The sequence below is a fragment of the Helianthus annuus genome, chromosome 8, assembly GCF_002127325.2.
Source record: "Helianthus annuus cultivar XRQ/B chromosome 8, HanXRQr2.0-SUNRISE, whole genome shotgun sequence".
Lineage (NCBI taxonomy): Eukaryota > Viridiplantae > Streptophyta > Magnoliopsida > Asterales > Asteraceae > Helianthus > Helianthus annuus.
In genome coordinates, this window is record NC_035440.2 from 73444343 (window position 1) to 73516431 (window position 72089).

Sequence of the window (72089 nt, forward strand, 5' to 3'; positions counted from 1 at the left end):
TAGATTGTCGAGTTGATGATGATTAAAACACATTCTTATATGTATTACAAGTTATTTATGATGATCAATCAGGTTGCATGTCATCTATATCATTAATCATGTCATTTTTCACAAAAATCGCTTCTGTTGACTTTTTAGAAATAGGTTTGACTCGACATTTATCATGCATGTAGTGGGAATCAGGTAGTACCCTTTAGAGGGTTTGTTTCCCACATAAATACCAATCTATAACAAGTTTCAATTCGAGAAATGACTGAAAGAAATCCGTTTAATCGGAAAGTCAAAGGTTATGAACACCCAGTTTGACTTTTATCAATAATCACAACAAGAATGGATTAAGGAACGAATTGAAAGCTTACAAAGGTTCTATAGGTGTTTAATGAACACTAGAAATCAGCTTTGATGGTCGGATTAGCTCCAGGAAGTCTTGAGAGCCTTTGCAAGTCTTGTGAGTTCTTGTTCCCAATTGTAAGTGATCAAAAATGAGATGAATTCGGATTTAAAGCTGAAATTTTTGAGGTTTACTGTTGTAGTAGCCATGCAAGGAATGTTATTGGTTCAATTGGAGGTGCAAATGAGCTGTATGGCACTTGAAATCGGACCCAAATCAACCATTTTCGAATTTCTGCTCGCTGGGCAACCCACGCGGCCCGCTTGGGCTTTCCCAGGCGGGTCGCCTGACCCCTGGTTCAGCCAAACAAGTTTTAAACTTGGCAGAAATGGTCCCTGAGCTTGTATGCGATGTTTCGGCTACTTTTCTCGACCCGTAAACCCCCAAACTTGGTTTTTAAGAACCTTAGGACTTTTACCAACATGGTAATGCCCTCGGATAACTTTGCGCTCAACCGAAAAGCCCTGAAATTCGACGTTGACGCTTTTAGTCCCTTAAGTACGGTTTTGGCCATAACTTTCTCATACGTTGACGAAACTTCATGAAATTTTTACCACATATTCTAGTGAGTATATTTTAGCTATACAAAGCTTCGGGTCTGCCAAAAGTTCACTCAGAGGTATAAATTAAACATGTTGACACTTTTGGCCCCTATAGTTTACAATACTTCACTTTTGTGCAATTTCCGCGTCGTATGATCCATGAACCATCCGTTAAAGGTTATAAACATTATGTGGGGTTATCATAGAGCCTATTTATCCATTGTTGACACTTTGGACCCTTACGTTCCATAGTTTTCACCGTTTGTCACTTTTAGTCCCTCTAAAGTATGTTTTCACATAACGGAACCTTATGACACGTGTCAAGACATTATTGGACGAAATTTTTCGAGGTGTTACATCCTCACCCCCTTAAAAGAAATCTCGACCTCGAGATTTACTGAAATGTATGAGGACATTTTTCCTTCATCGTGGATTCCACTTTCCACGTATATTCGGGACCTCTACGGGCATCCCATTTGACCTAGAAAATAGGTACATGCTTCCTTCGAAGCTTCTTTACCTGTCGATCCTCAACCGACAAGGGTTTTTCCACGAACTTCAAACTCTCATCTATGTGTATATCTGTATGCGGTACAACCAGTGATTCGTCAGCGAAACACTTCTTCAAATTACAGATGCGGAACACATTATGTATAGCGCTAAGTTCTTCAGGCAAGTTTAACTTATAAGCGACTGCTCTGACACGTTCGATTATCTCGAAAGATCCTATGTATCTCGGGCTTAGCTTGCCTTTCTTTCCAAATCGCATTACACCCTTCCAAGGTGATACCTTAAGCAACACTTTTTCACCTACATCGAAGTGAAAATCCTTGCGCTTAGGATCCGCATAACCTTTCTGCCTATCCCTGGCAGCTTTCAAACGATCGCGAATCTGCACGATCTTTGTCCGTCGTCTCAAGACGATATCTGGTCCTGACAATTGGACATCTCCTACTTCTGCCCAACAAATGGGCGATCTACACTTTCTACCGTATAAGGCCTCCAAAGGCGCGGCCCTAATACTAGTATGGTAGCTATTTTTATAGGAGGATTCTATCAAGGGTAGGCGGTTATCCCAACTGCCACCTAAATTAATCACACATGCTCGAGGCATGTCTTCCAATGTTTGGATGGTACGCTTACTCTGTCCGTCCGTCTGCCAACCGTTATGTGATGATGCTCCTTGACTCATTGGGGAAACATATCCTTAAATCCTTAGGGTGTAATACATTGCGAGCTCTACCAAGTTCCTTAAATAGGTTTTAGCTCATAAGTTATTTGACCTCGATATATATTCGTTTACTTCGAATGGTTTCATATATATTCAGAGCTTACTAGCCTGACAATTAACAGCTTGGCACACCTTTCCAGGGTGATATCTTTTGTTGAACCTTATTTCTTAGCAAGAACCTAGAAGGTTTGCTATTTCCATGAATCCTTGATTCTCTGCCGAATACTGGCAACTTATAGATCCCGATAATTGGACTTACCAATTTTCTGTCTAGCAATAGATGTTTAACATCTTATCTATACAAGGTCTCCCAAAGGAGCAGCCTTGATACTTATATAACAACTGTTATAGACAAGCTAATCTTAAGGTAAGATGGTTATTCCAATCACTGCTTAAAACTAACCTTAAGGGGTAGCTAATCTTTTAAGTCAATCGAATAAATCGACGATCCTGGGCGGCAATTGGGGATTCCTAGATATTGCCTAAATAGGGTTGCGGTAATCAATGCATAAGCAAGATGAACCGTCTTTCTTATTTACTAAAATCGGAGTTCTTAGAACTTTGAATTTTTGGCTTTACGAAACCTTATCCAAAACTTATGAATTTGGCTCTTAGTTCTTCCTGTTTCGCTGGTAATAACAGATATAAGATTCTTACAATAACTGCAGCCCTAAGCGGGATGTTTGTCCTAACATCCTCTTGCCTCTCAGAAGGTAAACATGGTAATTCTTATAAAAAGCTAATTATGATACATAGAGATGTCAGAGATTTCCGTATTCTCAGACTTTGGCTCATCTATCGCTGCCGGTGTCAGACAAATGACACATTCCCTTTACCATTGCAAGGATGTCCTAAGTAGCGATACTTATAAGGACATTTTTATATTGGATATCTCCTTTGAATACTACTAGTCGACTTTAGTACAATATGACCATCGGAATATCTTCGGGGATCCCATGCATTAAACCTCCATACTGATCAGGCATGGAAGCAATCTATGGGACACACTAGGATACGCAAATCCTCATATGGTACTCTTATCAAACATAGTTTGGCATTCGCAGACGATAGAAAACAATGAGAAAAATAATAAAATAAAATAATTAGTATATATTGTCGTACTCTTTCTGGGGGAGAGTACTCCAGATTCTTATGAAAGGATTATCTCCGAGGATGGGATAGAGGTCATTAAAGATTCCACTGGTAAGTTATACCTCATATTTAATATATGAAGTCCTTATGAATGTAATCCAGAGTTTGCTAAGCTTATGGTTTGCTAAAGGTTTATTATCCCTTGCATCAATGCAAAAATACTTGGCAGTCATTATCAATGCTAAATGGTATAGGACGTACCTATTGCTATTATCGATGTGCACTGTCGCAGGTATTCAACCGGTAGTCTAGGCGGTTCCTTTCTTATCCTTCCCAGACCTAGCTGCTCCTTTCTTGGCAGCCATAGGGCAATTAGTACTGATGTGCCCCTTTTCACCACAGCTGAAACAGTTTGCATCCTTCATGTCCCTACATTCGTGGGACTGGTGGCCAGTTCTTTTACAGATGCCACATTGCTTTATCTTTTGGCTTAATCGACACTGCCCCCAATGTCTTCTTTTACAGGTTTTGCATGTAGGCTTTTTGTTGGAATCCTGTTGGTGATTGTTGAGCTTGGATTTGCTCTTCTTAGGATTCTAAGAGTTATCCTCCTCCCTTTGTCTTTTGTCATTAGTTTCATTCATGAACGACTTTTGTCTCACTACATCTAGAGTGAGAGACAAGGATAGATCTACAGCTGATCTGTAGTTGGTTGGCCTTGAAGCCTTAACATCCCCTTTTATTTCTGGTGCTAAACCACCGATGAAACGCGCAATGCGTTTTGGTTCCGGGGTAATTAAGTAGGGTACCAGTCTAGATAGGGAGTTGAAGTCGGTAACATATTGCTGACAATTTAGGTTTTTCATTGTGAGATTCAGAAAATCTGTCTCCACCTTTTCCACTTCGTGCTGTGGACAGTAGTTCTCTTTGATAAGGTCCGCAAACTTGGACCATCCCATGAGGTATAGGGGAATTTTCCCCGTGGACTGCATCATGGCCTTCCACCATACAAGAGCCTCTCCTTTAAAAGATTGTGAAACAAATTTTACTACGTCCTTATCAGCACAATCGCTGATGTCCACAACCGTTTCCATTTCCTCAAGCCATTCCATAGCATCAATTGCTCCTTTTTCGCCATTGAAATCTCTGGGTTTGCATGAGACGAAATATTTGTAGGTGCACCCGCCCTCAGTTGAACGGGGCTTATCATAGAGTACTAACTCCTGAGGTTCGCTCTTTTCATCTGAAGAGTGAACGGAGCTCTCCTTACGAGCTGGTGTATGCGTTTCCGTATGGATCTTTGAGTGAGTGACACTCGGTTCCTTTTTGTTCTCAAGGACCTTTTCCACAACTTCACTAATTGCTGCGCTAATCAAGGCCTGAAGAGTAGTGCCATTAACATTTATATTTATACTTGCATCCTTGTTTTTAGCCGCTGCATTGCTGTGTGCTTCGTCGGAAACCTCCATTCTGGAGCTTTGGTACTAACACCAAAATAACATATGCTTAGATGCAAGTTATTATGGAATCATCATAACGGATGATTTATAAAGTCATGGTATTACTAAACCATAACGGCTGTTTGGTTTATAACTTCCTTATAGTATGCTACTAGAAAGTATGTCAATTATATTTAGCCTAGGTCAAAAAGGACCATCAATTGCGTTCATGGTTTGGACCGAGTCCATCACCTTTTGACTGGGGGTCACAATGTCACAACTGTCTTTGTCATAACGACAATCTTTAGATAGTTGGAAGGCTTGTCATGAAGGACATTAATAATTATAGGCCCGAAGGCCTTGTCACAAAGGACATACAAAATATGGCACTTAAGGTATTAATATATAAGCTGCAATCTTATTGGATCAGAGATCTTAAGGTTCAAACATAGTTCTTTACCTTTGGACAGAGAGTCAAAGACTACAACCGTCATCTTGTGGAAGATAATTTATTTTGCCACAAGGCTAGTCAATGTACATCATTCTGACTAATTAGATGATTGTGAGCCCTAGAGGAGTCAGCCATGGTGAAGCCTTGAAGGCCAACTAACCATGAAGTAATAGCTTACTTAACTATAGGGAATTGTCGAACTTGATAATTTAAATAACCATGGTGCAAGCAAACCATATAGGCCAATAGATAGTATTTAGTTTATTTGATCATGTCTTGCCTAGATTTTTAAATAAACCATCTTTGGCGTTTAAATGGAATAAATCCTTTATACTTACTAGACAGGGGACATAAGTCACGACTGTCAATGTCATAGCGACATCTTATATAGCACAACGGCTTGTCCCATAGGACTTTTCGATGGCACAGAAGCCTTGTCACTAGGGAAATTTTTAATACACAATCAATGATTCCTCTGGATCGGAAAATTTCATAATTCATTGTCTTGACAAGAAGTTATGAAATAATACTATCGTTTTCATGTATGCATCTTTGCCCGTAGGTATACATCCCAGTGGATGTTTAGATGTGTACATCATGTTCGACGTTTATTAGCCATGATTCCTATCGATCATATAGGCTAATTAAGGGGTTTGGAAGTTCCTAATATAAAGGTGACAATCGTGATTTTATCGCATCACTGTTGTCGGGAGTGCTAACACGTTTTCAAGTGTTAATCAGGATCTGAATCTCTTCTAAACAGGTCTTACCATCATAGCCAGGTCCCTAACGACATTCAAGCTAGGTTATACCCCTTTGAGACTCTTTTTAATATAAATACTGGCAGGAAAGAAATGATATTTATTTTATTCAGGATTTTTATCATGAATCCTAATTTATAAATGAGTAATAGCACAAATGGCCTAGTCGAGTAGACAAGTTTAATTTATAAGCCATGATCGTCTGGGATCGAGGCATTTAGTAATAGCACAAAAGGCTTAGTCACGTGGACAAGTTTAATTTATAAGCCATGATCGTCTGGGATCAAGGCATTACAATTTATCCTAGTTATAAATCATTACGGATATTGAGGTGGCACCAAGGCCTAGTCACAAGGACATTTATAAATTATAAGCTAGGATTTCAGAGAATCAAAGCCTTGAGGTTTGAACCTAGTTCATTACCTTTTTCTGACAGGGAGTCATAGCTACCACTGTATTTATTAAAATTTCTGGCCCGTGGGCCTATCAATTAACATCTCGTAAGATGTTAAGACATATAGTCATTGTACTGATGATACGTTCAGCGGTCAAAGTAATGACATGACGCCATGATCAGTGTCATTAATTTAATCAACTGTCGTTCAGTGGTCATAATGATGACATGACGGCAGGATTAGCACTTAATTTATATCAACTGTCATTCAGCGGTCATAGTAATGACATAACGACAGGATTAGTACTTAATTTAAATCATCTGTCATTCAGCGGTCATAATAATGACATAACGACAGGAATAGTACTTTAATTTGAATCAATTGTCGTTCAGCGGTCATAATATTGACATGACGACCAGATTATCGTCTAGAGGGCTTTTGAGCATAGCTCACCCCCTTAGGACGGGGAATCTCCAAAGATTCACAACTGTCGATGTCGCAATCGGACAGTGTATTATAGCTCGTGGCACTTCATCCTTAAGGGATGATTATTTTACTTATAGGGAATTTTAAATAAATCCCAATTTTCAAATTTATTACCCGTAGGCATCAAGTCATTATCAGACTTGTATACAGATATAATCTGTAGATAATTTATAAAAAGAGTGGCTTGTTGTGATTTTACAGGTCACACTTAGCCAGGGGTGTTAACATGTTTACATATGTTAACAGAGATTTGAATCTTTTCAACCAGGTTTTACCATATTGGCCAGGCCTTTTATTAAGACATTCAAGCTAGGTTTTACCTTACTAAGATTCTTGTTAAATGGCAAATCAAATAAAAATTGATATTTTCCATTTATTTAATATTTCTTATTTAGAATGAAAGTCCAAACGTAATCATTCCATTATATAAAAGTAAAAGTATAAAGTTGCCCTAAGCGGGACTTGAAAGGAATAATGTTGTCCTCGCAGGGACTGAAGGATAAATATGTCCTTATAAGGACTAATAAGGAAACGATCTTCAGTAAAAGAAGCTTCTTCTTCATTTTATTTCTGAATGCTTTCTCCTTGGATGTTCATTTCACTTTAGCCGTGGTACGAAGCTCAGCATCTCGGGACTCCGGGTGTGGAGAACTCCTATTACGGCTCCTTCGCTTGGCGACGTATCCAATATATAAAATAATTGGAAGCAGTAAATTCCAGATTAGAATCGGGAGTATTCCTATGTTAAGTCTAGACTCAAGTATGTGCAATTGTGTCACTGAGATTAAACACATTAGGATAGTGTTTAATTCACTCAGCGTTGGCTCTGATACCAACCTGTCACACCCCGAATTTCCACGTGTCACCGGTGGGCCCGGTGGGGGTAACGTGACGTAGTTGATAACATCATAGTCAAACAACACAATATATAAATGCACAGCGGAAGCAGAATTAGATTCATTTCAACTTTACATAAACGTAATATTTAATATCACAAGTAGTTGAAACGGATCCACAGGCGGATCAAATAAAATAAGATAATTGTTCAACAGACTTTAGACGCCTGGAACTTGCAAGATTCCTTACTAACGCCCTGAGCAGCTTCCAGCCTATTACGTACTTGTACCTGTCACTTAGACTTTGGAAAATACGTCAGTTTTCACTGGTAAATACACTCAACTGACTCATTTGAAAAGAGTTTATGAAAATTGGTTTAGGCGCACAAGGCACAAAACTATTTTGACACTTGATTAAGATGCACAAGGCAATATTAATCTTTTATACTTGGGACAAACTATATCTCATGTTATCAGTTTTACATAACTTGCTCTACATGCGGGGCCCGGTCCTATGCCGGTTCAAGATTAACCGACACACCACTATTCCCTTATTGGGAATCCCTTATTGGGTATAATCAAATAATAAGCATGAAGCATCTGTCAGGTGTATGCCTACACCCCGTGCTTAGGTCGTGGCCATTGCAATTAATGAGTCAAGGATATCCAGGACACGGTCGCATTAATCCCCAATGTTTCAGTCAAGCAATACGAATTAAAAACAGGTTATTTGGATTTCCCGACACATTGGTCTTCGAATCCCATACCTGACCATGCGGTATTTATATTACCGTATCCCAAGCCCGTAATAGGGAAAATAAGTTAAGAGTATTTACCTGAGCTAGCTCCTGTCTTAAATAGCAAGAATTATAATAACTCAGCCGTATTCACTTAAGTAAGCGTAGGTACAATTTACCGGAAGGCTCTAGTCTGGAACGATGGTATAAATAACCAATTAGAATACTAACGGGTCTTTAATTTAAGCCTAAGCTTAGACCGGTTAGTTTTAAGGAAATATACGGTTCAAGCGCATGATTAAGCGGAGACCGGATAGAACGTGATTTAGACCCGACAAGTTTGAATACTTGTATAATATGGGTATACTAAATACACTCTGGATTTTGAGACAAAAATGATATTGTTTGACCCGTTTCGGTCAATTTACGCAAACTAGTTACGTAAACCGAACCGAACGCGAAAAGGGCGATACGGGTAGACCAATGATTCAAATGCAAGTTCCCTGATATAATAAGCTTTAAATATGATATTACATCAGTAAGTTATGTTCTATATTGCCCGAAATAATTTTAAACCCAATTTATGCCTTAGAAGGGCACTTTGGTCATTTAAAAGATAATAAAAGAGTAAAATTTGAAATCTGAGTTTCGGGTCTGGTTCATACAGTAAATATACTTAATATAACATATTATATCAGTAGGGTATGACCCATATACCAAATTTATCAATTAAAACCAACTATGCACCGTAGGGGTATTTTAGTAATTTCACAAGGGCTAAAAACGCCAAAACTGGAAATCTGAGATCATATACTTATACTTACTGTTATTATATGAAAATATGCTAAACACATCAGTAGGTATAGGTCTTATATGTTCAAAACAAGTATAACGCTTACTATGCGCTTAAAATGCTAAAATGCGATTTAAGGGCGTTTTCGGGTTTATATATGAAAGCTGAGATTTTTATATTTCCAGAAGGCTCAAAATAATTTACTTAACATTTGAAATCAGTAGAAAAAGGTTTCGGGTCAAAAGGATGTGTAAAACTCATTTTATGGCCTAAACGGTCAAAACCGACATAAGCCGAAATGACTAGGCGATCTAGGATCCGTTCAGCCAAAAATTAATTAAAAATCATCAAAATTCCCAGAATATTATAATACATCAGTTGGTAAAAAGTTTCGTATCAAAACGTGGCCAGAAACGGGTTCTACGCGAAAAGGACCGTTTATGTAAATTTATAATATAGTTTTACGCTAATGGCCATAACTCACAATCTGGACCACCAACTGATCCGAGATTTTCGGTGCAAGTTCATATATTAGAAATAAAGATTTCTATCCTTTCACTTTTCCAAAAATCACGTTTTAAATCGAAAAGGGCAAAATAGTCAACTTTATGTACAAATCGGGAACATGCATTCGAATAGGCTAAGCATAGACTCAATCAAAGAAAATTCCAGAAAGTTTAACTAAAATAAAAATAGTCAAAAATACTTTCCAATACAGATCTCGAACATGCATGTACGAATCCGAATCGATAGTCTACGGAATAATCGTTTTACAAGACTTTCGGTTCCGATTCGTGGCTATACTATAGATTGTCGAGTTGATGATGATTAAAACACATTCTTATATGTATTACAAGTTATTTATGATGATCAATCAGGTTGCATGTCATCTATATCATTAATCATGTCATTTTTCACAAAAATCGCTTCTGTTGACTTTTTAGAAATAGGTTTGACTCGACATTTATCATGCATGTAGTGGGAATCAGGTAGTACCCTTTAGAGGGTTTGTTTCCCACATAAATACCAATCTATAACAAGTTTCAATTCGAGAAATGACTGAAAGAAATCCGTTTAATCGGAAAGTCAAAGGTTATGAACACCCAGTTTGACTTTTATCAATAATCACAACAAGAATGGATTAAGGAACGAATTGAAAGCTTACAAAGGTTCTATAGGTGTTTAATGAACACTAGAAATCAGCTTTGATGGTCGGATTAGCTCCAGGAAGTCTTGAGAGCCTTTGCAAGTCTTGTGAGTTCTTGTTCCCAATTGTAAGTGATCAAAAATGAGATGAATTCGGATTTAAAGCTGAAATTTTTGAGGTTTACTGTTGTAGTAGCCATGCAAGGAATGTTATTGGTTCAATTGGAGGTGCAAATGAGCTGTATGGCACTTGAAATCGGACCCAAATCAACCATTTTCGAATTTCTGCTCGCTGGGCAACCCACGCGGCCCGCTTGGGCTTTCCCAGGCGGGTCGCCTGACCCCTGGTTCAGCCAAACAAGTTTTAAACTTGGCAGAAATGGTCCCTGAGCTTGTATGCGATGTTTCGGCTACTTTTCTCGACCCGTAAACCCCCAAACTTGGTTTTTAAGAACCTTAGGACTTTTACCAACATGGTAATGCCCTCGGATAACTTTGCGCTCAACCGAAAAGCCCTGAAATTCGACGTTGACGCTTTTAGTCCCTTAAGTACGGTTTTGGCCATAACTTTCTCATACGTTGACGAAACTTCATGAAATTTTTACCACATATTCTAGTGAGTATATTTTAGCTATACAAAGCTTCGGGTCTGCCAAAAGTTCACTCAGAGGTATAAATTAAACATGTTGACACTTTTGGCCCCTATAGTTTACAATACTTCACTTTTGTGCAATTTCCGCGTCGTATGATCCATGAACCATCCGTTAAAGGTTATAAACATTATGTGGGGTTATCATAGAGCCTATTTATCCATTGTTGACACTTTGGACCCTTACGTTCCATAGTTTTCACCGTTTGTCACTTTTAGTCCCTCTAAAGTATGTTTTCACATAACGGAACCTTATGACACATGTCAAGACATTATTGGACGAAATTTTTCGAGGTGTTACACGTGTTCAGACTCTGTTTCTTCTCCTTTGCCTTGGGAGGTGCCGTTGAGGGTCCGGGCAATCCACTTTTGTTCCTTTTTCTTGTATTTATGGTAGAATTAGTTGTCTTTTTGCTTCTTTTGTGATTTTGAGCTCATTTCATCCTGAAAATACAAAAGGAAGACAAAAACACTCTTTTTCCAACATTAGTACTAAAAAAGGGTTAGTTTTATGCCTTAATTGATGTGATTTATATGTTGCATTTTACACACATCACATATGAATGTTCGCATGAATGATATGTATGAAGTCCGAACTTTTGAATGATGTGCATAGTCCGAACTTTATACATGAAGTGATATGGTCCGAACTTTTGATGATTTCTCATGAGTCCGACTTTGGATTCTTACATGATCCGAACTTTTGTTAAACAAGCATGGTCCGAATTCTTCAATATTGTGTGGTCCGAGTTTGTGAGTATGATATAAGGTCCGACCTTTTATATGGATAAGGGGTCCGACTTTTATATGGATAAGGGGTCCGACTTTTATATGGATAAGGGGTCCGACTTTTACATGAATAAAGGGTCCGACTTTGGAATGAATTATATGAGGTCCGAACTCTATGAATGCTTGTTGGTCCGACTTTTGTGAAGTTTTACATGGTCCGAGTTTTGTGAGGATTATAATGGTCCGACTTTTGAGTTGAAATACATGGTCCGACTTCTTCAAGCATTGTGTGGTCCGAATTTTTGTAATATGTATCACTTGGTCCGAGTTTTGTAATGCCTTGAGGTCTGAGTTTCATGAATAGTGTATGTCTGAGTTTTAGATTGAGCAAATGATCCGAATTTCTTGTAATGATGCATAGTCTGAACTTTAATGATGTTGAAAGGTCCGAGTTTATTGTAAACACTAGTATAGACTTAATTAACACTAGAGATCTGAGTTCAAAACCCTGTATGAGGAACACTTTGCATGCTGCTGTATGTCACTGTATATTACTGTATATAACTGTATGCTACTGTAAGTAACTGGATGATACTGTATGTGTGAACAATCTATCTCATATCATTCTGCACACGAATATCACACGGATCACAGTTGTTTGGACATCAAGGAATTGTAAACCCTAATTGAACGTAAAGACTTACATCGAGTTTATGTGCAATGTACCTTAGGTCGTGTGTAACGGACCTAATCATTAATTAACACTAGAAGCAATAACAAACCGAGCAAACCAAGGTGAGTTCACACTCTTACCAAGGCATGGGATTCCCGAGGTTTGGGAATGGGATTGAAGGAATAGAATTGTACTTACACTGTTACTAGACTATCTACCATCGTCCTCGGATGCGCAGGATACATACGTAAAACCTACGTATCCTTGTACTCATCACTGTCCTCAGGTTGCGAAGGACACTTACGTAAAACCTACGTAAACTTATACTCACTACTGCCTCGGGTTGTGTCAGGCACTTACGTAAAACCTACGTAAACCCCCGCGTACCACTGTCCTCGGTTTGTGAAGGACACTTACGTAAAGCCTACGTAAACCTTGTATGTACTACTGTTCTCGGGTTAAGAAGAGCACTTATGGTTACAAATAGTCTAGTGTATACGCAAACATGGGAAGCCCCCACTAATAGAACATATTATCGGCCCAGTAGAGCCACATCTTTCGAAACAAACTTGCTATTACGAACTTACTTACTGTGAACTCGCTCAACTAGTTGTTGACCCTCTGTTACATGCCTTGCAGGTCGTTAGGTATACATGGAGCTTGCATTGGGAGGCGCGGTCGTTGTGGACAAGGATCGTGAATGCTTTGATTAAACATTATGACATTACATACTTTATTTATGTTGGGCTTTTACTCATATGCTTCCGCTAAACGTTGAATTTATACTTATGTTTTGAACACCTTTCATATGGATTGGTTTGGTTAAATTACATTTACTTTACTATTTACGTTGTTCTATATGATTGGTGGCTTGATCCTGGTCAGTCACGCCTCCAAGCGGTGATACTCCGCGGGTGGATTTTGGGGGTGTGACAGATTGGTATCAGAGCCATTGGTTATAGAGAACTTGGTTTTAATAATGGGGAAAACGTTTTTATTAAAACTAGACTATAACCAGTACAGTGCTCAATGATCCACAACGACGCCTCGCTCCACGTGCAAGACTCAATATTCTAGGTAATATGGTTTATGTTTATTGCCTACATGCTAGAATTGCATAGAACTTTGCTCGTGGTATGCTTAGATTACATTGCTTACTAGTCATTATTGCTTGAGAACACTTGTGTGCTTACTCTCTTCTGTCATCGCACTATTGCGAACACTCTCTCACGTATGTTACCCTTGCTATGAAGATCATGGCTGGACGCATTAACTTGACACAAGCCCAGTTGACGGCTCTCATCAACGAACAAGTTGCTGCGGCACTTGCAGCCGCACAAGAAGGAGGTATACCCTGCAGTCGTAACTCACACTAGGATCTTTAGATCCTACATTCCTAAACCAACTATTGTGTTTAACCTTGTCCTGTTCTTATATACACAACAGGTCAACACGCTCAGCCACCTGTTTGCACTTTCAAGAATTTCATGGACTGTCGTCCAAGCACGTTCAGTGGCACGGAGGGAGCAGTGGGACTCCTCCATTGGTTTGAAAAGCTCGAGTCTGTGTTTGAAATGTGTGAATGCCCTGAGGCACGCAGGGTGAAGTACGCCACTGGCACACTGGAAGGAATCGCGCTGACTTGGTGGAATGCGCAAGTTCAACTTTTAGGATTGGCAGTTGCTAACGCCACTCCTTGGAATGATTTCAAAGAGCTGATTAAGCGAGAATACTGCACACCTGATGACATCCACAAGTTGGAAGTGGAGCTTTATCATCTGAAAATGACAGGGTCGGAAATTGAAGCTTATACGAAACGGTCAAATGAGCTGGCCATCTTGTGTCCAACTATGGTGGACCCTCCAGTCAAGCGCATTGAGTTGTACCTCAAGGGGTTAGCACCTGAAATTCAGAGCCATGTAACATCGGCTAACCTTAACAACATCCAGGATGTTCAGCGCCTTGCTCATCGCCTCACGGATCAGGCAGTGGAACAGAACAGGCTGCCTAAACGTATCAGCGCTACTACTACCGTTACCACTTCGTCTACTCCTGCTACTCCCAGTGACAACAAGAGAAAATGGGAGGGGGATTCTAGCAAGGGATCAGCTTCAGTTCAGTCTCAAGTTCAGCAGCGAAAGACTGACAACTATCAGAGCCCTAGTCAGCAATCTTCGGGCAGTCACAGGCAGGGTGGATATCGAGGGAACCTCCCAAGGTGTAACAACTGTAACAGACACCACAGTGGCCAGTGCAACAAGGGTCGCTGTCAGAAGTGCCTCAAGATGGGTCATGAGGCCAAGGATTGTAGGAGCCCGCGGCCTGCGAATCAGAATCAGCAGCAGCAGCAGCAAACACCGCAGAATCAGCAACAGGGCAACAAAGGATGTTTTCATTGTGGCGCTGAAGGTCACTTCAAAAGACACTGCCCTCAGTTGAACCGAAACCAGAACAACAACAACAACAACAACAATAACCAAGGCAACGGGAACAATAATGGGGGAAACAACAATGATGGGAACAACGGCGCTAGGGGTCGTGCATTTGTGCTAGGGCAGGGTGATGCCAAGAACGATCCCAACGTAGTTATGGGTAAGTTTCTTCTTGACGACTTTTATGTTACTGTATTGTTTGATTCGGGTGCGGATACGAGTTATGTGTCTTTGAAAGTTAGCCAAATGTTAAATCGTGCACCAACTCCCCTAAACATCAAACATGTCGTAGAGTTAGCTAATGGTAAAAGTCTAGAGGCCACACACATAGTTCAGGGTTGTAATCTTATCCTCGCTGGTCAGACTTTCTCTATCGACCTCATTCCTATAGTTCTGGGTAGTTTCGACATCGTCATTGGCATGGATTGGTTATCCAAGCAGCAAGCAGAGATCCTATGTAAAGAGAAGATCATTCGTATTCCCCGTTCTGGTAAAAAACCTCTCGAAGTTCAAGGCCACAAGAGTGGTGCTGTGGTTGGCATCATCTCCTTCCTGAAGGCTCAGAAATGTTTACGAAAGGGTCACACTGCCATTTTGGCACTTGTTACTCATGCATCAACGAAAGAGAAAAGAATAGAGGATATCCCAGTTATACGCGAATTTCCTCAAGTGTTTCCTGAAGATTTACCTGGTCTACCGCCTCATCGCCAGGTCGAGTTTCAAATCGAGCTAGCTCCAGGAGCAGCACCTATAGCTCGCGCACCGTATCGATTGGCTCCAACCGAACTGGAAGAACTGTCAAAGCAATTGCAAGAGCTCTTGGATAAGATTTTATTCGTCCTAGCTCTTCGCCTTGGGGAGCTCCAGTGTTATTCGTGAAAAAGAAGGACGGTACCTTCCGCATGTGCATAGACTACCGCGAACTGAACAAGATCACCGTGAAGAACCGCTATCCTCTTCCACATATTGACCACTTATTCGACCAGTTGCAAGGGTCGAGCTACTACTCCAAGATTGATCTAAGGTCAGGTTACCATCAGCTGAGAGTCCGGGTTGAGGACGTCTCTAAGACAGCATTCAGAACTCACTACGGCCACTACGAGTTTCTAGTCATGCCGTTCGGGCTAACGAACGCGCCTGCAGTTTTCATGGATCTTATGAACAGGGTGTGCAAGCCTTACCTAGACAAGTTTGTGATTGTTTTCATCGACGACATTCTGATCTACTCCAAGAGTCAGGAGGAACACGAGCAGCATTTGCGACTTATCTTGGAACTTCTTCGAAAGGAACAACTGTACGCCAAGTTTTCAAAATGCGACTTCTGGCTTCGTGAAGTCCACTTCCTAGGCCATGTGGTAAACAGGGATGGGATCCATGTTGATCCATCCAAGGTAGATTCGATCAGGAACTGGCCTGCACCGCGTACACCAACGGAAATACGCCAATTCTTGGGTTTGGCGGGTTATTACAGACGATTCATCAAAGACTTCTCAAAGATCGCACAGCCGCTTACACTACTGACACAGAAGGGTGTCACCTATCGTTGGGGTAATCCCCAGGAAACCGCTTTTCAGCACTTAAAGGATAGACTTTGCAGCGCACCTATCCTCTCATTGCCATAGGGCACGGACGATTTTGTGGTTTATTGTGACGCATCGATACAGGGGCTTGGTTGTGTATTGATGCAGCGGGATAAAGTTATTGCTTATGCTTCCCGCCAACTAAAAGTTCATGAACGGAACTATACGACGCACGATTTAGAGCTGGGAGCTGTTGTTTTCACGCTTAAGATATGGCGACACTACCTGTACGGTACCAAGTGCACTATCTACACCGATCACAGGAGTCTCGAGCATATTTTCAAGCAGAAGGAATTGAACATGCGGCAACGTCGATGGGTCGAGCTACTTAATGATTACGAATGCGCCATCAAGTACCATCCAGGCAAAGCCAATGTTGTGGCTGACGCTCTCAGTCGAAAAGATACTTTACCTAGACGCGTGCGAGCACTACAGCTTACTATTCAGTCTAGTCTTCTTGCATAGATACGAGATGCTCAGGTAGAAGCATTGAAACCAGAAAACGTCAGGGCTGAAGCCCTACGCGGCTCAATGCAACGATTAGAACAAAGGGAAGACGGCGCCTACTATGTAACAGGACGCATTTGGGTTCCACATTATGGCAATTTACGCGAGCTGGTAATGGGTGAAGCTCACAAGTCTCGCTACTCGGTACATCCAGGTTCGGACAAAATGTACCACGATCTTAGAACTACATACTGGTGGCCTAGCATGAAGGCCCACATAGCAACTTACGTCGGCAAGTGTTTGACCTGTGCGAGGGTCAAGACGGAGTACCAGAAACCCTCAGGCCTACTTCAGCAACCCAAGATACCACAGTGGAAATGGGAAGAAATTTCCATGGATTTTGTTACTGGCCTGCCTAGATCCCAGCATGGGAATGATACTATTTGGGTGATCGTGGATCGACTCACTAAGTCTGCTCATTTCTTGGCTATCAAAGAAACGGATAAGTTCTCTACCCTAGCAGACGTCTACTTGAAAGAAGTTGTTTCAAGGCACGGAGTGCCAACCTCTATTATTTCAGATCGGGATGCACGATTCACTTCAGAATTATGGCAAGCAATGCATAAAGCTTTTGGCTCACGGCTAGACATGAGCACAGCATATCACCCTCAGACAGATGGGCAGTCTGAGCGCACTATCCAGACTCTAGAAGACATGCTTCGGGCGTGTGTTATCGATTTCGGCAACAGCTGGGAAAAACACCTTCCGTTAGTAGAGTTTTCGTACAATAACAGTTACCACACCAGCATACAAGCCGCTCCATTCGAGGCATTGTACGGACGTAAATGCCGGTCACCTCTCAGTTGGGCAGAGGTGGGGGATAGTCAGATCACAGGTCCAGAAATGGTAGTTGATGCTACTGAACGGATTGCACAGATACGACAATGCATGGTGGCAGCTCGCGACCGTCAGAAAAGTTACGCTGATAAGCGCAGGAAACCGCTCGAGTTCCAAGTTGGGGATCGAGTGCTACTCAAAGTCTCACCCTGGAAGGGTGTGGTTCGTTTTGGTAAACGAGGCAAGCTCAATCCGCGGTATGTTGGACCATTCGAAATCACTGAAAGAATAGGCAAAGTAGCCTACAGACTAAACCTACCAGCTGAACTCGGTGCAGTTCACAACGTCTTCCACGTGTCGAATCTGAAGAAATGTCTGTCAGATGAGACCCTCATAGTTCCTTTGAAGGAACTCACTATCGACGAACAGTTGCATTTCATCAAGGAACCTGTTGAAATCACGGACCGGGATGTTAAGGTCCTCAAGAACACTAGAATACATCTTGTACGAGTTCGTTGGAACTCCCGTCGTGGCCCAGAGTACACCTGGGAACGAGAAGACCAAATGGAACTCAAGTATCCCCAGTTATTCGAAAACCGTGCAACCACTACTGAGGCTGAAGCTACTACTACGGAATTTCGGGACGAAATTCCAAATCAACGGGGGGATGATGTGACACCCCAGGAAAACCAGTAACCGATACAACTCAACTAGCTTCCTCAGTAACCGCATGCTAAATTTCGGGACGAAATTTCTTTCAAGTTGGGGATAATGTGACAACTCGAGTTTCCGAGATTCCACTTTCGCATTTATTGCACGTTCACTGTTTGTTTAGTTGCTTACATACACAATTTGTTGCTTTGTAACTTAGAGTGACGGTATAAAATGTGATGCATGGGTATGTATGTATTGGAAAACAGAAAGCAGTTTAAACACAGTTGTAATCAAGCATAGTTATTAAGCATAAATTAATTATTAATTAATTGTACGGATACCTGGAATTGTGAGGGTTGTCACATGTAAAACCCTAGCCATGCCAAGGGGATGAATCTAACCAAAAGAAACTCGATAATATTCCAGAATATTCAAAACGAAGTTAGAAAACGGGTGACGAAGATTGGAAAACTCAAAATGTCGACAATATAAAGCAATCGAACCAGGAGGACAATCATTGATAGATTTATCACAAGCCGGTGCAACCGGTTTAAATTTCGTCCCTATCCCTATGACAACTCGAGTTTCCGAGATTCCACTTTCGCATTTATTGCACGTTCACTGTTTGTTTAGTTGCTTACTTACACAATTTGTTGCTTTGTAACTGTATACGTTTTGATTTGATAAAGTTTTACGAATGATTTGACAAATACATGAATTTGGTGATGAAACTGTAAATTGTATGTCTTGTGCATGTATTATGTAATAGATAATACTTAAGGGTGTTTAGTGTTAATAGTGAAAATAAAACAAAACCCTTAACCCTAATCATTCTCACTAATTTTCATCATACGGCATTTCAATTCATCCTCTCTACAACCATTCCTCTCATCATTCTTGGCTATCATTTTTGGCTACACAAGTTCTCTTGCATCAATCTTGATCTCCCAATCCATCTAGAATCAATCTAAGGTTTACGTTTAATGATTGTTTGTTGTTAATCCTTGATTATGTGATTCATGCAAAACCCTAGTTCTACATACAATAGTTCTGTGTTTATTGATTGATTCTGATTATTGTGAAATGGATATGATTAGTTGTGTAATCACTTGCCTGACACTAAGATGCCTGTTATGATAGAGATGTCTGATTGATGATTAGATTACTGCAATGCAAATGTATGAAATTAGGGTTTCTTGATCGTAAAACGTAACTGTTACATTGCATATGAATGTTCGCATGAATGATATGTATGAAGTCCGAACTTTTGAATGATGTGCATAGTCCGAACTTTATACATGAAGTGATATGGTCCGAACTTTTGATGATTTCTCATGAGTCCGACTTTGGATTCTTACATGATCCGAACTTTTGTTAAACAAGCATGGTCCGAATTCTTCAATTTTACGTAAGTGCCTCGGGTTGTGTCAGGCACTTACGTAAAACCTACGTAAACCCCCGCGTACCACTGTCCTCGGTTTGTGAAGGACACTTACGTAAAGCCTACGTAAACCTTGTACGTACTACTGTTCTCGGGTTAAGAAGAGCACTTATGGTTACAAATAGTCTAGTGTATACGCAAACATGGGAAGCCCCTACTAATAGAACATATTATCGGCCCAGCAGAGCCACATCTTACGAAACAAACTTGCTATTACGAACTTACTTACTGTGAACTCGCTCAACTTGTTGTTGACCCTCTGTTACATGCCTTGCAGGTCGTTAGGTATACATGGAGCTTGCACTGGGAGGCACAGTCGTTGTGGACAAGGATCGTGAATGCTTTGATTAAACATTATGACATTACATACTTTATTTATGTTGGGCTTTTACTCATATGCTTCCGCTAAACGTTGAATTTATACTTATGTTTTGAACACCTTTCATATGGATTGGTTTGGTTAAATTACATTTACTTTACTATTTACGTTGTTCTATATGATTGGTGGCTTGATCCTGGTCAGTCACGCCTCCAAGCGGTGATACTCCGCGGGTGGATTTTGGGGGTGTGACAATCCCCCACTCTATACAAAACAAATCAACTTCCTCCTGAGTCATTCGAGAAAATGACTTTGCCAAATCCTTACGAGCACCCATGATATGCGAAAATTAAACAGAAAATAAAACAGAGGAAACTAACCTGTTTTCGAAAAGAGGAAAACTTGAGAAAAAGAAAGCGAATGATGTTTCTTGTGTTAAAGCATATGTAAATTAATGAGATAAGAATTAATATGATTAGGCAAAGGAATTAAAAACCGCCGCCTGACAAACTGCCACAAGTCAGGTCAACTGTCTTGTCAAATTCAAAATTAAAAAAACCCCAAAACCGTTTCCAACCCTTCAAGCTTCGAACCCTTGAAGCCTTTAAGCAGAAAAATACATGTATAAAAGTCAGAAGTCTTTGAGCTCATCCTACAAAAACCTCTGACTTGGGGGGCTGATGACGGGGGTAGCCCAAGACCAAATAAAATGACAATAATACATGAGTGCTTAAAAGGTAAAAAGGTTCAAAGCTTCAAAACCTGAGGAACTGAAATAAAGCAACTCGGAAACTGTAAGAAGTCACATCTCTGGGTTGCTTTACCAACTCACCAGCAGCAAAAGTAACGTAGATCCACAGAGCACACTCTTTTATCCGCGGGTCAAAAGGCTTCGACCCCCGAAAGGGTAAGTCCCTCACTGCAAGCATGGTCACTAGTCAAATGCATTCCTCTTTGAGAGATGCCTTCTCCTATAAATTAAACACTTCATTTACTAAGCAGACATTCCTGACCAGTCCTGATTCCTAAGATCTCTGGTCATTCACTTCGAGTACTTGCTTCATGCGAGTTACTTTCTTTCACATTCAACACACACATTCCTTTTGCTAATTCATCCGAATCTGAGCACACTTCAGATGAGGATCTTTAGCAAACAGCAAAAATAAACTAGTGAACCTCTCTCCACGTCTTGCAGACATGGGGGGACCTCACGACCTGCGTTAGGCAAAGTTGAACCCTTCAACCCTTTTGCCTAAGTAGCCCAGCTATTACCCTTGGTCTATTATTTGTTGCATCAACACATACAAAATCAATATAATTTTAAAGTACAAAACCCAACATAAACCCACCACCGCCCTCGTTGAAGGTGCATGGCATTATAATGAAGATGGTGTTGATCTTTGATGTAAAATGAAAAAGATGAAAAGAGACAATGAAAGAGAAGAAGATAGATCCGGAGAGAAGAGAGAAATGAAATTATTAATCTCTATTAATAAACCAACCTAAATGAACAGTGTTCATTCAGGTCGGTTGATCTAACCAATGGTGTTAATCCACCTCCTCAACACCTGGTCTTTCATCTTTTAACCCACGTGTCTTTGTGTGTGGATGTATCTAACTGGATGATGAGGCGGTGCTTGGTGCTTTTCCTCTTCATCAGATTTAGACACCAAACCACAAGTAAATCACCAAATGTCCATCTAGAGAGAGAAAGTGATAGAGAGAGACGGAGTCCGTAGCAGCCCGTGTCTTCACTCCGTCGTCTCTGGCAGACGGTGGTGGTACTAATTTCGCCGCCTTCCCATCTTGCTGGTCAGTAGGTGGTGGATGGTGGCGCCGCCGCCTCTGTCGGACGGTGGCGGTCCTGAATCCGCCGCCTTCGCCATGCTGCCAGGCGATCGTTGGTGGCGGTTTCACATGAGGGTTCCGGTGGTGTATCGATGGTGCTTTTGATTTACTCAGCAATAGGAACAATGACCCACATCTTTGTTTCACTCATCAAATAAGCGGCCTAGAAGATTTAAAGGTAATCTTCTGATTCAGTGTCTTTTGATTCATTATTGGATTAAACACTTATTTTTATCTACTTTTATCCTCTTAAATAATACTATAACGGCCCTTTGCAATGCTTTATATACCATCTTTAAGTAAACATTACTTTAATCATTAAAAAAATCAACAAACCATCCTGTTGTCAATTTGTCATTTGGAAATTGGAATGCATCATTTTATCTATTTATGTCTAAGAATAGAAATTATACAAATAGCAATCCTAATATGTCTACCTTCATATGGTTATTGTGGAATCATTTGTTAAGTAAACTTCTATGCAAACTATATAGGTCGGTTGATATAATCTCGAGCTTTGAAAATTTGGGTCAAAGGAAGAAAAAAAATAAAGCAACTTATGGGGAGATAAATGTGCTTCTGTGGTGTACATTACTTTTTGATGTGATACCTCCATATGAGATATATGAGGTGGAAGGAACAAGTTAATGAGAAAAAGTAAAGAGGGTGTTTGGATGAACATATTTATATAAAAAGTGGAGTTTGGAGCTGCAGGCCTGTTTTTCAGTAATGCATGTATTCCTTTTGTTCACGCGTATGCTCTTTAAGTTTGTTATTGAGTCGTGAATGCGATTCAGGTTTCATGTGAACTAGATAAACTGCTAATCCTCCTAAACAATTCCAAAAACACAGAACTTTCACTTTGTTAGGTAAGAGAGAAAGTGATTCGGGTTTTGTTTTATCTGATGATAGTTGTGTTCTTTCGACTCTAAAGTTGTAAGTATTTGGTTTTACTCCAAAATCATACATCCTTTTGATTAACATGGTTTGTGTAATTGTATTTTTTAAGCTTCAATTATGAATTCCATTTGCATGCATATATGACTCTAATCCATTGTTCAGTACGCGTATTATGTGCAGTCAGTGAGGAACTTGATCTGCACATCAGACTCATTGTATCCAAAAGTTGTTTTTGTTTGTTCTACTCTGGTATGCAGGATGACCTGGGTGAATATGTAGAAGTTACAGATTCCCGACTTAAGGTTACATTTAATATGAAGATGAAAAAGAGGATACTTCTAGGACGTGTTTCATGGTAGGGAGGTTGGTACCAATATGTTTCCACCACATCCGCATGTATTCAGCTGGAACCTGATCGGTTGATATAACCCATGGCATGAATCCACCCAAATAACACCTGGCCTTTCATCTTCAACCCGCATGTCTCTGTGTGGATGTGTTTAATTGGATGTTGTTGGGCAGTGCCTGGTGTCTTTTCCACTTCATCGGGTTTACACCACTAAAGCACAAACGTTATGTGGGTTTTTGAATATGATGAGATGGAAGATAAGGTACCACTAAAGCACAAACGTTATGTGGGTTTTTGAATATGATGAAGATGGAAGATAAGGCTATGATGATCGGATAAGGATCTCGCATTGGCGTGGCATCCATTGCAGCCATGTTGATGACATTGTCTGAGCCTTATAACCTAACTAAAAAATTAGGCTATGATGATCGGGTGAGGATCTCACATTGGCGTGGCATCCATTGCAGCCATGTTAACGACACCATCTGAGTCTTATAACCTAACTAAAAATTTGGCATCAATATACAAAAAAAGGACCCTGCTGATATAGTTAAGTATATAGCGTTTTTTATGTGCTTTCTCGGCTACTCATTATCACACTATTAATGGTTATCATTATCATTATGTTATATTATATGCTATCATGTGGTGGTGGTGCCCTTTGATTGGTTGAACGTGGTGGTGGTTGCTTATGATTGTCCACACGGTGCACAAGGAACTCAGCTACATGAGGTTCTTAAATGACTTATTGAGTTAGCATCTAGGAAGGTGAACCTTAGGGTTTTGTTCATAATAATTAATATTTGGTACGTATGAGTTGATTTGGATTAAATGTTCAAGACTTATGATTAGTGTTTATGATTGTGATGTGTTTCTTGCAGGGGAAACTACCTTAGACTAATTTCCAAAGAGAGCTGCTCATGGGGAGAAATATGCGCTCGCACTGCCACTGCCGCATAAGCGTACCGTCAGTCTAACTCAGATAATGTTAAGCTTAGGTTGTTTATAAATGCAGTTTTGGCATAGTTATTGTTACAGTATGGCGCCGTTTGTGGTGTTTACAAGTCATATAGTGGCATGTGTTTTGAATTGTATTCTAAAACTTTTCCAGTCTCTATAGGATTTTAAGAGTTAACGTGACATTGAAATCGATTGATGCAGATTGATTCTCTCAGGGCACTTATAGGGTCTGGAATAGAGGTCATGGTTGGGGTCTCTAATGATCTGTTCGTTGTTATTAGTTCATCTGTTGTTGCTTCCGATTTGTTGGTTGCTCAGAATGTTACAAGATAAATGGTTCAAGGTGGAGTATGCTAATTTGTTTTCATCTGGAAGTTCAGATGATGGTTGCTTTTTTTGGTGAACCGTAAGTCGAGTGATTTTGAAATGAAACAAGTAGTGAACTGTTTTTCATACTATTATTAACTGACGCCTTTGTAAAAATTTCGAAAAGATATTTGTTTGAGATTGATTAATAAAACTATATCTACCTATTGATCAAATTGAAAGAAAGTGAAATCTAAACCTTTTTGCAATACCATTAAAAACACCAATGCCTTTCGCGCAACGCGCGTCGTTGAAAAACACTAGTTAGGGTAAAATTGAAAAGAATTGAGGAAATAACTATTTAAGGAGGGGCAAAAAGGACATTTGACCTTAAACTCACAATTTAGTTGACGGAAGAGACTCAACATGTAGCAAATTTCAAACAATAGAGACTCATGCAGCGAAAAATTTGTTTCGGGGACGTGACCTGACAGCGCCCCTAAACCCCAAAGACGCAAATTGTATTTTACTCTAAAAGAAAATGATAAAAACGACATGTTTATTCGACCATGTAGCCCGAAAGCACATAGTTGTGCCCTATGTTGCAGTAGACTCTAAAGAAATCACATCGTTATGCTCATCATAAGTATATGGTTGTGTACCTCTTCCATCTTGGGTGTTTTACCTAAAAGAGGAATAGTAGAGCCTTAGAAATGGATCAAAATATCTTTACATAAGATCATTGTTGTATATATAAATTTATTAAGATATTTAAACTATGTTTTGGATATGATCGGGGGTTCCGTTGGTAGCACGATGATACTTCAGTGGTCCGTCAGTGATCCAAATTTGCCATTAAAAAACATGGGAGGGGTGACCTTAAATTCGAGTGAGCAATTCGATAAGAGCGACAATAAACACTACATATTTGTTTAAAATTAAATAAAAAGGTTTAAACTTGGGAGGGATGACCTTAAATTGTTTATATCTTTTGAAATAAATATGATAAATTTAATAAATATGCATTCCAATGTCTATTTATTTAATTTTTTAACTAATGGGATTGAAGTCTAGTAATCCCATGTTGTATGGAAAAAAAATGTGCTTTCTTATTAGATTATTAGATTGAGGGTTTAACTCTCATAATGGATTAAGTCAAGATTTATGAGTATGATTAAAGGGTGTGATGTGTTTAAGTTAATCAGCTAATTAAAAAAATGTTTATTTGAATTTTAAACATTTTATAAAATATCAATTATGTTGAATAAATTATGGGTTTTTATTGTAGTGATGGGTGACAAAGTATCAAAAGTCAAAAACTTTCTCATCGAAGTGGTTCTTTTCATCACATATAGTGATTACTGATTTACTGAAGAAACACGGATTCACCCAAAGAGGCATTCGAACCGTCTTCTCTAAGATATCAATAATCCCTACTCGTTTTTCTTTTGAATCTAGATACGCAATAGAGAAGAAAGAAATGTGGGGATGTAGAGATGGTTGGTAGGGGAATAATCCCCTATTTCCAGCTACAAAAAGTGTGATGACCCCATATCTTGTGCCCTAATAATGAGGTTTACACCTCTTTATATAGGATACATGACAAATCATGATTAAGAGCATCTCCAATAGGCTATTTTTTCATGTTTTTATATGTCTATGTGGCATATGTTCATGTTTTTCTTATTGTGGAACATGTTTTTTATACCCGTTTTTTAGGTGGTGTTTTTCTCCAAGAACTAGAAAAAATGAGTAAATGATAGGACCCATGTACTTTTAATATATATAATATAGAGAGAGAGAGAATAAGCGGTGTAAATGTGTGGTTAAAAAATAAAAAGGTGGTGATGATGTGACAATGTTTTTATGTGCTTTTGTGTTTTCTTATTGGGTGGGTTTTTGATGTTTTTGATGTTTTTGAAGGGTGATTGTTTTTCTGACGTGGCAGCTGACTGGACATGTTTTTAGGTGTTTTTAGTGGGTCTTATTGTGGATGCTGTGAAAATTTTTCTCTTCTCACGAGGGGTGCACCCTTACACCCTTATTGTTTGACGATGATACATACTGTTGTTTTGATGATAGTCTTGTAAATTTTTTTATAACGTGAATGAATCGATGATCCAAGATTCCAAGGTGACCGTATAAAAAGACTCCACCTTATAAATAATGTATTTTAGAAAATAAATGATTGGCAGTTGGCATTGCAAGTTGAACACTAAAAAATTTCGATCAATATCAAAGTCAACAATATATTAAATAAGTTTGAGAGGCAAATTCCGTGGCATATAAAAAATCACATATGCAATAACGCATTCTAATCGAGTAATTTCTTGGTTACTTTACAAATATAAGATTGGAACCTAAAATCTTCAAGTTATTTTAATAAGTTATCAACTTATCATATTAAAAAAAAATACACTGCACTCCATTAGAAACAGAACTTTCATCATTATATGTGGCTTTTTTACTGTATAAAAAAATTGCACTTGTCAAATAACAAATTCTTGATTACATAAATACTATAAATTCCGGGTTTTCCTTGAATAAAAATGATAAATAGAAATAGAGCTACAAGAGTAAATTACACAAAACGTCTTTTATGTTTTCTCAAACTTGCAGATTTCAGCCTTAATGTTTAAACCTTGTAAACGTAAAGACTGTTTTCAGCAAGTTTTAAACATTAAGGCTGGAACCTGCAAGTTTAAAGAAACATAAAAGACGTTTTGTGCAATTTACTCTTGTTATATCTATTTCTGGTCATATATGAAGAGGTACATATGTGTTTGTATCATGGCGGATATAAAAAGAAAGGGTATGATGCACAATATGGCATGAGTACGTTACATGTAAACAAAAGATTAAAAGGGATCGTGAGGGGGGAGAAGTCAGAGTCCTATTATAACCAATGGATCTAACATCTAGCTCCCATAGTAAGCTCTTTATGAAAGAAATCATAATTTATATTCAACATTAGTAGTTATACATATGATTACAAAGTTATGATGAACAATAACTCAAAAATTTTAGGTATTTGTTTATTATTTTTAGTAATATCTTATTTTTTATTTATTTGATTTTTTAGTAAACATATGATTAGAAAGTTATGATGAATAGTAACTCAAAAATTTTAGGTATTTGTTTATTAGTTTTAGTAATATTTTATTTTTTACTTATTTGATTTTTTAGTAATAAATAGTAATTGTTAATTCTTAGGTATTTGTTATTTCTATTTTTTATTAATACATAGTATTTTATTTAGCATTTAATTTGATTTTTAGTAATAATTTACTTTTGTTAACTTTTAAAAAAATCTAAATTGGCATCTATGTTTATTTATATTTTTAACATTCCACGTTATTCGTCAGCCCATGGTGATGGTACGTTACCACGGACATCGGATCAGTATCTATTCGGTACGATTCATGCACTCGGTATAGAAATCAACACGTGTTTGAGCGGAAACATTAAAAACGAACACATGGGACCGATACCAATGTTGTTCAAACGGTGTCAGAAGGTTCAAATTGTCTCAACAATTTTTGAAACCGGAAACCATAAAATGAATACAGATATCGAACCGATGTTGTTTGGTACGATATGCTAGCGACACGATGTCAGTTTATCAAAAGAAAAAAAAACAATAAAAATAAATACCAACACCGAACCGATGTTGTACGTTTGGTTCACTATGGTAACGGTAGAATATACGTTATCAAACAAGAACCCATAAAATTTAATACATACTGGTACTGATGTTCGGTTCAGTACGGTATGGTAGAGATACGATCTTCGTTACCGGAAGAAAAACAATACCAGTACCGATACAAATGTTGTGCAGTCAGTTTTGGTTATGTTTGTTACGATAACGACACAATAGGTACCGTATTGACATTTGTTTTTATTGTTTTCGAACGATGTTAGGTTTTTTCTTTTGATTACTATAGTAAAAGTTGGTATTATGATAAATCGAACAGATACCAACCGAAATCCCGTCACGAAGCGCGTGAAAAAATCACTAGTTATTATTATAACCAATGGATCTAATAGTAATTATTTTACTATTATAGTAATTATTTTACACACCATAAAGCTATGGATTTGAGCCTACTAATTTACATGATCCCACCATCCATGATTCCATATGGATAACCCCTAGGTCCCACAATCAACATGGACAGCCCCTATCCTATGTCCAACTACCAACATGGACAAGACAAAGAAGAAAGCAACGGTCGTCACAATGATTACAAACAACGGTTGGTCTGTGATTAACCTTCATGAATCAAAAGATCCTTGTCAATTAAGACAATAGGTTGTTTTGCACTATCTAAAAGCAGTTTGTCTACTTTGAATCTTATCTCGTTAGGTCCAACTCACAAACCAATGTAAGTTGTTGCGCGATCAAACAAACAAGATAACCCATGGGTCCGTGTGTGTCAAAGAATGAGCATCCTCGGTTTGACGATTAGGGGCGAACGACTTACATTATTTGAAAAAATAATGGGGCTATTGTAGTTAGTGATCCATCCATCAAGAATGCCACACAGGTCTTTGATAGTTAGTGATTTGTCATAAAATACATCAAGAATAAAGAAACAACAAGTCTGACTTGTTTACTTTTGCATGGGATCATTTGGGTTATGTTTTATCTTTAATGGATTGAACTAGTAGAAAGTAGCCCAATGTGTAATTGTTTTATTAAAAAAAACTAGTCTATCGTTGTATAAAGTAAATATGATTGTTGTTATATTTAAAGACATCCCACCTGCATTGCACAATTTTTATATTATCAATCACTGAAAATAGGAAGTCTCTAGTATTAGTGACCATATATTGGAATTCCCACTTTTGTAGGTGCTTGGGGAGCAAAAGTGAAAGTGCATTAATTTTAATGTTGTTTTACTTATTTCGTGAAAATAATAAGAGGGGGATGGTTGATCATGCATCATGTGGTGGCGTTGATAGCCGAAAGACAAGGGAGTACATGCACTAATTGGCTTTTGTCTTAATTGCCGAGTGTTGTGTGTCTTATGTCCAAGGCTTGATACAAAACTACCATCGAGCCGGGGGTCTCACTGGAAGCAACATCTCTACTCCTACGGGGTAGAGGTAAGGTTGTCTACATCTTACCCTCCTCGGACCCTACCTTAGCTTTGCTATTGGTGGGATTTACTGAGTATGATGATGATGATGTTATCGGTTTATAAAAAAGATCCAAATTTACTACGATAAACGTCTACCAGTTGGGAAGCTAGACATGAAGATAACTAAGCTGACACGCCGAAGTTGGCTGCTGGCAACCTTGGCACACGTAGGAGCTCAGATCAGCCATTGCACTTAAGGCAGACGGACGCAAGGCGGGTACCTTGCTCTAGGCGCGACAAGGCACCAAACCGTTTAGAATAATGTTATTGTTTATTCCTTTTGGGTTATTGTCACACATCTTCTGTTTTGCTTACAACTTAAAGTGACCACTACGCTCTATGCCTCTACTGAAAGACTATGCCCTAGGTGCGACAAGGCATTTTCGTACATTTTGTACGATGAGGCACTTTGTACGTGAACTTAACCCTAGAAATAAATTATGTAAGTTTTAACAATACGATGAATCTTATGGATGAAATGCTTAGGCTAGACGGTATGGGGACCGTCCCCGGCCCGTATTGGCCCGTCGCCGCCCTGCACACCATTTCCCCCGCCCCGTCGTCGTCTCAACCGTCTATCTAGGGATGTTGGGGACGCTCACATAAGACAAAAAATGTTACCGTTTGGGGCATGGACCGTTGTAAAAGATCAAATTCCTTTTTTCAAACATCAACGGGCAGAAATTTTAAAAACCCCAAAAAAATTTATTAACTTTTTTTATAAATACAACCCAAACACCCCATTTTTTACCCACTACAACTCCATCTCTCTCTCAACTTTTCTTCTACTTTTTATAAACATTCTTCTACTTTTACCATGGATCCATACAACCTGAACAACCCAAACCCGAACCAAAACGTTTTTGCGGTGCCCGGCTACTATCCTTCAATGGAACCAAGTTGGTCATCCTCTCAATTTCTATCAACGCTTTTGCGGGTTTTCAACAATCACCGAACGCTTTCTTGCAAATGCAATCATTACAACAAATAATGATGCGAAACACGTTCAACACGCAACTTCAATTTCAACAACCACAACCCGTTGAATCTTCTCAACAACCACAACCCGTTGAAGACGACATTGAAATTGTTCCGGAGACGCAACCGCAATCATCGAAACGTAAAAAAGGAAAGCAAGTGGCGGTTGACAAAGATCAACCTTCGAAAGCGAAGGCAAAAACGTAGATGAGGATCGAGGAGGAGGCCTTAGCGAAGGCGTGGATTAGCACATCCAAACACCCCATTGTCGGTATGTAAAATTATATATATCTTACACTAAAAATATAATTTATTTTTTTAATATATACTTTTGTTACATTCTAAAAATATAGGTACCAACCAAACAAACAAACGATGGGTTTTGGAAAGCGACATTAGCAAAGTTCCTTGTGATCATGGAACAAGGCCATTATCGCGATGTCGACTCGATCTCTTCAAAGTGGCGAAATATGCATCCGGTCGTGAACCGGTTTGCGTCGATATAAATTATATAATAATTTATATACAAGTAATCGTCGTAGTGGGATGAGTGACGAAGATCTTTTCAAAACGGCGATGGATAAATACGAAATTACGCATAAATCCATTTTACCACACGTACGGGCTTAGGAAGTTTTACGAACCAATAGCTAGTGAGCGCCGGTTCCAAATGAGGTTGCAATGGCTAAACGACAAAAAACCTCGGAGACTGGTAGTTTTAGTGTGGGGGGCTCGGACGCACGATGACAAATTGATATAAATGATGAGCCCGAATTTGACGAAGAAGAGTACGCGGTACGAGAGGAGGAACGTCCCCCGGGCAGGGATAAATCAAAAAAAGGAGGCGGCTGCAAAAAAAACAAGCCGCAACGCGGGGCAGTTCCAAAATGTACGAGTTTATGGCCCAGTTCAAAGCGTACACAGAGGTCATGGCCCAAAAGGCAAAGGCGAAGGAACGCGAGGTGAAAGAACTGGTTCGATTGAAACAAGAATAGAACGAACTAAAAGAATGGGAGATAATGACAACCGATATAGACATCCCGCAGAAAAGCGAGCGGTTTTAAAGGGTAGTTCTTAGGATTTTTATTTTTTTAGGTTATGTTTTTTATTAACTTATGTAATGTTTGGTTTTTAATATTATGTAATGTTTGGTTTTTAATATTAATAATTTTATTTTTATATCTTATTTAATAAATGTTAAAAAAGTAGATGAAATTAAAAGAAAAAAACAAATAAATTAAGTTGGATGGGGGCATGCTCATCCTCCATTTCCTTGGTTTCATACTTGAAGGAGCATCCTCCAAGGACTACGACGTGACGCTTACGTGAAGGGTCATCCTCCAAGGACGAGGCTCAACTATACCGAGTAGCCTTATCAATTAATTTCTTGAACTAATTACCTTCTGTTTATGGATTACCTTTGAGAATTTTACTGTTGTAAAATTATATGACCAAAAAGGAAAGCAAGTGGCGGTTGACAAAGAACAAAGAACAGTGTATTTCAACCCAAAATCGATAATTTTTCCGAGAAAAAGGCCCCCATTTTGACCAAATCAAGTATCCTATTACCTGACCCGACCTGTCAATTTTGCCAATCTTATTCTTCTAGAAGCAGAAGGATTAAAATGGCAGTAAATCCGCCAAACTTCAAGCAACAAAAACTACTTCCAAAATATTGATTGATTGATAAATAATTTTTAAGAGGAAAAACAGTGGTTTGCATATAAATCATACCAGATTCATCTACCAAGTTCACAAAAGAGATTATAACCTTACTCCCACTATTCTAGACTAAAAATTCACCTTCTGAACTTTGGGCGCTTTGGTGCGCTGCTGATGGGACCTGCACGCGACTTACCAAACGCCTTCATCTTCCTTCTTTTCCTCTCCTCTTCACTGTCTGACTCGCCACCTTTCTCCCTGTCAGCATTCGATGCTTCCCGTTCCAACTCTTCCCACGTCTTTCCTTCTTCTTCCTCTGACCCGTCCTCTTCCTCTGACCCATCCTCGTCTTCATCAGACTCAACCAACGACGCACTGTCAGACCCGTCATCTTCTGACTCAGACTCGGGCTCCACGTCAGACGGCTCATAACCCTGATCAGATTCCTGTGAACCATCAGAATCTGAATCACTAGCTTCCAAGTTCAAAAACTCCCACCCACCTTCATCAATAAAGTTTTGTGGGTCGTCAGTGATTGTTTTCAATATGGCCCGCCAGTTCATGTTCAGTCTGCTTTCATAGTATTTAATGTCGGTCGTGTCAAGCCATTCTTTGATTCCATCGAGTGACGTAGAAGGAATTGAGTCGATCCGGAGCACGTCACGTTTAAAATCCTTAAACACGATCGCCATGTCGAAATTCTTCTGTCCTAGCCCGACTCGTTCAAGGTTCACAATTTCAATCTCGCTTAAACTAACCACGAGAAATGGAGTTTCGATAAGCTCAACCAAACAACTTGACGTCGGAACTATGAAAGCAGAAGCTTTATGCGGTACTCCGTGAAACCCAAGTTCTCTTAACGGCTGGTCAAACTCAAGATCAAACTCCTTAAACTTCGGTTGCCCCCAAAGATCGTTAACACGGTTAACAAAATTCTGGAAATCCATATTGATCTTGTTTTTACGATCCCGTTCTCGTTGTTCTTCTTCGATCTCATCCGGATCGTAAGCGGATCTCTTTCCACCTCCTAGGGTTTGCACAACGTCCATCACCTCAACGTAGAACTGAATGTCTTTCGTTTTTTTGTTTCCAACCATGATGTGGTTGTGGAGATGAAAGTGAAGTAGCGTAATCATTTCCTTCTCTGCGGGCTGAAAAAACGCGTGTTTAATGTTACCGAACAGAATATCGACACGTTCATCTGCTCTAGATGTCGAGTATCTGAAACCGTTGTCATGAGCCTCGAGTGTACCCGGAAGCTTCCTTCCACGACCCGGAAACGTTGGACGGATCCAAAGATCGGTTAATCTTATTGGTTTAAATTTATTCCCCGCAAGCACGAGTTTCTCTTGAGTAACCAACGATGCCCTCTCAGCTCTTTCAGACTCTCGGGAAACAACGTTTCGTCTAAGTGTTTTGATCTGCTGTACCACTTCACTGATGTGCCTCGGGTCCTTAGAACGAAACGATACCTCTTTTAAGAAAATATCTGTTTGATTCTTGACGGAATTTGGATCTTGAGAAGAAAAGGGTGTGCCGGGAACGTTAAATATTATACGAATATAGCAGTTTCGACTCGTGTCAGCTTGACTAGAAACGGTTTTCACAGTAGCAATATGGAACGGCACCATACTTCCGTATAACGGAATAAGAATAGCCTCGTTTTTCTGGTCGACTTGAATCATCAAGTCTCTAGGAGGAACATCGTTTATATTCTTGTAAGCAATTAAATCATTTGAAGTTCTTGAAGAAGATCTTCCATTCCCCGTTGCAGTTGTCCCACCTGCAAGCCGTTGAGCGGTTTCTTCGTTCTTTTGGCGTGCGAGTTCCGCTTGATGCTGTCTTCTAAGTTCTTCTTTAGACATTTCATGGTTGTCTGACCGTAAAGTCGCTTTAGAGTATAAAGCTTCATTACGGTTACGGTTAGAATCCACTTTCACTTGTGCCCTTTCGTCTTCTTCTTCCTCACCATCGTTGAACGAGTACGCAATGTCTTTAAACGCTTTGGAACTTAACAACGTCACCACTTCATGACTGGTAGCAGTTACAACAACCGTATCAGCAATCAACAGTGCGTAGTTTTGACTTTTCGCTTTGCTACTCTTTGTCTGCATGTTTTGAAACCCTAGCGAAACGTTAAAAACCATACCGGCTTTCAAAACTCTTTCGTTTTTCTCGTTTAGATTCAAACCCGACTCCCGAAACTCAAGACCGATTCCCGTCCCGGCTGATTTGGTCAAATTGGAAGTCAACTCAGGAGCTTCTTTTTCAACCACCGCAAGTGCAGCCTTGTAAACATCGTTCGCTTTAATACCGGGCTTCAGAACACCAACAGCAGCCTCATGGGCTTTTAAAAGAACCTGATACGCCTTGCTTTGTGTAGCATTTGAATCGATGAGAAACGTTCTAGCCACATTCGCGCAGTAGCTATTATATCGTGACCCAAGAGCACAGATAATCACACTAGCCGAATCATAGTACAAATGGTCGTCATTGCTTGAAGCACTAGGCCTGAGATCAAAATTACCGCCACTCTGGAAAATCGGAGGGTAACATATATCAACATTTTCACGTTTCAGCTTCACTTTAATCGTATCTGGCCTCGCAATAGCGTTTTCAGTTTCATCCATTAAAGAAGAATGAGTCACTTTCTTTTCTTCATCGATTACCTTCTCAAGCTTCGGAACAACAAACTGTTTCATCGCAGAGGCGGTTAAATAAGCGGCTTTTTTCACGTTCGTAAGCTCACCGGTCTCCTTAACGGAAAAAAGATCCGCCAATCCGTTAGTTATGTCACGAAGCTGTAAACGTGACGACTTCATTTTCTCGGTCCACGTTTCTAGAAGTTTCCCTTCTGGTGCCTCTCTTGCTATATGCCCAAGAATACAGGAATTAGCAGACTCAATGGAAGTTAAAATGGTGTCCATTAGGGTCAACCCGTCATCGTTTTTGGCCTTTACGTGCATCACGACATCTACGTTTATAGCTTCTTCAGCTAACTTTTTGACAACGTCAAGAAGTGATGCTTTTTTCTGGCTGCATAAAAAATGGATCTGTTTATCTGAGAAAAGCATGATTGTTTCGGGAAATTCGTAACCGAGAAGCCAGATGTTTAACGCTGATGATTTTAAATAACGAAGATCGTCAGATGGTGGTGGGGTAGCTACTACAAATGCGTTACAAGATCCCCATAACTCCTCCCTGTGTTCCCGCCAGTGAAAATACAGAGATTTTAGCCGCCTGACTAATGTACTTGCATCAATTACGTACACACCTGAAGCTCCTCCAGCTGCACCGTTAGTCGCAGTTGGATGGTTTCCACCGTTTCGTTGCTCAACCATTTCTCCTGGTGAATGTAATTCATTAGTTCCAATACTACAATCAATATACAACTCTGACATTTTGTTTTGGAATAATGGATTTTAATAATCCCAACTATTAGCAATTGACCGGCAACAGTCCCAACTACATATCTACTGATGGTCCCACCTTCTAACATATTTTCTCCCAACGAGCCTTTTCTAACTGATGTCTAACCCAGTTAGTTTTTTGGTGACGTGGACGTGGCACAAACCTTCATTATTTGATAAGGTGGCTCCTTTTGACTCTCATCACCACCTCACCTCCACCACCACCATTGATGAAGTGCCACATAAGGAGACACCTATCAAATAACAAAGGTTTGTGCCACGTCAGCGTCCACGTCGCCAAAAAACTAACTGGGTTAGACCTCAGTTAGAAAAGGCTCGTTGGGAGAAAATAGGTTAAATGGTAAGACCATTAGTAGATATTTCTGGAGTTGGGACTGTTGCTAACCAATTGCTAATAGTTTGGATTATTAAAATCCATTATTCCTTTTGCTTAATATACCAAGATGAAAAAATATAAAAAGATATAGAATGTATTGGCTTAAAATACAAATCTTTTGTTGTTCCAAAAAAATATTTATCATTATATGAACTAATGCTCAAGTACAAGCCATAGATTACATAATGTTACAGTCCAGTAGATAAAAAGCCCTTTTCCTCTGAGACCATGCGTAGTCGTTGGGGTGAATAATGCCCCACCCTAGAGCGTTTTGCGCCATGTGGCAGCCCAGTCAGCAATGGGGCATTATTGGGCATTTTTACAAAAGGGGCGTAGTGGGGATGTGGGGCATTATGTTAAATGAGATGTAATATAATTAAATAAAACAAAAACCATCAAAAAATCTTATTGGATAAAAAATAGGAAGATGGAAGGTAATTGGACAAACAAATGGGGGGCAAGGCGTGATTTAAATCACGCAAAAACAAAAAAATCAGCCAAACACGCCCAGGGGGTGGTGACCCGGAGTGTTTGGGCAAAAAAAACCGGGCAACCACGCCCAAGACGCATGGTCTGAGCAAAATTTTGCTCACATGTTTCAAAACATGTTACGGGGTAGAGGTAAGGTTGTCTACAACTTTGCTTTGCTATTGGTGGGATTTACCGAGTATGATGATGATGTTTCAAAAAAAAATATCATTCATTTGAAACATTTTATATTTGTGGGTCTTATCATTCATTTCAACCATTGTGTACTTCTATTTGTGGTTATTTGTGGGTCTTATGAACAAAGACCATATGGTAGGGTTCTATATTGAGAAGTTCAAACTACAGTCAATACACAAACTTTGCTTTTAAAATGTGGTTATATTCTGCCCAAGTCAACAAGATGCACTTTATGATAAACAAACAAATAATAAATGCGAAAAGTAATAAATCTACAACTAATTAAAGGATTTCTCACCTTGTTTGAAGTAAATAGTTTCGTGACTAATAATTGAGACAAGAGTATTGCTGTACTTGCGTTATCCTCTTATGTTGTTAGCTAGCGTCGAACGTATAAATCCTACAAACGGATAAAAGAAAATCAGAAGTTACATAAAGGAAATGATAAAACAAAGACACCCACAGTCAAATTATAAAAAATTTCACTGTAACAAATCAAACACTTCAAAAAGTTCCTTTTGTACTGATGAACAATCAGACCATAAATCCATAATATCTCCAAATCAAGTTTTTGTTTTTCACTTTAACAATTTAAGCATGTTTGAGACTAAGAAACAAAAGCACTTTGACATATACAAAAAACATTATGCACTACAATCAAATAGCATTGAGACACCAGTTGTCTAATATAAATAAAATGATTATAAGAATCATGATTTCTAAAGCTTTACTTTTGCATTGCAATTCAACAAAACAAGACCGCTTCCCATTATTTTATTTCATTGTTAATTTCTTTCCAAAACCCACGACTACCAAATTATTAAGATTACCCGTTAACTGTGTCCACACACTATATATGCATGCATATGTGTATATGACAGACAGATATCTTTCACGACTACGCTAAAAAAGCTTTAGATATTGAAACATGTGTTATATTTATGGTAATGTGGATATCATTTTTTGGAATATATCACACACTAAACCATATTCATATCCAATTATCTAATATCTTAAATGGCTAGTCGATACAGTGTATTATAGTTGAACGTCTAATTTTGAAGAACACATAGCTACACAATAATCATTTTTTGGCAAGTACTCTATCCTTCTTCCTAATGATAAATCGTTCTGGATGATTTCAACTGGTTCCCAAAAAACTAAACTAATAATAGGCCAGTTAGATCATAAATATAAGGTATGCTAACTCTACAAATTCAGCTTGACCTAAGCTTTCATTGCAAGTAGATTGTCTTATTTGTCCGAGGTTTTATATAAAAAGGCATACCAGTAATGCAAATTTCACAAAAATCCAAACTTTTACTTAAAGACCTTTTATTTAAACACAAGTCATTTTTCAACTTTCTTCATTTAATAAACTTATTTCAAAATCATCAAATTCAAATTCAAAAAAAAAAAAAAAAAAAAAAAAAAAAAAAAAAAAAAACCACCTAGGCAAGTTCGATTTCTACACACAAATAAAAAACTCATAGTTGCACAAAATCAAAACTCATCAGCATTCAAAACAACGATCCACACAAAACAATCACCAATTCCTCCAATTTAAACCTAACAATAATCCACATATTTCGCACTACAAAATCACAAAAATAACAAGAACATTCCCCTCTCCATAGCTCACAGCGTAAATCGTAGATCTGAAACCCTAATCTCGCAAAAAGTCGTAACAAAACCAAAATTAACCTAAGCAATCCAAAATTCATCACACCAAAACTTCACAACACAATGATTTCGAGCTAAATTGGCTCTAAAACTGCCTAATAGCAATAGTATCGGCTTCAATCGCGAATTCGGATTGTGAATGCATACATTAAACCTAATTTTAGTAGTGCATTGACAGTAATATGAGAAGAGATTATATGGATTGATGTGAAGAGAGAAATTGACCTGATCGGAGTCGACGAAATCGTTGCCGCCGGTGACGGTTGTTTAGAAACCGGAAGAGACTGCGGTGGGGTTTGTTATGGAGGGAGTTTTTATATGTGATTTTGGGGGGTAATCTTACCCGCCCAACTTTCTCAATTGGCACTACATCTCAAAGTTTTGAAATTTTCATTCCCCGTACATTATGTGTATAATCTAGTTTTATGCCCCGCCTGGTTCCGGAGCATTAAACTGAAAATTTTTTGGTTTAGTAACATGTTGGATTGTTTTCTCGATTACCATTCATAACACAATCTTAAAAAGAAGCATTAAAAAAGCATTGAGACGTAATAAAAATACGCTCATCAAACAAATTTTCTTATTAAAGTTTAGAAACTATAGAGTAACTTTAGTAAAGTACAAATGTAGTATTGCAGACTGACTTAAAAAAAGAATAAAGGAAAAAAAAACTGCGTAAACCTTTGGCATATTAAAAGGAAAAGACTGGGTAGACTTTTGGCGTAATAAAAGGAAAAAATTGGGTTTACTTTAGGCATATTAAATGTAATATTTAAAAAAAAAAACAAAAATTGTGTAGTATCGCAAACTGACTTAAAAAAATAAATGAAAAACTGCGTAAACTTTTGGCATGTTAAAAGGAAAAGACTAGGTAGACTTTTGGCGTAATAAAAGAAAAAAATTGGGTTTACTTTAGGCATATTAAATGTAATATTTAAAAAAAAAATGCACTGCCCGGGTCTCAAACCCAGGCCTCTTGATTTGTTTAATAACTAGTTAGATGCCCCGCCCGCGTTGCGGGGCGATGACCGAATAATTATCAGTCAATTAAAAAAACATTAGGAAAAAAACTAAAACGATGATAAGACCGTAATTTTTGGCCCAGGGCAAAACTGTAATTTTTCAGGACTAAATAGCGAGTGTTAGACAGCTCCTTAACATGAAAAAAATTAAATGGAGTGAGCCAATAAAAACAAAAAACTTTTATGGTTTTACTAAAAAACTAAAACGATGGGAAAAATGTAATAGAAATTATAATTTTAAATCAGGGATAAAATCGTAAATTAAATGGACCAGTGAGTGAGTGTCAGGCAGCTGCCGGCATAACTGTAATTTTATGCTGAGGGCAAAATTGTAATTTAACCAGGAAAACAAACAAAAAGGATGGAGAAAATGTAAATTTAAATTGAGGGCAAAATCGTAACTTGGCTGTGAGAAAAAAAAACTAATAGCAAAACTGTAAATTTAAATAGGGCAAAATCATAATTTTGAACCGAGGGGGAAATTGAAATTTTTAGCTGGGAGCAAAAGCGTGAATTTATTTTTAAGTGGGGGTAAAAACATAATTTTGAACTGATGGCAAAATCGTAATTTTAAGGAAAAAAACTAATGGCAAAAGTGTAAATTTAAACGGGGGAAATCGTAATTTTGAACCGAGGGCAAAATTGAATTTTTTAGCTGGGAACAAAAGCGTGAATTTATTTTTAAGTTGGGGTAAAAACATAATTTTGAAGTGATGGCAAAATCGTAATTTTAAAACGGGATAAAATCGTAAATTTGTCGGGCCAATAGGGGAGTGCCAGGCAGCTGCCTGGCACTATTCCCTTTCCCGCCCATTTGACCCAATCATTGGAAAACACTATTACCGCATCTTGAGAATATAGATGTAACTAGTTAATGCCCCGCCCGCGTTGCGGGACGATGGCCGAATAATTCTCAATCAATTAAAAAACACTATTATAGTTTTATTAGGAAAAAAAACTAAAACGATGACAAGACCGTAGTTCTGAGCTCAGGGCAAAACTGTAGTTTTTAGGATTAATGAGCGAGTGTTAGGCAGCTCCTTGGCATGGAAAAAAATTAAATCCTGTCAACCAATTAAAAAACACTTTTATAGTTTTGCTAAAAAAACTAAAACGATAACAATACTGTAATTTGAACTGACGGCAAAGTTGTATTTGTTGACTTGGGTAAAATCGTAATTTGCCAAAAGTTAAAGTGATGGCAATACTATAAATTTGAACCGGAGACAAAACCGTAATATAACTTTGTACTAAGGACAAAATCGTAATTTTAACCTGGAGACAAAACTATATTTTTAATTTGAACTGGGGCAAAATCAAAATTTTAAACTTAGGGCAATATCGTAATTTTGAATTGGGGGGGGGGGGGGGGGGCAAAAGTATACTTTTATTTTGAACCGGACAAAAATATAATTTTAAACTGAAGGCGAAATCATAATTTTTGAAACGGGACGAAAATGCAAAATCGTCATTTTTAGTTTGGGGCAAAAGCAAAAATTTATTTTGAACTGGGGCCAAAATTGTAATTGTAATATGGGGATAAAATCATAATTTTGAACCGAGGGCAACATCATAATTTTAAACGAGGGACAAAAACATAATTTTATTTTGAAGTGATGGCAAACACGTAATTCTATTTTAAATTAAGGACGAAACCGTAATTTTAAACGAATATAAAATAATAAAATGGTTGGTCTAATAAGAAAGTGTCACGCAGTTGCGTGGCACTATTCCCCTAACTTGGTTTTGTATATGTAGGAAATACATCACACAATAGAACCACTACACCAAATGCGTTTTTGATATTGAAATGTGCATACAATTATTAAATACTAACTTTCAAAACACAATATTAATAATAATAATAATAATAATAATAATAATAATAATAATAATAATAATAATTTTCTAATCTTCTAATACTAATAAAGCATTCCTATTAATGTCACATGGCATTCTAATACTTTTAAAACATTCTTATTAATGCCAGATGGCATTTTCTCCACTAACTTATTAATAATTGTTAATATTGCTAATTATTATATTAATTTAATATCTAATCTATATATATATATATATATATATATATATATAAATAAATGAGATGGATTTGGGCCATGTGGCATGTGATTTTGGAGCTTTTTGCTGATGTGGCATGTTATGATGGAGTTGTGTTGTGAGTTTGGGAGGGAATGCATTATAAATTCTAATCTACATAAATTTGGACGCGGGATCCATTTGAGTTTGGGTCATCCATTACCATGAATTCGGATCCATATAAAAGTCAACTTTCTCACTTTTTTCTTTGTAAACCCTAATAGACAACTTCATCGTCGCTTTCATTCTTCTGAATTCATCTTTGTGTTTTCTTCACTCCATTGAAGCCGCTTATTCGATTCTTTGAAGTATGTTTATCTCCTACGCATTTCATCCTGAATTTAACCTAATCTTTTGTTGTCATCTACACATGATTCATCCAAACAAACCCTAATCCTGATCAAACAAATTCTTCCAAGCAAATTCATCCTGAGTTAAACTATGATTTCTTTTTATTTATCAGTTTAGGGTTCTACTTTGTAGAGGATCAGATGCAGTCGAATACTTTTGTTAATTGATTTGATTCTGACCTTTTGCGTGTTATTTTTTATTTTTGTAATCCGAAATTTGTGTTTGACTTATTTGATTGCTGATATATGATATGTATTGTTGATGAAGCGCGTATATATGATTTTCGGTGCTGATTTGAGTTTTTAGGGAATTTTCCATCTTCAAGATCCAATTGTCTACAATTGTGTGTGGAAACCCAGATCCGATTCTCCATGGCTGGTTGCTTCTTGATTCTTCTTTTCTATGGTGTTTTCAGCCCTTTGATTGGTGTTTTTACAGATCCGTTGGAAAACAACGGCCCTGAAGAAGATTCTTCGGAGCTTATAGATGGGTTGGGGTATGCAAATCACTTTTAATATCTAATTTTCATGTTAACGAGTACACGACTTCATTAGTTTAACACTAACACATTTCTCTGGTCGTTTGTTTGTTATGTACACTTTTCATGTTGGCCAAAATTTGTATTTACAATATTATAACTTTAGCATAATTAACCATGATTAATTTATTTCTTATTTTAGGCTGGTGAGGGCGAAGATTATTACATCTGCAGAATTGTGGAAATGTTTGAAGGAGTGGATGGAGAACCATATTTTTGTGCTCAGTGGTTTTATAGGGCCAAAGATACGGTAATTTTAGTTTCAACGAGATTAGCTAATTTCACTGTATGGTTTAGTGGTGTGCGTTTGCTCTAAGAACAATTTCTATTTCAGGTCATTCAAGATTGTTCTAACTTCATCGATGATAAGCGCATTTTTCTTTCTGAAATGAAGGATGACAATCCCCTTGATTGCCTTACAGAAAAACTTAAAATAGTGTGGGTTACTCTAGATGTAAGTATTGCCTTTTAAACCTCTTGAGATTGAAAATCAGTATGCTATTGTTTAAACTCTATATCATGTCACTTACGTTGGTTTCTTTAGGTCGATATGGCTACCAAGAGGGCCATGCTTGCAAATGGAGACTATTATCTGGTACCATTTTCATCATACCAAAACTTACCACCTGGTAATTGTTGTTAAATCTCCTTTTTTCTAAACTCTTGGTATGTTCAAATAAAAAATTAAATTGATTTTGAATAGTTATATTTGTATACAGATAACGACGCAGATGGAAATGAGTCTAATTCAACCATATCTTCGGAGTCTGATTCTAATCTATCTGTCACTAAGGTATCCAAAACTAAAGAAGACAAAAAAAACCTATGATGAGGATGCTTGATCTCTATTCAGGATGCGGTGCTATGTCTACTGATCTTTGTTTGGGTGCTAATATGGCAGATGTTAATCTTGTCATGGTAGGACTAAAATCTATAATTCTAAATCAATTTTGTTTGTTTTTTTTTTCAACATTCTTTGTTATAATTTTTATTATACGTTTTTAATTGTAGAGATGGGTTGTGGATTTGAATAAGTATGCATGTGAAAGCTTAAAGCTGAATCATCCAGAGACAGAGGTGTGTGACATTCGACAAACCTTATGCAATTATTTTATTTTTCAATTGATGACATTGCAAAACATGTTTATGCCCTTTTGATAAACGATATAGTAGAGACTTATCATTCACTTCTATAAAAGGGTATTAGTCATTTTGTATCTCCAGGTTCAGAAGAAGTCATGGGAGCCCTAAAAACGGCCTTCTCCATCACTACGGTTGTCAGTAGTTCGTTTTGTCGCTGCCGATCCAACTAATTCAACAACCGTAAGATTTTGATTTCTAGCCATATTTCAATACTACGTTTTAGTGTCTTAGGGTGTTTCATTATAATCTCGGCGGCATTTCAGTCTGGAAACATGGTTACGTACTAGGTTGCGACTGTGAAAAGAAGAAAAGGAGATTCCGGCCAACTGTATCCTATTTTGTTATCAAAATTAGTGCGAATACTCAGCATGATCCTGCTGAAGATGTGTCCTCAAAAGATGAACACATTGAAAGCCTTCCCAGTCACGTATTATTCTTTATGTAAAATTGTCAAATAGACGATGGATATTCTTACTTTCACACTTCTGATCACAATTCGTTTTCTTTATACTTATGTGTTGTTGATAAGCCAAGCAAACTCACGAAATACCTCCCTTCTTTAAATATAATAGTCGAACAAAGTAAGACCCAAAAAACCACATACCCTTCTCAAGGTTGGTGTTATATTGTAAGTTTCTAACACATTTGATGCTTTTGACTCTTTTAAAGACAACTTTTCTTTAATTCCCATTGGAGTAGCAAACTTTATTTTAACTGATTTTACGCGTATAAGTTGTTGGTTTGGTATCGGTTGAGGCCCCGTTTGAGCCACCTTAGATCATATGTTGGCATAAAAAAACAAAAAAAAAATAAATTTTTGGGTTTAAATAAGTTTTTTAATTTAAAAGTAATTCTTATGTACGATATATACATATATGTATTATAATGACACATAAGACCATAATCGTATGAGTCCAGAAGTGCCACGCCCAATTAGGAAGCAAGCCGAAGTTTTTGACTATCCAAAACTTTTGATCACCCCTATATGTTTATGAATATTTAAAAGATGAGATACCATGTATATATGCAGTTACTTGGTGGAATTCGTATGGGAACTTGGATATCCCCATGAAAGACATGTTTAGTATTATATAAATGCTTGAGCAGAGATACAGGGGTGAGGAAACATTGATATGTGGGGATGAAAGTGGTTGGTTGGATTATGCTTTTGTTTTCTAACTTGATTGATGTAATAAAGTGAAAGCTATATTACAAAAGCTTATATGGGTATTGCCTATTGCTTGAGTAAGTGCATTTATGCATAAAAGTCATTGCTTAATGTATAATGGTAACATGAATAAAACTGTCGGAGTTGCATCAGGTGCAAAATGAACAAAATCTGCACCAGACTCATCATTTCCTGTCGTTCGGGATCTATCAACAGCAACATTGTCTCCTTCGCATAAGAAATCATTTCTATCAAGGTAAGGTCCTCAATATCGAATTGTTTTCATTGCATTTAAGACATTTTTAAATCGAATTATATGGTAAAACATCACGTCTAACTCCCTCAAGCAACTGATAATAGATTTTAGAGAGATAATAGCGAAATGGATTTAGATAGCAAGACATAGGATTGTGAATGATGGACTGAGGACATACAATAAATTTGGAGTTTTCTTTATACTCTCCTTTGGTCAAAATTATGTTCTCTCTTTGAATTAGATGTTAATTTTCAAGGCTGGTTAAATTTTTTCATGATTTTAATGTACAAAGGAAAAATGTTAGAAGATTGATGATGTGAACTGGTATTTATAATCTGATAATCACGTTATTTACGTCATCTCATGATATATGTCATGTATTGTTTGTCAATTCACTTATTGCGGTAACTATGGAGGTTTATGAATGCAACTAACGTCATATACAACATAGTGTAGAAAATAATTGTTCATACATGTGGTCTAACTGAAGGTTGGTGAAGAGCCATTACCTGAGAGTTCTCTTTGGCTTCTTTTTACCGAAAAGGTAAATTGTACTTATGTACTTAAATCTTTTTTAGTACCTGTAATAAAGTATTTACGCATTAAAGTATAAATTGTTTGATGTTTGGCCAAAAGGCCTTTTTTTTTTCTTCCATCCATTTCCACATCTTTATGATTTTACCATTTTAATAATCTTTTATATAACTTGCATGTTTTATTAATTAATGGATGGATTGGAAATCTCACACATGGATTAGATTTTACTATTTTAACTAATCTACATTTGTTATACTAACCAATATTTATTTGCTTTAAAAGTATGTATAAATAGTGTTATTAAATCATACAGTTCATTTAGATTTGCCAATGACGCTATCGTTCTTTAAGGTGTTTCGTTACCGGTCTTCATCTCATTTGGTACTCATCTTCTTCACAAAATTCCACTTTCTTATAATCTAACTTTTATTTAAAAATTCATTTCGTCCATTTTGCAGATTTACCAATTCATTGTGCCAACATTTATTTTGAAAGCACAATATCAAGTGGTCAGGTACTTATATAGTATGAGGGAAGTAAGTCATATATAGTATGAGGGAAGTAAGTCATATAATATATTATTTTATTTTATATAAATATATTATTGTATTGTTTTAATTTCAAAAAATGGTTATGATATATTCTATTTTTTTCTTTGAACAACATGCACTACCTCATATTCATTATGCATTATGCATGCACATGCCACCTGGTAATATAACCATTCTCAATATTCAGTCTTTAAAGTATATTTAATTAATTATAGTTTCACTTGAATATATCACTTGGAATGCAGGGAAGAAAAGTTAATGTTAAAGCGCAAATGGTTGTATCCGGGTCCTATACTTTCCTACTTCTATAGAGATGGAAAGAGTTATTGTTTGACTTTTAAAGTCAATCCTACCGACTTCCATATCTAAAATTATTATTCATTTCTTGAATAATTTTGTACCAAGACCTATCCATGTATAGAAAATAGCATAAAGTAAAGTAGATTATCAAAAAAATATTAGAAACTATGATCATTTTTTATCCTAATTTAAAGTTATAATTTAGAACTTTGACTTCATAAGTCAACGTGTACCTTTTTTCTAATCATTTTAGTGTGAAAAGTAACTAAATCTGGAAATTTTTATATAGACGGATAAAGCTTCAATGTTAGATGAAGTAATAGACTACTTAAAGAAGCTTCAAGCACATGTGCAAATAATGAAAAACATGTCAGTTCCACAACAACAAATGATGATACCGGTACCACTACAATGAAGGTATGATCGGTCTGGTACTGTTGGTACGGTTATCGGTCGAAGATAGAAGCGAGGAAGTGAGTAGCAAACTCATTCATCTCATCTGAGAACCCACTGTTGGTAAGCAAAAATCATCCTACAGATTTAAAGATTTCTTGAATCTAAGCATTTTGGGTTTTAACAACACTATAAGAAAGAGCTACTTTTGCATTATGTGCTAAATAGAAGATTTTAATATGTGAAAGAGGTTATTAGAGATCCATCATTATTATTGGCTTATGGTGGATCTTTAATAAGATCATTCAATTGGTAAGATAGATTTAGTTTAAAAAAATTATGCTTGATTTCTCCTAAACCAATTTGGTTACTGAATCTTAGTAGAACTTAAAAGGTTATGGAACTAATAATTAGATCTAAAGTAGTTAATATTGTGCTAACTTGCTATCGCTTTCAAAAGTATAATGTGGATTATGTGGTCATAGAAATTATGGTTTGATAGGAATTTTAGAATTTCTCTATTATTGCTTCAATAAGGTGCGTTTTTTTGTTGCTTAGAGACTTGAGTGCTAATGTTTGTTGAATTCGAATGTTCTCTCTATCAGAATTTTGCTCTTAATATATTAATAAAAAATCGAGCAATATGTTGCTTTCTTTTTGTTTGGGTCAATCCGTTTTTGTCAAAATTGCTACCTTAGTAAAAAACAGTGATTCAGCGGGGTTATATTTCGCGTTTGAACAACAATGTTACAATGACTTCTATTTCCCACACGTATGCAAGTGATTGATCTAACATTATTATGATTAAACTCGAATTCAATCTGATTGCTGAGTTGATCATTTTGATATAGGTTGAATCTTGGTTCTATGGCTTTTGAGTAACTCGAATCTCATCAGTAGTTTCATGTTCAATGATTAATTAGTAAGTTATGTTTGATAACATGCTTTAAAATTCTACAAGTACAAAAAGTGGTCACATTACATTTAGAAGATAAATGACTTTTTGTTGATGTAATGAGTGAAGCTTTTTTTGTTTGGCGTAGATTTTTAATTTTTCTTATCCAAACATGTGCTATCTGTTTGAGCTAGGGGTGACAATTTTTACTTCAATTAATTAATGTATGTGGTTTGTGCAAAATTCGAAGCAACGTTTAAGTTATAAACTGTAGTTGGAGCTGATGAAGATGAAGGTAGAATTGAATTGTTACCGAAGGAAGTCAAGGGTAAAGATATCACAGACCTAATTGCTGTCGACAGGCTTTAGGCTTCAGTTCCCCATTTGGTGGTGGTGTTGCATTTGCTGCTGCAACTGGTGGCAATGTCGCACCTAATATAACGGCTAAATGGGTGCAATTAAAACGATAGGCCAACGTCTTATACTGCATAAATAAATATAAGTAGAAGACTATCATTATCATTTATATTGTACATTTGATCAAAATATATTTATTCCTTATTAGATTAGTTAGTAATTTTTTGATGGACGTAATTACCCGTATTATCTAATCAAGGGGTTCCATTTGGATATATATAAGGAGAGATAACTAGAGAGATAAAGGTCACACAATCACAATAACATCAAGAACTCACGAATCCGTTCATACTCTCTCTCTCTCTCTCTCAAACGTGTTCATAAAAAACCTTTGAAAACATGTGTTTTTATTTTATTTAACAGCAATTCGATTAATGTAAATTAAATTTTCCGATCCGCGAGTATTCGCGGGTGATAAGCTAGTATTTAATATATGCATCATCTTCTTTAATATTTGAGTCTTATTGATGGCACATGACATTCTCTCCACTAATTTAATAATAATATTGTTAATATACTAATTATTATTTTAATTTAATATCTATAATATGCACCCTCTCCTTTAATTAATAAATTAATAATAATATTTGATATCAAATTAATACACATAAATTTATTATAAATATTTAAATCTAAATTTACATTTATTTTTAGTGTGAATAATGCAACATAATTGAATTATAAACCCACAAAAACACAATTAGTTAATAGTATTATTAAATATCCTATTAACAGACGTAAATTTATTATAATACCTAACTCTAAATTTTGCATTTATGTTTACAAAAAATATTGAAACATAACCCAATGAAACCCACAAAATTTATCATCGATAAAGAAACATGTATCAATACATGACTTAACAGTGATATTTGGATTTATAATTTTATATTTTAATTGATTTTTAAATAAATACTAAAATCCATTTTTGATTTTAATTTTTTAAATTAGCCATATATTTTAGGTATTGTTTTATGTTGATTAACCTAACACATTGTAGATAAATTTATAGAGGATTAACAACATGCAATGAAATTAATAAACAATATGTATTGCATGTATTGATGATAGAAATTATGTAATGTTTAAAAAGATGCATACCTGGATTATTTTTCATACATACAACAATATAAAATGAATGTACAATTACACAAATCTCTAAATACTTCTTTGTACACGAAATTTGTTGTTTTGTTCGTAATTTAATCAAGATTAAATTTTGTTTATAACAATCTATTCTAATAAATGATTTTAAAAAATGCCATGTGTATAACCATTTTTTTCTTACCAAAATTTTCTAATTTTCCATATACAAATTAATATTTTAAACAAATATAATAATTAGTGTTAAATTCTCTGAGATAGACATATGCCTCCTAAGTCAAATATATTTAATTTAAATCGTTTATATTTTTAACATAAAAATCTATACTTAATAATATCACTATCCCTAATTGTATATATATTGTAAAACACCTATTACTTACCATATTACATAGCTATCAAATTTTGAGTTAATACTACATATGCTAAGTTTTATTGATTAAAACACAAATGTTTATAAACTAGATTATGATATGACACTTAATTATTATTTGCCTATAATACAGAATTTAGAATTAGTATTAACTTATTGTTTTAGTATATATATATATTGAATAGTTGGGATGGGTAAAGCAGTTCAAAGTTGATAAAGCCGATATAATTAGGAAAAAACAAATGTTGTGCATAAAGAATTATCTAGAAATTTGTGTATTGCAATCGTCTTTTATTTTTCTATTATTGTACATAACAAAAATTGATGTGTGGAAAATGCAACATATAAATTACATCAAATGTGGCATAAAACTAACCCTTTTTTAGTACTAGTGTTGGAAAAAGTGTGCTTTTGTCTTCCTTTTGTATTTTCAGGATTAAATGAGCTTAATTGAACAAAAGAAGCAAAAATACAGTTAAATCTAACAAGAATACTAGAAAAGGAATAAACGTGGCATGCCCGCCCCCTCGACAGCATCTTCCCAAGCAAAAACAAAAGAACAGAAGGCTGAACACGCCCCGTGCTCAATGAGCACGGGGGCGTGCCCAAGTGTCTGCAGAAAAGACAAAGTTGTAGAAGCTTCTATCACCCACCACGGGGGCGTGTCCAGCGGACACGGGGCCGTGGTCAACACTAGGATTCGCAGAATCCAGGCAAATCTTGATAGTACAGATACGCTTCTGCACACGGGGTCGTGCCCAACGGATAAGGGGGCGTGGTCAACTAATGCAGACAAACTGCATTTAATGAAGAAAGAGAAGATGGATAAACAGGGGGCCGTGTCCGAGCTTCTATGCAGGCTATAAATAGGGGTGCTTGGCTCACTTGCAACTCATCCCTTGGCAAACCACCTCTCTCACACTTCACCCACCCACCACCACCATCACAACCCACATCCACCACCATCATCCATCATAGAGTGTGTGTAGTAGTCTCGGGATCCAAGATTGATAGTAAGAGTTCTTGACAATCAAACGCCATGTTTGCCTAAGTCTCTTACATCACTTGGTGAAGACAAGCATTTAGTGTAATACTTTTTATTTTTAATCTTTTCGCACTTTTTATTTGTTTATGTATTAATGACTTTAATAACTAGTTTCTTATGTTGAAGGTGAATATTCCTTATCATTTGTCTGTGGTGTCTTGGCATTATTTTACTGTCTATATAAAATAAAAGATTTACACCATTCATATCTCCACGGTCTATATGGAGATATGTTGGCTACCTGGTCGGGGGTTAAGGGAATGGTTTGGTAAGAGTCTTGCCTTGTTCAGTGGATAGATCCTGCAAGGACCTGGGTCAAGCTTAGTAGGACCTCCTTCAATACCCACTTGTATTCGATGGCGGGGGTTCGAATTTCTTGATCCCCTCATATGTAAACTACTATTAAAACATTAACCTGGCTACTTAGGATTATATCCTTGCTGACTCAAACTACTTAGCCGAGGGTAACGTCACATTCAAAAGAGAGGCCTACCACATTACGCATTAATAACTTAATTAATTATCTTTCAATAATCCAACCCTTTAGGATTGTATCTTTGCTGACTCAAACTACTGGGTTGAGGGTAACGTCACCTTCAAAAGAGGGGCCTACTACTATAACTAAGATAATCTCTTAAAAAGTGCAAAAGTGCGGAAATAATCAAAGGTTACACTAAAAGCGAGTCGGATCCAAGTGATTCATCTTGTCTATTTGTTTTTATTTTATTTTTATTTTCAGCATTTTTAGTTTTAATTTTCATGTTAAAACTTTTTCTAAAATTTTGATTTGATTAGATGTTGAGGATAAACCGGTATTAAAAACTCTTGTGTCCTTGGACGACCTCGGTATCTTACCAACGCTATACTACGCTCACGATGGGTGCACTTGCCCATATGTGTGTTTGGTGTTAGTAAAATATCGTGTTTTATAAATTTAAAACTTGACTAAAGTGTAAAAAAGGGCTAAAAATATACATAAAAACCTATACCACACAACACACATCAAGTGTTTGGCGCCGTTGCCGGGGACACAAGGATTTTAAGAAAGTTAGGAATCAACGACTAATCGTTTTTTCTTAATTTTCTGTGTTTTTTTAGGATTTTTCGTAAATTTTCAGCTTCTGCAGAACTCAGCACAGGCCGTGCCCGCTGAACACGCCCCGTGCCCAATCTTTGGTACTGGCAATCCTGTTTTAAGTCAAACAGTAGCTGAACACGGGGCCGTGCCCAATCAACACGCCCCGTGCCCAAGTATCAGTTACTGAAAACAGAACCGTAAGATCCCGACGGTTGGTAATTTCTGACACAAACAAGAGCGATACTAATTTTTTTTACTATCGGCCCTCTTATGGTACGTGGTGTCAAATATGTGGTGGCAATCATGAAGATTTAGAATGTTATTTTTAAATTATAAGCTCAACTATATAGACCCATTGTTTTCATGTAGCCTTAAGAGGGGCGAAAGTAAAAATAATCCATATCTCTCCCTTGAATGCTCTCAATCGACCCTTCTAGGAGAAATGCTTCTTGATGAATTATTTTAAATGGAAGATCTAATTCTTAATTGGGTAAAAGAACTTGAGATGGATGTCATTAATTCACCTCAAGACGATACCCAAGAAGAATTATTGAGATCGTATTCGGATAAAAACAACTTCGTTGTTCCCGATATCACCTCTAACTCTGGCGAAGACTTGAGTGATAGTCTTCCCTGTTTCGATTGTGCCATGAAGGACTCCCCATCGACTTCCTTCGATGCATACATAGACCTAAGCGATTTGACATACACCTTTTTTAGCGAGAGGTCGGGAAGGGTTGGACTTATCCACCTACATTTAGCATAGGAATCACCCTCACCGATAACCTCTTGCGTTCTCGTCTAAATCTAGAGCAATTAAGGTATCTCAGGCACTTCGGTGTTGTTCCATCAAGTAAGGAACCACCCGATCCAGACAAATTCCTTAAAAATATATGAAACTTCATAAACAGCCTCTAGACACGGGGCCGTGTCCAGGTCAACACGCCCCCGTGTCCACCAAAAGATTCCTATCTAACTTTTTGTCAGAATACGGACAAAATGTGTCAGGATCTTGTCTGCATACGGGGCCGTGTCCAACCGACACGGGGCCGTGTGCAGCTTGCTGTTGTTTTCTATAAATGCAGCCAAGATTCCTGCATATTTGGACCACTCCAAAAGACAGAGATTTTGTGGATCTTCACACATACCATCCTAGGTATATTCTAAAGAAGGTTCCCAACAACCATCTTGTCTTTTCTATTTTTGTCTATTGCCTTCTTATTCATTTTCACCTCAAAACACCTCTATTAAAGCTTGAAGTCAACATGGTTAAAGCTTTATTGTGATGTTTGATAGATGTTTATTCAAGAAATAATGTTAAAAATAAGTGCTACAACATTGTTTTAAGTTATTTCTGCTTAAAAATGCTTTAAAAGTTATAAAAATAATTTAAAACTCCAAGATTCCTTATTCCAAAAATCTGCAGACAGGTGAACACGGGGCCGTGCTCATTGAGCACGGGGCCGTGTCCGAGGTTACTGCTTCATTAAAATGAACTCTTTTCAGTTTTTTTTCGTAGAATGTCGAGCCAAAACAGTAGAACTTCGTCAGCACATTCCAGAAACAGTCGAAGAGAACAGAGGTCTTCAATCGAAGCAACTCTCGTACGCTACGTGATGGCATTACGTGAAGCTCTTAATGAGATGACATCGGTAGAGGAGGTCCTAATAGACCGTATAAATTATCTTAAGGTGGGGTTGGAAAACAGTTTCCAAGAAATCAACGTCTTGCACCAGAGGTTGAACATTCTTGTGACACCTCCCATGGAACCAAACCTCCCGTGTCCGAGCTTCTGTGCAGGCTATAAATAGGGGTGCTTGGCTCACTTGCAACTCATCCCTTGGCAAACCACCTCTCTCACACTTCACCCACCCACCACCACCATCACAACCCACATCCACCACCATCATCCATCATAGAGTGTGTGTAGTAGTCTCGGGATCCAAGATTGATAGTAAGAGTTCTTGACAATCAAACGCCATGTTTGCCTAAGTCTCTTACATCACTTGGTGAAGACAAGCATTTAGTGTAATACTTTTTATTTTTAATCTTTTCGCACTTTTTATTTGTTTATGTATTAATGACTTTAATAACTAGTTTCTTATGTTGAAGGTGAATATTCCTTATCATTTGTCTGTGGTGTCTTGGCATTATTTTACTGTCTATATAAAATAAAAGATTTACACCATTCATATCTCCACGGTCTATATGGAGATATGTTGGCTACCTGGTCGGGGGTTAAGGGAATGGTTTGGTAAGAGTCTTGCCTTGTTCAGTGGATAGATCCTGCAAGGACCTGGGTCAAGCTTAGTAGGACCTCCTTCAATACCCACTTGTATTCGATGGCGGGGGTTCGAATTTCTTGATCCCCTCATATGTAAACTACTATTAAAACATTAACCTGGCTACTTAGGATTATATCCTTGCTGACTCAAACTACTTAGCCGAGGGTAACGTCACATTCAAAAGAGGGGCCTACCACATTACGCATTAATAACTTAATTAATTATCTTTCAATAATCCAACCCTTTAGGATTGTATCCTTGCTGACTCAAACTACTGGGTTGAGGGTAACGTCACCTTCAAAAGAGGGGCCTACTACTATAACTAAGATAATCTCTTAAAAAGTGCAAAAGTGCGGAAATAATCAAAGGTTACACTAAAAGCGAGTCGGATCCAAGTGATTCATCTTGTCTATTTGTTTTTATTTTATTTTTATTTTCAGCATTTTTAGTTTTAATTTTCATGTTAAAACTTTTTCTAAAATTTTGATTTGATTAGATGTTGAGGATAAACCGGTATTAAAAACTCTTGTGTCCTTGGACGACCTCGGTATCTTACCAACGCTATACTACGCTCACGATGGGTGCACTTGCCCATATGTGTGTTTGGTGTTAGTAAAATATCGTGTTTTATAAATTTAAAACTTGACTAAAGTGTAAAAAAGGGCTAAAAATATACATAAAAACCTATACCACACAACACACATCAAGTGTTTGGCGCCGTTGCCGGGGACACAAGGATTTTAAGAAAGTTAGGAATCAACGGACTAATCGTTTTTTCTTAATTTTCTGTGTTTTTTAGGATTTTTCGTAAATTTTCAGCTTCTGCAGAACTCAGCACAGGCCGTGCCCGCTGAACACGCCCCGTGCCCAATCTTTGGTACTGGCAATCCTGTTTTAAGTCAAACAGTAGCTGAACACGGGGCCGTGCCCAATCAACACGCCCCGTGCCCAAGTATCAGTTACTGAAAACAGAACCGTAAGATCCTGACGGTTGGTAATTTCTGACACAAACATGAGCGATACTAATTTTTTTTACTATCGGCCCTCTTATGGTACGTGGTGTCAAATATGTGGTGGCAATCATGAAGATTTAGAATGTTATTTTTAAATTATAAGCTCAACTATATAGACCCATTGTTTTCATGTAGCCTTAAGAGGGGCGAAAGTAAAAATAATCCATATCTCTCCCTCGAATGCTCTCAATCGACCCTTCTAGGAGAAATGCTTCTTGATGAATTATTTTAAATGGAAGATCTAATTCTTAATTGGGTAAAAGAACTTGAGATGGATGCCATTAATTCACCTCAAGACGATACCCAAGAAGAATTATTGAGATCGTATTCGGATAAAAACAACTTCGTTGTTCCCGATATCACCTCTAACTCTGGCGAAGACTTGAGTGATAGTCTTCCCTGTGTCGATTGTGCCATGAAGTACTCCCCATCGACTTCCTTCGATGCATACATAGACCTAAGCGATTTGACATACACCTTTTTTAACGAGAGGTCGGGAAGGGTTGGACTTATCCACCTACATTTAGCATAGGAATCACCCTCACCGATAACCTCTTGCGTTCTCGTCTAAATCTAGAGCAATTAAGGTATCTCAGGCACTTCGGTGTTGTTCCATCAAGTAAGGAACCACCCGATCCAGAAAAATTCCTTAAAAATATACGAAACTTCATAAACAGCCTCTAGACAGGGGGCCGTGTCCAGGTCAACACGCCCCCGTGTCCACCAAAAGATTCCTATCTAACTTTTTGTCAGAATACGGACAAAATGTGTCAGGATCTTGTCTGCATACGGGGCCGTGTCCAACCGACACAGGGCCGTGTGCAGCTTGCTGTTGTTTTCTATAAATGCAGCCAAGATTCGTGCATATTTGGACCACTCCAAAAGACAGAGATTTTGTGGATCTTCACACATACCATCCTAGGTATATTCTAAAGAAGGTTCCCAACAACCATCTTGTCTTTTCTACTTTTGTCTAATGCCTTCTTCTTCATTTTCACCTCAAAACACCTCTATTAAAGCTTGAAGTCAACATGGTTAAAGCTTTATTGTGATGTTTGATAGATTTTTATTCAAGAAATAATGTTAAAAATAAGTGCTACAACATTGTTTTAAGTTATTTCTGCTTAAAAATGCTTTAAAAGTTATAAAAATAATTTAAAACTCCAAGATTCCTTATTCCAAAAATCTGCAGACAGGTGAACACGGGGCCGTGCTCATTGAGCACGGGGCCGTGTCCGAGGTTACTGCTTCATTAAAATGAACTCTTTTCAGTTTTTTTTTTCGTAGAATGTCGAGCCAAAACAGTAGAACTTCATCAGCACATTCCAGAAACAGTCGAAGAGAACAGAGGTCTTCAATCGAAGCAACTCTCATACGCTACGTGATGGCATTATGTGAAGCTCTTGATGAGATGACATCGGTAGAGGAGGTCCTAATAGACCGTATAAATTATCTTAAGGTGGGGTTGGAAAACAGTTTCCAAGAAATCAACGTCTTGCACCAGAGGTTGAACATTCTTGTGACACCTCCCATGGAACCAAACCTCCCGTGTCCGAGCTTCTGTGCAGGCTATAAATAGGGGTGCTTGGCTCACTTGCAACTCATCCCTTGGCAAACCACCTCTCTCACACTTCACCCACCCACCACCACCATCACAACCCATATCCACCACCATCATCCATCATCCATCATCCATCATAGAGTGTGTGTAGTAGTCTCGGGATCCAAGATTGATAGTAAGAGTTCTTGACAATCAAAGGCCATGTTTGCCTAAGTCTCTTACATCACTTGGTGAAGACAAACATTTAGTGTAATACTCTTTTTTAATCTTTTCGCACTTTTTATTTGGTTATGTATTAATGAGTTTAATAACTAGTTTCTTATGTTGAAGGTGAATATTCCTTATCATTTGTCCGTGGTGTCTTGGCATTATTTTACTGTCTATATAAAATAAAAGATTTACACCATTCATATCTCCACGGTATATATGGAGATATGTTGGCTACCTGGTCGGGGGGTTAAGGGAATGGTTTGGTAAGAGTCTTGCCTTGTTCAGTGTATAGATCCTGCAAGGACCTGGGTCAAGCTTAGTAGGATCTCCTTCAATACCCACTGGTATTGGATGGCGGGGGTTCGAATTTCTTGATCCCCTCATATGTAAACTACTATTAAAACATTAACCCGGCTACTTAGGATTGTATCCTTGATGACTCAAACTACTTAGGCGAGGGTAACGTCACCTTCAAAAGAGGGGCACACCACATTACGCATTAATAACTTAATTAATTATCTTTCAATAATCCAACCCTTTAGGATTGTATCCTTGCTGACTCAAACTACTGGGTTAAGGGTAACGTCACCTTCAAAAGAGGGCCTACTACTATAACTAAGATAATCTCTTAAAAAGTGCAAAAGTGCGGAAATAATCAAATGTTACACTAAAGGCAAGTCGGATCCAAGTGATTCATCTTGTCTATCTGTTTTTATTTTATTTTTATTTTCAGCATTTTTAGTTTTTATTTTCATGTTTAAACCTTTTTCTAAAATTTTGATTTGATTAGACGTTGAGGATAAACCGGTATTAAAAGCTCTTGTGTCCTTGAACAAACTCGGTATCTTACCAACACTATACTACGCTCACGATGGGTGCACTTGCCCATATGTGTGTTTGGTGTTAGTAAAATATCGTGTTTTATAAATCTAAAACTTGACTAAAGTGTAAAAAGGAGCTAAAATATACATAAAAACCTATACCACACAACACACATAAAAAATACTTCAGTTTTATAACTTTTTTATACATAGTACAAAATTATATAATTTCTATTATACACACTATTGTAAATTTTGTAAATATTATTATACTTTTATTTTTTATTATACAATCCCATGTAATAGATGGGTCGAAATACTAACTTTCAAAACACAAATAATAATAATAATAATAATAATAATAATAATAATAATAAAGAAAGTCATTGGAAGCCAGCCCTTTTCCTCCAGTAGAAGGTGGGAACTATTCCCGCCCTTGGTTTTTGTTAATAATTAGAGTTTTGTGCCGCCCGCGTTGCGGGATGCTAAACCGAGTACTTCTTAGTTTAATAACATGTACGCCTTTATTTTGGTTAGTTATACATACTACTTATATCACGATCTCAAAAAAGATACCTCGAGTCAACCAATTAAACAAAAAACTACCATAGTTATGATAAAAAAATTAACAAAAAAGATGGCAAGCGTGTAATTTAGAATTAGGGGCAAAATAATAATTTGTCAGGACCAATTAGCGAGTGCTAGACAACTGTTGCCACGAACAAAAACTAAATTGAGTCAACCAAGTAAAATAAAACACTACCATAGTTTTGCTAAAAGAAATTGATGGCAAGATTGCAATTTTTTGCTGCGATAAATCGTAATTTAAAAATGGAGGTGAAATAATATTTTGAACTGAGGGCAAAACCATTTTTTTATTTTAAATTGGGGTCAAAATCGTAATTTTTTAACTGAGGGCAACATCGTAATTTTAGCTGGGGGCAAAACCAAAATTTTATTTTGAACTGGGGTGAAATCATAATTTTATACTGGGAACCAAATAGTAATTTGCCAGGACTCTAGCTGGGGGAAAAGCCATAATTTTATTTTAAACTGGGGGCAAACTCGTATTTTTTTAACTGAGGGAAAAATCGTAAATTTAGGCGATGCCCAAAACAAAATTTATATTTTGAACCAGGGGCAAAATCGTAATTATAAAGTTGGGATAAAATTGTAATTTGGCAGGACCTATAAATAACTATTATATGCTAAAAAAAGGTGGCCGCCACTTTTGTCCAATCACCTAATCGTAATTTTTTACCTGATGGCAAAATCGTAATTTTTAGCTGGGGGCAAAACCAAATTTTATTTTGAACAGGGGGCGAACTCGTAATTTTAAACTTGGAACCAAATCGTAATTTGGCAGGACTCTAGCTGGGGCAAAAAGCATAATTTTATTTTGAACTGGGGGCAAAATCGTATTTTTTACTTGAGGGCGAAATCGTAAATTTAGGCAGGGGAAAAAGACCAATTTAATTTTTAATCGGGGGCATAATCGTAATTTTAAACGTGGGATAAAATTGTAATTTGGCAAGACCTATAAATTACTATTATATTAAAAAAAAAGGTGGTAGCCACTTTTGGCCAACCACCAAACAGAACTATTCCCGCCGTCAACTTGTAAATGTATGTATTGTAAATGGTAAGGTACTGATAATGGTAATGGTAATTGGTAATGATAATTGGTAATGGTAAGGTAATGATAATGGTAATTGTTAATGGTAAAATAGATTATGAAGACTTAGAGCTTTTTTATAGAAGAACTGTACGTGGATCAAATAAAAAGAACATAATAAATAAGAAAGATAAGATTGATCTTAGATTTGAAATGTTGAGATTAGTTTTGAGGAAAAGAAAATAATAGAAGATCATAAAGGAAATCCTATATTTATTGACTTTATCTCTCCACATGCAAGACACATGCCAATTTCTCCATCAATTTAAAACATCCATAACTTTTTCATATGACATTTAAAAAAAATTTCACAATAATAACGAGCGTTTTTATCTTTAATATGAGTATGAGTACGATATTGCTATATTATAATAAAATAAATTTTTCATTTTTGCTGGGTTTTCTTTGCATTGTGTTAAAAGTTCTGGTTATTGTGTCTTTTAACTGGGTTTTGGTCATTACGTTTTTACTAGGGTTTCTATACATTGTATTATTATCAAAACTTATAACACAATGTTAATTTGGCATATGTCAATTGTGTTTTTATCAGAACTTATAACACAATGAAGATGATGTTACATTTGGGTTTTCTATTCATTGTATTATTGATTCTGGTTATTGTGTTTAGTCTGCTATCTATTGTGTTTTAATCTGGTGTCCATTGTATTTTTATTTTGTTATCCGCTGTGTTATAATCTGTTCATTGTGTTTTATTGTGTTGTTCATTGTGCTTTTAGTTATAATCTATCATGTCTTTTATCTGTTGTCGTCAATTGTGTCTTTTATCTGTTGTCATCAATTTTTTCTTGGTCTAGTTTCCATTGCGTTTTTAATTTGATGCTCAATGTGTTTTACGTTATGTCCATTGTGTAATACGCAACTGAGTTTTCGATTTTTTTAAAAGTATAACAATAGGGTACTCATACTCATATTAAATATAAAAAGGGCGCTCAATTTTATCGTATAGTTATTTTTTATAAAAAAACAAATCACATATGAAAAAGTTTCAGACATTTAAAAAATGGGACCGGGAGAAATAGCATGTGACTTACATGTACATATTTTTTTTTCTTTTGGACAAAATTACCCTTACAACTTGATTTCTCCTTAAACACTTGTCACTCTATGTAGTAGGTACAGTTCTTATTTTTAAATCCCTTTGTTCTATGGGTTTTTATAAGTCACAACTTATTTGATTATGAGAGGAATATAGTTCTAGCACGAGAAATCATCTATTTGAATGCTTTTTAGAGTAGTTTTTAATACTGATTTTGATATACGAATGTGGACCCTAGTTATATAAGAAAAATAATGACAACGTCCCTATATTCTTGGTCGACTCTCATGGTTCCTTCCCTTCAGTGGGTTGGTCTCGACGGTACAGGACAACCTTGGTGGATAGCTTATAATTTGCATTTGTTAAAATAACATATCCTAAATACTATGTTTTAAAGAAATTTCATTATAAGCATTGGTTTTTGGTGATAGACATATGAGTAGGGTATGGAAGAAAAATCTCATTACAAGTGGGAAGTTTGGTTTAAAAATAGTTGCCTCTACCATATGTGCCTCATACCCCCTCTTTATGAATTCATTTTGGAGATAAGTTTTAGAAAAAGTTTCATTACCTGTCTCATTGTTCAAGGAGAAGGTAGTTGAGATTAACTCTAGTGTGATCTGGACATCAACACCGTTGACTTTTGAAATTATGGTGAAGGGCTTTTTATCATGAAGTAAGACATCTGAATTTGCCCAAAAATCTTGAAGATTTTCCAGATGGATGGGTGCATTAGCGATGAGGATGTTATGATATTTTGATGAAGTAATAAGATCGTTGATTGAGTGAAACCCTCTGTTTGCAGTAGATTTCAAAAGATATTGGAGATATTTATGAGATGGTTTCAAGTTTAGAGCCATTGTGAAATTAGGTCAAATCTTTTGAGATTCTTTTGAAGAGATAATCTTTTGATTGAAGAGTGAAAATCTTTTAGAAAATCTTTGCGGAGATAATCTTTTTGATTGTTTGAGAGAGAAAAGTTTGAGATTTTGTAGTTTATTGCACTGGTAAGGATAAACTTTGTTTGGTTAGGGTTTTTCAGCCGTGGTGATGATGTGGCCAGGGGTTACATTTTTTAATGACGTTGAAGACGTTTATTTGTTAAGCCAAAGCTCTGTTTATCAAAACCCTTTGGTGAAGAAAGAAAAGGTTTGTTTTGAAAATATTTGTTTGAAACCTCTGATGATTCTCAGTATAACAACCCTCCTAAATTTTTCGACATCCTAAAAATAATTAGAATGTCCCAAAACGTCCTAAAATACACCCCGTATACGAAAATGGGCCCCGAATACCTTTATTTCTATTAAACTTAATTAAAAACAAATTTTATGGGTCTCTGGCGGGCCGCGTAAGACCACACCTTGGTCTACGCGGGCCGCGGGTGCTCATCAACGAGACGCAGCCCTGAGCTGCCACGTGGCAGCCACACGTCGAGCCTACACTGGTGACTGGGCCAGGCTAGGGCCTACCCAGTCTACTATGCTGGCCGGGTAGCCCTTGGCTACCACTTACGCGGGGCGCGACGAAGTCCAAATGCAGCCCTATAAGTAGAGGCCATCGGCTTCAGTCTCAATTCGCTCACACTTTCTTTCTCTCAAATTTCTGCATAGTTGAAGTAATATTTGGGTATTATACCCCCTTAATTAACAAAGTTCTGCCTCGTTGTAAGTATCATAACCCCGGTTACGTATTAGATACGCTGCCCGATTGATCCAGGGTTCCGTAACGGCTGTCGTGGTTCTGCCCGACGTAGTCATTGGAATGCCGTCTCGGGGAGGGTATTACTAATCTAAATATTGGGTTATTATACTAACGCGTGTGCATTTGTGTATTTAAAAGATAATCACCCGGAAACCCTAAAGGAAAACCTAAGACAGCAATGTGAGTAATCTCCTTTTTGCAAACTGTTTTTACAAAACCTCACATAATTAATATTATATTAAACAGCTATTGAGTATTTGTATTCTACAATTATCGTCGGTATGTTGGGGTTTTGTATACAAAATTTATTACTACCTTGCGAGGAGTAACATAACCACAAGTCGGGTTGTGTGACACCCCAGGAAAACCAGTAAACGATACAACTTACCTAGCTTCCTCAGTAACCGCATGCTAAATTTCGGGACGAAATTTCTTTCAAGTTGGGGATAATGTGACAACTCGAGTTTCCGACTTTCACTTTCACATTTATTGCACGTTGACTTTGACTGTTTAGTAGTTGACTTGTAACCATACATGTTATGTTTTAATGAAACGTGTTATGATTGTGCATATATGTGATTTATTGTTGTTGTAAAATATAACATGGACTATTATAAAACACTTAGACTGATTCACCATCAAACAACTCGACGAAACAGAGTTGTGATTTGCCATGAACATACTCGACGAAACATAAGTGTTTCGCCGGCCCGTCAGTTTCGCCAAGCCCATTAAAGGCCCAAAACACTTAGATGCGTATAAGTTAGACGGAACCGCTCATTTGACACACTTTAGCAAATCAGGAAACCCTAGAACTCCTTTGTGTGTGTGACGGCAAATCTGTGTTCTCCCAAGTACTCGTGAACGATCAAACACTCGTGTCATCCATCTCAGTTAGTTGCATGCTTGTTAAATCGGTTTCTAAATTCTTTGGTTTCTTTATACATGTTGTGCATATGCTGTTGATCTCTGAGTTTGATATGAGTATATTGAGTCTGATTTCGTTAGGCATGAAAGATTGGTCACATAGATTATGTGAAACATGAGTATGATTAGAGTTCCGTGAGTCTTACGTAATATAAACCATTTGCACATATGATTAAACTGATCGATTGTAACCACATGATGATCCCTTGAACCCACGAATCTGAACTAGTATAAATCATATGAACGCCTAGTAATATAATGGATTTGTGCTTGTGTTATGCTCGTTGTATGAATAGCTTGTTAAGGTTAATGTTTAGCCCTAATATGATTGATTGATTCCATGATGATTAGATGATGATTCTGTGATTGATGATGATTGTATGATTGTTGACGGTTGTTAGCATGATTAGGGTTTTCTGTAAAATTGTAACTGATTCTTGACGTAACTGAAACCGGTTCACGAAACGGAATTTTTGGCGAAATAGAAGGGGTGTTTCGCCAAAGGTGTTTGACGAAATAGAGGGGGTGTTTCGCCAAGGGTAGTTGGCGAAACAGAATGTGTCTCGTCAATAAATGTTTCGCCAAAGTGTGTTTCGCCAACCTGTGTTTCGCCAATTTGGATAATTTGCACAGTAACCTGATTTAACTCTGTTAAATGTTAACTGGATTGATTAACTGCTGTTAAGTGATATGCTTGACTTGTATGATATTGAATACATGTTTAGTACTTCTGTGATTATACTTGTACGTGAACAACTTGGATACAAACTGATTATGTATACGTGCATACTTTAGGACGTGATTGATTTACTTTGAGCACATACTTAGCATACCAAGCAAAACCAAGGTGAGTTCACACAAGCCAAGGCATGGGGTTCCCAGGGTGGGAATGGGGTTGGATGATTTATTCGTACATGCTCAGATGATAGAATTAAATGATATGGTCCTCAGGGTGAGGAAGGGTAATGATGAGATACGACTAGACTAGTATACTAATTGAACCGATCTTCGCACACACGCCGGGGGTTGGCCGCGATATTATGACTGATCTTCGCACACATGCCTTGGAAAGGCCGCGAACTATACATACTAAAACTTCGCACACATGCCAGGGTGGCCGCGATACAAATATACATAGTCTAGAATACTTGAGAACTTTCCCTCATCTTCGCATACATGCCTAGAGGGCTGCGATACGAACTAATACGATACATGACTTAATGCACGAATGCAATGCTTACTATACCGTTACTATTACTGAACTATTAACTGTGAACTCGCTCAACTAGTTGTTGACTCTCTACTGCATGCCTTGCAGGACCTTAGGTACATATGGAGCTTGCACAAGGAGGAGCAGGTCGTTGTGGGCACGGATCGTGAATGTTTCGTTAAACACTTTATGACAGTTCATACTTTATTATGTTGGGTTTTATTTATACGCTTCCGCTAAGCAGTGATAACATACTTATATTTTGAACACCTTTCTTATTGGTGGTTGAATGACATTTACCTTTACTTATTAATTACATGTTTAATATGATTGGTGGCTTGATCCTGGTCATGTCACGCCTCCAAGCGGTGGTACTCCGCGTGTGGATTTTTGGGGGTGTGACAGATTGGTATCAGAGCCATTGGTTATAGAGAACTTGGTTTTAATATGGGAAAAACGTTTTTATTAAAACCAGACTATAACCAGAACAGTGCTCTCAACGATCCACAACGACGCTTCGCTCCACATGCAAGACTCAACATCCTAGGTAATAAGGTTTATGTTTATTACCTGCTTGCTCGAAATACATAGAACTTTGCTCGTAGTTTGCTTAGCTTACATTACTTACTATTCGTTATTACTTGGGAATACCTATGTGCTTACACTCTTCTGTCATCGCACTACTCGCCAACCTTTCTCACTTACTCTACTTTTACTATGAAGATCATGTCTGGACGTGAGAACATGACTCAAGCCCAGTTGACGGCTCTTATCAATGAACAAGTAGCTGCGGCACTTGCAGCTGCACAAGCAGGTAGTATACCCTGCGGATGGGATACACACTAGGATCTTTGAATCCTACATTCCTAAATCAACCTTTGTATTTAATATTGTCATATTCTATGCACAATAGGTCAAAACGCACCACAACCTGTCTGCACATTCAAGAACTTCATGGACTGTCGTCCAAGCACGTTCAGTGGTACGGAAGGAGCAGTGGGACTACTCCATTGGTTTGAAAAGCTCGAGTCGGTATTCGAGATGTGTGAATGCCTTGAGGCTCGCAGGGTCAAGTACGCCACTGGCACGTTGGAAGGGATTGCGCTAACCTGGTGGAATGCGCAAGTACAGATTCTAGGGTTGGCAGCTGCTAACGCCACACCTTGGAACGATTTCAAAGAGCTGATTAAACGTGAATACTGCACACGGGATGACATCCACAAGTTGGAAGATGAGCTTTACCATCTGAAAATGACGGGGTCAGAAATCGAAGCTTATACGAAACGGTCAAACGAGCTGGCCATCCTGTGTCCAACTATGGTGGACCCTCCAGTTAAGCGTATCGAGTTGTACCTCAAGGGACTTGCGCCAGAGATTCAGAGCCATGTGACATCGGCAAACCTTAACAATATCCAAGACATCCAGCGTCTTGCTCATCGACTCACCGATCAAGCAGTGGAACAGAACAAGCTGCCAAAACGCATCAGTGCTACCACTACTGTTGTCACTACCTCTGCTACTCCCAGTGACAACAAGAGGAAATGGGATGGGGATTCCAGTAAAGGTTCAGTCTCAGTTCAGTCTCAAGCATAGCAGCGCAAGACAAATGACTACCAGAATCCGAGTCAGCAATCATCAGGCAGTCAGGGGCAGGGTGGATATCGGGGATTTCACCCACTATGTAATAAGTGCAACAGACACCACAGTGGGCGGTGTCGCAAGGAACGTTGTCAGAGATGCCTCAAGTTAGGGCATGAAGCTAAAGACAGCAGGAGTGCGCGACCTGCGAATCAGAACCAGCAACTGTAACTACCAGCTCCACAGAACCAACAGCAGCAGCCACAGCGTGGAAACCGGGGGTGTTTCCAGTGTGGGGCAGAAGGTCATTTCAAACGTGATTGCCCTCAATTGAACTAGAACCAGAATCGCAACAACAACAATCACCAGGGCAATGGGAACAACAAAAACGGGGGAAACAACAACAACAATGGCAACGAAGCTCGGGGTCGTGCTTTTGTGCTGGGTCGGGGAGACGCAATGAATGATCCCAATGTAGTCATGGGTAAGTTTCTTCTCGACGATATTTATGTTACTGTCTTATTTGATTCGGGTGCTGATACAAGTTATATATCGTTAAAAGTTAGGTAAATGTTAAAACGTACACCAACACCCCTAAACACCGAACATGTCGTAGATTTAGCAAATGGTAAAAGTGTAGAAGCCTCGCATGTAGTCAAGGGTTGTAACATCGTCTTAGCCGGTCAGACCTTCGCGATTGATCTCATTCCCATAGTTTTGGGTAGTTTCGATATCGTCATTGGTATGGATTGGTTATCCCAACACCAGGCAGAAATTCTATGCAAGGAGAAGATAATTCGCATTCCCCGTTCTGGTCAAGAACCTCTCGAAATTCAAGGCGACAATAGTGGTGCTGTGGTTGGCATCATCTCCTTCTTGAAGGCTCAGAAATGTTTACGAAAGGGGCACACCGCCATTCTAGCACTCGTTACTGATGCATCAGCAAAAGAAAAGAAGTTGGAGGATATTCCAGTTGTACGCGACTTCCCTCAGGTGTTTCCTGAAGATTTACCTGGTTTACCACCTCATCGTCAGGTCGAATTTCAAATCGAGCTCGCTCCGGGAGCAGCACCCATAGCTCGAGCACCGTATCGTTTGGCTCCAACTGAACTGGAAGAACTGTCAAAGCAGCTACAAGAGCTCTTGAAAAAGGGCTTCATTCGTCCAAGCTCTTCGCCTTGGGGAGCTCCAGTGTTATTCGTGAAAAAGAAGGACGGTACCTTCAGGATGTGCATTGATTACCGGGAACTTAACAAGGTGACGATGAAGAACCGTTATCCTCTACCGCGTATAGACGACCTATTCGACCAGTTGCAAGGGTCGAGTTACTACTCCAAGATAGACTTAAGGTCAGGTTACCTTCAACTGAGAGTCCGAGATGAGGACGTCTCTAAGACAGCATTCAGAACTCGCTACGGCCATTACGAGTTTCTACTCATGCCATTCGGGCTAACGAGCGCGCCTGCAGTTTTCATGGATCTTATGAACAGGGTGTGTAAACCCTACTTAGACAAGTTTGTGATTGTCTTCATCGACGACATTCTGATCTACTCCAAGAGTCAGGAGGAACACGAGCAACATTTACGGCTTATTTTGGAACTCCTTCGAAAGGAACAGTTGTACGCCAAGTTTTCAAAATGCGACTTCTGGCTTCGTGAAGTCCACTTTCTAGGCCACGTGGTAAACAAGGATGGGATTCATGTTGATCCATCCAAGGTAGATTCGATCAGGAACTGGCCTGCACCGCGTACACCAACGGAAATACGCCAATTCTTGGGTTTGGCGGGTTATTACAGACGATTCATCAAAGACTTCTCCAAGATCGCACAGCCGCTTACGCTACTGACACAGAAAGGTGTCACCTACCGTTGGGGAGATTCCCAGGAAACTGCTTTCCAGTACCTAAAGGATAGGCTTTGCAGCGCACCTATTCTCTCATGCCAGAGGGCACGGATGATTTTGTAGTCTATTGTGATGCATCGATACAGGGTTTGGGTTGTGTATTGATGCAACGAGATAAAGTTATCGCATACGCTTCTCTTCAACTCAAGGTTCATGAACGAAACTACACAACGCACGATTTAGAGCTGGGAGCTGTTGTCTTCGCGCTTAAGATATGGCGACACTACCTGTACGATACCAAGTGCACTATTTACATCGATCACAGGAGTCTCGAGCATATCCTTAAGCAAAAGGATTTGAACATGCGTCAACGAAGATGGGTCGAACTTTTGAACGATTACGAATGCGCCATCAAGTACCATCCAGGCAAAGCCAATGTTGTGGCTGATGCCCTCAGTCGGAAAGATACTACACCTAGGCGTGTACGAGCCTTGCAGCTTACTATTCAGTCTAGTCTTCCAGCACAGATACGAGATACTCAGGTGGAAGCATTAAAGCCAGAAAACGTCAGGGCTGAAGCCTTACGCGGCTCAAGGCAACGATTAGAACAGAAGGAAGACGGTGCCTACTATGTAACAGGACGTATTTGGGTCCCACTTTATGGCGACTTGCGTGAGCTAGTGATGGATGAAGCTCACAAATCGCGCTACTCGGTACATCCAGGGTCGGATAAAATGTACCACGACATCAGAACTACGTATTGGTGGCCTAGCATGAAGGCCCACATCGCTACCTATGTCGGCAAGTGCTTGACCTGTGCAAGAGTCAAGGCAGAGTATCAGAAACCAGCAGGTTTACTTCAGCAACCCAAGATACCGCAATGGAAATGGGAAGAAATTTCCATGGATTTTGTTACAGGCCTACCCAGATCCCAGCGTGGGAATGATACTATATGGGTGATCGTGGATCGACTCACCAAGTCTGCACACTTCCTGGCCATAAAGGAAACGGATAAGTTCTCCACTCTCGCAGACGTTTATCTTAAAGAAGTTGTTTCGAGGCACGGGGTGCCCACCTCTATCATTTCGGATCGGGATGCACGATTCACGTCAGAGCTATGGCAAGCGATGCACAAATCTTTTGGCTCACGGTTAGACATGAGCACAACATATCATCCTCAGACGGATGGGCAGTCTGAGCGAACGATCCAGACTCTTGAAGACATGCTTCGGGCATGTGTTATTGATTTCGGCAACAGCTGGCAAAAACATCTCCCTTTGGTGGAGTTCTCGTATAATAACAGTTATCACACCAGCATACAAGCCGCTCCATTCGAGGCATTGTACGGGCGTAAATGCCGGTCACCTCTCTGTTGGGCAGAGGTGGGGGATAGTCAGATCACGGGTCCAGAACTTATAGTGGACACCACGGAAAAGATTGCACAGATACGACAACACATGGCGGCAGCTCGCGACCGTCAGAAAAGCTACGCGGATAAGCGTAGGAAGCCATTGGAATTTCAGGTCGGGGACCGGGTTTTACTTAAAGTCTCACCCTGGAAGGGTGTGGTTCGTTTTGGAAAATGGGGCAAACTAAATCCGCGGGTATGTCGGACCGTTCGAGATCATTGAGAAAGTTGGCAAAGTGGCATACAAACTAAACCTACCAGCAGAACTTGGGGCAGTTCATAATTTTTTCCACGTGTCGAATCTGAAGAAATGTCTGTCAGATGAGACCCTCATAATTCCTTTTAAGGAACTCACGATCGACGAACAGTTACACTTCGTCGAGTAACCTGTTGAAATCACGGACTGGGATGTGAAGGTCCTCAAACACAAGAGAATCCCTCTTGTTCGCATTCGTTGGAACTCCCGTCGCGGCCCAGAGTTCACCTGGGAGCGGGAAGATCAAATGAAACTCAAGTATCCCCAGTTATTCGGAACAAATGCAATCACTACTGAGGCTGAAGCTACTACTGCAGAATTTCAGGACGAAATTCCAAATCAACGGGGGGATGATGTGACACCCCAGGAAAACCAGTAAACGATACAACTTACCTAGCTTCCTCAGTAACCGCATGCTAAATTTCGGGACGAAATTTCTTTCAAGTTGGGGATAATGTGACAACTCGAGTTTCCGACTTTCACTTTTACATTTATTGCACGTTGACTTTGACTGTTTAATAGTTGACTTGTTTGACTTGTAACCATACATGTTATGTTTTAATGAAACGTGTTATGATTGTGCATATATGTGATTTATTGTTGTTGTAAAATATAACATGGATTATTATAAAACACTTAGACTGATTCACCATCAAACAACTCGACGAAACAGAGTTGTGATTCGCCATGAACATACTCGACGAAACAGAGTTTTGTTTCGCCATCAAACCACTCGATGAAACATAAGTGTTTCGCCGGCCCGTCAGTTTCGCCAAGCCCATTAAAGGCCAAAACACTTAGATGCGTATAAGTTAGACGGAACCGCTCATTTGACACACTTTAGCAAATCAGGAAACCCTAGAACTCCTTTGTGTGTGTGACGGCAACTCTGTGTTCTCCCAAGTACTCGTGAACGATCAAACACTCGTGTCATCCATCTCGGTTAGTTGCATGCTTGTTAAATCGGTTTCTAAATTCTTTGGTTTCTTTATACATGTTGTGCATATGCTGTTGATCTCTGAGTTTGATATGAGTATATTGAGTCTGATTTCGTTAGGCATGAACGATTGGTCACATAGATTATGTGAAACATGAGTATGATTAGAGTTCCGTGAGTCTTACGTAATATAAACCATTTGCACATATGATTAAACTGATCGATTGTAACCACATGATGATCCCTTGAACCCACGAATCTGAACTAGTATAAATCGTATGAACGCCTAGTAATATAATGGATTTGTGCTTGTGTTATGCTCGTTGTATGAATAGCTTGTTAAGGTTAATGTTTAGCCCTAATATGATTGATTGATTCCATGATGATTAGATGATGATTCTGTGATTGATGATGATTGTATGATTGTTGATGGTTGTTAGCATGATTAGGGTTTTCTGTAAAATTGTAGCTGATTCTTGACGTAACTGAAACCGGTTCACGAAACAGAATTTTTGGCGAAATAGAAGGGGTGTTTCGCCAAAGGTGTTTGACGAAATAGAGGGGGTGTTTCGCCAAGGATAGTTGGCGAAACAGAATGTGTCTCGTCAATAAGTGTTTCGCCAAAGTGTGTTTTGCCAACCTGTGTTTCGCCAATTTGGATAATTTGCACAGTAACCTGATTTAACTCTGTTTAATGTTAACTGGATTGATTAACTGCTGTTAAGTGATATACTTGACTTGTATGATATTGAATACATGTTTAGTACTTCTGTGATTATACTTGTACGTGAACAACTTGGATACAAACTGATTATGTATACGTGCATACTTTAGGACGTGATTGATTTACTTTGAGCACATACTTAGCATACCGAGCAAAACCAAGGTGAGTTCACATAAGCCAAGGCATGGGGTTCACAGGGTGGGAATGGGGTTGGATGATTTATTCGTACATGCTCAGATGATAGAATTATATGATATGGTCCTCAGGGTGAGGAAGGGTAATGATGAGATACGACTAGACTAGTATACTAATTGAACTGATCTTCGCACACACGCCGGGGGTTGGCCGCGATATTATGACTGATCTTCGCACACATGCCTTGGAAAGGCCGCGAACTATACATACTAAAACTTCGCACACATGCCAGGGTGGCCGCAATACAAATATACATAGTCTAGAATACTTGAGAACTTTCCCTCATCTTCGCATACATGCCTAGAGGGCTGCGATACGAACTAATACGATACATGACTTAATGCACGAACGCAATGCTTACTATACTATTACTATTACTGAACTATTAACTGTGAACTCGCTCAACTAGTTTTTGACTCTCTGCTGCATGCCTTGCAGGACCTTAGGTACATATGGAGCTTGCACAAGGAGGAGCAGGTCGTTGTGGGCACGGATCGTGAATGTTTCGTTAAATACTTTATGACAGTTCATACTTTATTATGTTGGGTTTTATTTATACGCTTCCGCTAAACAGTGATAACATACTTATATTTTGAACACCTTTCTTATTGGTGGTTGAATGACATTTACCTTTACTTATTAATTACATGTTTAATATGATTGGTGGCTTGATCCTGGTCATGTCACGCCTCCAAGCGGTGGTACTCCGCGTGTGGATTTTTAGGGGTGTGACAGGTTGACAGTACCGTGGGTGGTAATTAAAGTAGATGGAAACAAATGTAATTGCGCGACCACCCTCAATATTGTACAATGGTTTTACTTAACTCGATTAAATTGAGATTTACTCACCAGTATTTCCCACTGACAAAATGTTTTTAAACGCGTTTCAGGTAACTAAATGTGAAAGCCAAATAGAAGCGAGCTGGACAGCACTAAAGGCTTGGAAAAGTGGCTATAAAGTTACCTAAAATAAAGAGATGTTTTTATTAAATAAAATAGGGTTTATCCCTATGAAAATATGTGTACTTAAAACTTGGGATTATTCCCACATGTTTAA

At 38.0% G+C, this 72089-nt stretch overlaps 1 protein-coding gene and 1 long non-coding RNA gene across 16 annotated transcripts; one reads left to right on the forward strand and one right to left on the reverse strand.

Moving 5' to 3' along the window:
* Nucleotides 1-32208: 32208 nt before the first annotated feature.
* Nucleotides 32209-38801, reverse strand: LOC110873052 (FACT complex subunit SPT16). The gene is made up of 3 exons (XM_022121974.2): nt 38590-38801; nt 36980-37081; nt 32209-35554 (listed from the first exon to the last, which is right to left on the reverse strand). Exon 3 carries the CDS (start codon nt 35547-35549, stop codon nt 32346-32348), a length of 3204 nt encoding a protein of 1067 aa, XP_021977666.1. The 5' UTR covers nt 35550-35554; nt 36980-37081; nt 38590-38801; the 3' UTR covers nt 32209-32345.
* Nucleotides 38802-41695: 2894 nt separating this feature from the next.
* LOC110873049 lies at nt 41696-48193 on the forward strand. 15 transcript variants are annotated; one of them, XR_004865151.1, is made up of 11 exons: nt 41696-41791; nt 42141-42330; nt 42515-42622; nt 42707-42826; nt 42917-43001; nt 43092-43290; nt 43384-43449; nt 43597-45483; nt 45790-45857; nt 45935-45990; nt 46617-47735. It is a non-coding gene; the product is annotated as an uncharacterized LOC110873049 (long non-coding RNA). The 15 variants fall into 15 exon arrangements; XR_004865152.1 differs by having other exon boundaries at nt 43597-44939; nt 45430-45483; nt 45935-47735; XR_004865154.1 differs by having other exon boundaries at nt 43597-44760; nt 44837-44939; nt 45430-45857; nt 45935-47735.
* The last annotated feature ends 23896 nt before the right edge of the window (nt 48194-72089 follow it).

Coding starts and splice junctions, on each gene's coding strand:
- LOC110873052 (XM_022121974.2), bottom strand. CDS start 35,549: ATGGTTGAGCAACGAAACGGTGGAAACCATCCAACTGCGACTAACGGT.